This window comes from Gouania willdenowi, chromosome 18 (genome assembly GCF_900634775.1).
Source record: "Gouania willdenowi chromosome 18, fGouWil2.1, whole genome shotgun sequence".
Lineage (NCBI taxonomy): Eukaryota > Metazoa > Chordata > Actinopteri > Blenniiformes > Gobiesocidae > Gouania > Gouania willdenowi.
The window spans coordinates 18,640,707-18,697,812 of NC_041061.1; the positions used below are offsets into that span (position 1 = coordinate 18,640,707).

The following is a 57,106-nucleotide window of genomic DNA, read 5'->3' on the forward strand; positions in this document are numbered from 1 at the left end:
AATTTATTCAGGGAGAGAGAAATTAACAGCTGTGCAGTGAAGTGTTCGGGGGGTTTTTCTGCCACGCTCGCGACAGATGATCATGGCCGACAGACTGGCATGAGTCACGTGCGCAGTAGTTGGCACGTAACCAAAACACGTGACACCATGGAGACGCTTTGAGAAACGTCTGATCAGTTGTCCATCACATACATAAATGAATAAAAGCATTTTTCTTTCCCCGTCTTTGAGGTTTAACACCCTGAGGTGTGTATTAAAGATAACTTTTGTGGCAGAGATTGAATAACAGCTTCCCTTCCACATCCTGCTCAGTGTGCACGTGAGACAAAAGCCTCTCCACATTCTTGTGTTTTGCTCCGTTCAAAAAAAAGACGACAAAATCCACTTTCAATAGACCATCATCACACAGGAACATTGTTGGAAGATTAAAGAATATGGTAGGAAACTAAATTCAACCATTTACGCTGACCCAGCGGAATGTTTGCGTCAAACATCCCAGAAAAAAATGATGTGGTGACATAATCCCACAAATTTGCATCTGGAAGAACATTTTTACAACTATCGAATATAAAGTAACTTTGTTCATCAAAAGTTTGTGTTTTATGCGGTACATTAATAATAATTTGACATAATTTAGTCTTGTATTACAACCTGAATAGGGTGGTTCACGAAATACATTTTCACCAAATTTTACCAGGTCAGTTTTTGCCTTGTTCACATTAAAAATGGAGTCAATCGTTGCACACTTTTTCGCAATGTTGAAGTTTTTTCTCTTTTCAGGAAAAAAAATTGCACAAGTGTTCTTATGTTCTAACTCGTTTAGTATAAATACAGGGAGAAACTATATTAATGACCATACTTACCTTCATACCGCTAAAGTTTCTGATATCTGTGAAAGTTACGCATTCTTTGGTTGAGTAATAAAAACTGTGAAAAAGTGTGCCACCCTTTCACGGATGTTACAGTGCTGTATATTAGCTCAGATTTTGTTACAGAGGTTCAAAATATCAATAGGAAAAAGACAAAATGCGATTTGGCAAAAATAATCCTAAAGTACAAAATAAAGTCTTTCAGTTTAGAAACAATCCCGTTTTCATGGTCATGTGACCGTCGAGACAAAAGTAACAATTGTTTCTTCTCAGCGATGGCAGCATTTTCCATGAATTAAATGTTGAATGTTATTTTTTTCATTGAAAGTGTGACATTGTTTTTGGGAGGGTTGTGTGTGCCTTTGTGTTTTTAAAAACTAAAAAAACAAGTACATTTTAAAAACTACAGTGTGTTTCATGGTGTTACTTTACTATTTGTCCCACCTGTGTGTTATTTTCATCCCGACTACGAGGCAATAACGCGCAACGTCTGTCAACGTCAAATTACACCGTGGTCATCACATTTAATCGCACCTGGTATTTACAGAGCACACACGTCTCAATAAAAATAGTGTGTGTGTGTGATGTCCATACCTGTCAAGTGTCCCGTTTTGGCCGGGAAACTCCCGTATTTTACCCCTCTTTCCCGCCATCTTCTTGTAAAAAGATGTTAAAAGATGCCACTAGCCTCGCGAGAACTGCCTCCTGAAATGGCCTGAGTGACAGTTCTCGCGAGATTAGCGCTGACAGCGGCAACAAACCCGGAAACAACTCAGAAGAGAGAAGAGCGAAAAAAACAAAGAACTGGTGTAAATACGTTGTAAAATGAGACACAGAGTTTATCTTCCTAAAGAGCAGCAGGATGTGACACAGTTACACGTTCTGTTAGATTAATAACTGATTTTAACGTCTACCGCAGTGGAGGGAACAAGTAAGTCACCATGAAAAATCAGCCAATCACAAGCTCCACAAATATACACTGTTTTAAAAAGTGTCAAAAAATGTAAAGTCTGTAACAAATGTGTCTAATAAGTCATTAGTGAATACCAGAGAACCACATGAGTGAGCATGAGAAATTATAATAAAATATATAATGAAATAAAATGTTAATGTCTAACTTAAAGACAAGCAATGTGAAATTCACAGTAAATATGCAACGTGTTGACTTGTATATAAACTGTAAGTATATTAAATAAACACATGTGCTTCATATATACATTTATGTTTTTATTTAGGCTGTTTTATAATTTAGGAATTAGAGCTGGGTGATATATCGAGATTCAAGATTTATCGAGTTATTTTGGCGATACAGAAAACTATAATCTTTCATATATATACACATATATATATATATATATGCAGCTGTTTGTTAATAAATGTTCCTGTGTAGCATTTTGCATCAGCAAATTTAACCCAGAAAGACATCTTTCTGGTCAGACTTCATTTGATAAAATTATCTACATTTATATCATATATCATCATTTTGAGAAAATATATTGAGATATTAGTTTTGGTCCATATTGCCCAGCCCTAGTAGGAATGTTCACAGGATTTCAATGTTAATAAAGGTAGTTCTACCAGATTCTAATCACATAATTGTATTTAGTAAGTGGTTGATAAGTGGGTATTTTAGATTTCTTGTACACTTGTCTTAAAATATAAGAGCTTGGTTGGGCGGGTGGGACGGCTCGTAGCGGGCGCCAGAAAATTTCCCTTATTTTCAAATCCAAAACTTGACAGATATGGTGATGTCAGCTTTCAAAACAATGTTACTTTTGTAGTGGCTCTCCCCTATTAGGGCCATGTTAAAACTATAAAAAAGAAAAAAATATGGGCACTACGAGATTAAAGTCGGAATATTTCAAGAATAAAGTTGTTATTTTATGAGAATAAAGTCATAATTTTTCAAGATTAAACTACAGTTGGTGGTCACTCGTGCTTTATGGAGAATGTGTAGCATTTAGTGAGATTCTATTTCTCTTAAGATTCCACACATGGTGAGATACGGAGCCTTTTGGCCCATCATCACCACACTGTTATCAGTTTAAATACTGTAAAGCCACTTTGCAGATGTTTGCGTTTGTTCGGACAAAAAAGCCAGACCGATTTGGAGCAAATAGTCTCTTTTGTGGAAGAGGAAACGGCTCGAACTGGTCGACTTCAGGGCTACAGTTTTTTTAGGATACGGCTTTTTTCTGAAAAAAATACGACTATACTCAAAATATTACGACTTTAAAGCATAACTAAACCCCTGCTTTTTCCTTACCTGCCACTAGGAGGGAAATTTATAAAATGCCTTGATTATGGGCGGGGCTTCTGGAGTGGTTAAGACACGCCCAGTCTAAACCAGAGCCGTATAGAGAGAGTTGCGACAACGCAAGTCCAAAATGCTTCACCGTCTCGTGATTCATGTAAGACTGAATTTTGTCCCGGAAGTTTGTGGCAGGCCATTCAAATCCATTGATTCCCAGTGACATAACTGGGATTTTTGGTAATTTGTCATCAATAACTGCATTGATTTACAATATTTATACAGTACACCATCATATGTATGTGTATATACAATATATGTTTATGTAGTTCCATAAATATATATTTTTCCCTAACATAAACAGCTAGCTTACCTGCTTTTTTGATGTAGTTAAGGCCAACATTAACAGTTAATTAAAAAAATGTGTTAATATGTATTATATACAGTATGTATTGCTTTGAATTTTATTTTAATTGTGAGTCATTTTGTCTGTTTATGTGGTATTTCCTTATTTTCATGTGTTTTCTGAGTTATTTTCAGTGTATTTGTTGTTATTTTTGTGAATTTCTTTGACTCAAGTTTATCTGTGTATTTAAGGAAGCTTAGTAATTGATGTCATCATTTAGATTCTTCCATATTTTGACACTGAACTGAAATGCTTTTGTAACTGTTCTCAATTTTGTGTTTTCATAATATCTGTATGCTATGTTAACTAGCACTACTTCATACCCAAATACATTTGTATTCAGCAGGAAAAAAAATGGTTTTTGGTTTTAGTTCCTCTTTAATCTCAAAATATTATGACTTTAATCTAATAAAATGACTACTTTAATCTTGTAGTGCTCAGATTTCTTTTTATTTTCATGTGGTCCGAGTACTCCCCTATCCCACTTCTAACTGATGTATTTTTATTAGCACCCTACATCCTCTCTGCTATTGGTCCCTTCACATGCCAGCATGCTTCACTTAAAGTTCCCACGCCATCCCAGCATGCAACCTGTTTATCCAGTCACTCATCCAGACGGTCAGTCAGTCAATTAGGTGGAGCAGTCCATCGAGCGGTTGGCGTGGGTGGAAATAGAATAGGCGAGCTGACAGGTCGGATATCCCGGGAGTTTTGGTGGGCAGCTGAACACGACATGACCCGAGCCGCCTCATTAGCAGGTTAACCGGCACGCGTGGGTGACCAATGACTGTTTTAATACGTGTGGGAGGGACGAGTTGGGCGGGCGGGGTTTAAGAATGATCGACAGTGGCGTGGGCAGGGAGTAACCTTGGAGAGAAGGTGACAACGCCACTTTAAACGCGTGTGCGATGGAGGGCGCCTGCTTGATCGAGGTTTTGCACGAGTCGACGGGCGTCTTGATGAAAAGCACCCGTGGGCGGACAGGCTGTTTGTCAAACACTCTGCTCCCATTTAGGCCACAATGGGCTCAAAATGACCGTTCCACAGCGGTAACAGCTCAGACAGGCTGAAGCCTGAGGCCATTCCAGGCTCAACCTATCGATCTGATTAAAATTCTGCAAAAGACCAAATCAAAATTCAGGAAAGGTGTTTTTCACTTCCGAAATATATATATATATGCAAGTTGGACAACTTCTCATTTTTTAAATTCAATAAACATCCAAGAGTGCTGTAAAGTTTTTAAATGAGTTCCTGTGTCGACAACCCCATGCTGTCAGCAAAATTACAAAACGGGCTGAGTTTTTATTCAGGCAGTGCGGAGCTCAACATGAAAAATGTGATTGATGAATCAACAATGATCCTTTTAACTATTAACATTCTCAATTAGGACGTTGATGGTTTGAATACCTTTTTTAAGATTTTTTTTTTTTTTTTTTAAGCAATGTCTTATTGATACTGGCTCTACATATCAACTATAAACAATTTATCTGCTTTTCACATGAACCCTACTTCAAAACTAGTAACTGATTTACATTTACATCCATTCTGTGTACATTTTTGTTTTCCAAGTTTAAGTCACACTACCTTTGCACTGAATGCAAGTCTAGTTTTTGACAGAGAAATCTATTTATTTGAAGGGGTATACACAAGGCTTATATTACGCTGTCATTACTATGACATGACACCTGTCAGTAGCATGAATAAGGTGTTATGAAGGCAGTCATTAAGAGTTGTTCGTGACCCAAACCCTTCGTTACCCTACCCATCCCCAACCCAAAAATGCCAACATAGCTCCAAAAGTGTCATATTTTAGCAAACGACAAAGTCAGGTGTCATGTCATAATAATGACAATGTAATGTCAGCTTTATGTATTTGTTCTTGAACAGTAATTTAAAAACTGCTGAAAACTAATGTATGAAGTCGCGTTGTTGAATGATTATTGTGTAACTCTTATATTTTAGTCAAAACATTTCAATTTGCCATATTTTGCTGTGAAAGTATAACAGTGACTGCCCTCTATGGGTTGAAACCCATCTATTACAATAACATTTTGCTATTGGCTTAGAATTGAGGTTTGGTGGTTTCTTATGTCATGAGCCACCACTGTTGGCCCCGCCCCTCCTATAAAAACTAGCACCTGTGGACTCTGCAATTGTGAAGAGAGAGCTATAGTGAGTCATGAGTTACTAGTTAGCATAGCATAGCATAGCATAGCATAGCATAGCATAGCATAGATTGTTCTTTGGAGATTTTAAAGTATAAACTGGGCATGTTTTAACTACTCCAGGAGCCCCGCCCATAATCAAAGCATTTTTTAACTTCCAGCCAAAACCTCAGGGTTTAGAGCTGGGACGAAAGTAACTTGCTACATGTAAATTCACTGGAGTGGTAAAACCTTTTTAATTAAAAAATTGTGTTTACTGTTTTATGTGTTATATTAATGATAATGATTCACATCCTTAGATTTGAAATGGCAGTCTTTCAGTTTGGAAACAATATTGATTATCAATGTTATGAGTGCCTGTCGGAAACAAAAGTAACAATTGTTACCTTGTCCCCCTCTGCTAATGTGGTTGAATTGTTCATGAAATGTTTAAATGTTGAAAATAATTTTCTGTTGAGAAGCATGTTAAAATTATAAATTGTTATAATAATTAAAAAATACAATCCAAGTTAATACTTTGTTACTTTTTAAAAGCTTGAAACAATAAATAATTCATATTTTTAATTTGAAAGACATATATATATATATATATATATATACATACACATATATATATATATACATACACATATATACATACACATACACACATACACATATACATATATACATACACATATACATATATTCAATTCAACTTTATTTTGTATAGCGCAAATTACAACAAAGTCATCTCAATGTCATCGCAAAATATGTACTGTATATACTGCATGTTTTTATTTATTTTTTACAGTGTTTACAGTGTATTTCATGGTGTTATCCCGATTATAAATGACTAAAGTATATTTTTAAAAGCTATTGTTTTTCATAGTGTTATTTTAATCCAAGCTATTGTAGACAAAAGTAAAAAATGTGCCACGTCTGGTCACGTCACATTATAACGCGGTTATCATTCTCAATATATTCAATCAATGGTATTGACAGACCACACATGCAAGTCATTTATCAGATGAAAAATAGCGTTCGTGTATGATAGCTTTAAAATGTTATACTTGTTTAAAAACTTTCATTTTCGTACCAACTCCCTACTCTTAAACAAAAATATGATTACAGAAAGTTTTCCTAAAACTACCAAGTTCAAGGCATTCCAAACTTTGAAGGAGATCTTATTTTGTGCTTCTTGGTTAACGTAACAGATGCTTTGGTCTGACACCAGTAACACAAACCCTTGCGATCAGGCGCAACACTTTGTTCCAGTATCTACAGTATCATGTCACTTGCACAACACTTGAGTTTTCATAATAAATATTAATAGGACAGCGAGGATTTGACATTCCTATGTGTGAATGACCTACCACTTAGCATTTCATTCAGCTACCGTCGACACTTGGTGTCAAAACACGGCATCGCTTTTCATTCGCCTCAAAATCACTTGACCTCGACTTTGTTCCAAGAAGCAGAAGGAAGTATAAAAAGTGCTAACTGTAGATAATAAACAGATATTCCTACATATTAGGTCACAAGCAGTTGAAACAGTGGCAGTAAACACATTGTATGAGTTTTATCAACCTTGACCCGTCACAGGAACAAAACTATCCCTCTGTGCTGTCAAACCACTTGATATACCACATGCGAGTCAGGTTAAACACAGTCCTTCATTTATGCGTAAAATGTTTATTACGCTGATTTTTGTGTTAAAACTTTTCTTCACCTTATAAAGCAGCAGGTGTTCTTCTAATGGTTCTTTTTATTCCAGACGTTTCAATTACTGGAGCACATGGGAATATTTGGATGATAAAATGCACCAACTTCTCTCTGCAATAATGTCAAAGTGCCCTTCAACTCAACAGTTAACCTAATAGGAAGCTGCAGGAGTCTGCGGTTAAAGCAAGCAGTGACATCACCCAGCTCATTACTATTACTACAGTCCTTCCAGAGAATGACCTATGAGTCAAGTTAGCATGTTCGAGAAGTTTCCGCAGGTTTAAAGGGTGAGGTAAAGTCAGACGGCAGGATTATTGATGTCGACTCCACGACATGACTGTATTGGCATGTTGCTATTGCCAGGGATGATAACAAGGAACATGAGCTAATTGGCTTTAGCACACATGCACAAAACAGATGGCGTGGGCAGACACACATGCGATTTCTCCTTCGTGTTAAGCGCGCACATGAATATAAGCACCCCGCAGCGTCGCACACAGGCCAGGGCACTGTGGAAGGGTCTACATTTAGATGATTGACAGTGTGGCCTAAACAAACTGCAGACGAGCTGTACGTGTGTGCGTGCTGAAGTGCACAGTAAGCAGAGGGAGAGGTTGGTGGGGGGTGGCTAACACAGTCTGATATTGATCCTCTGGGCCCCTTAAGGCTACGAGTCAAATGAGCTGGATGCTGCGTGGAATGTGAGAAACTCTCTGGAGTTTCTCAAGTTTCATACACTCGCACTAACATGAAGTGCAGCGGGAGTCTGTCAATCTGTTCATTTTTGGCCCAGTGTGCACGTGTACGTATGCTTGTAACCCATAACCTTGCCGTCTGGGTCATGGGTCAGTAACTGATGGGTTAAACAGGAGCAGGTCCAGATTTACAGATGGACTTTCCCCTCAGGGAGAGGACTTACATCGACCAGGCTTTTCATCATCGGCGGAGTTTGAGATTCTTGCCCGGAGGTGGTGGGGGGGGGGGCAAAAAAATAGAATTAAATATATAGACCGTCTCGAGTTTTGTGCCAAACACAATGTGTGTAACATATACAACAAGAAGACAGTCATCAGCATCCCCCACCAAATTGGTTGTCATAACTCACAACGTTTTCCTAAATGTCCTAAATCTAGGAACTTAGACGTATACATAAAAAAACATCACATCAGAATATTAAATTACTACGTATCTCAAATGGTTTCTAAGAAAAGCTTTTCCCTTTGAAGATACCTCAGAGTAAAAAAAAAAAAATGACAAGGGCAATAACTCCAGAAAAAATATTTGCGCACTTCTAATTTTCGAATTCCATCAAGGTATTGATACCCTAAAGGCACATCCCAAATTTGGTTATCCTTTCTTAAACGTTTTCTCAGAAAAGCTGTCCCCTTTGAAGATGCCTGAAACAGAGTCCAAAAAATGTAACAAGGGCAATAACTCTGGAAAAAAATAATTGCGTGCTTCTCATTTTCAAACTCCATCAAGGTATTGATATTCTGAAGTCACACACCAAATTTGGTTATTCTATCTTAAACGGTCTCTGAGAAAAGCTGTCCTCTCTAACTCAGAAGGATGGACGCATGGAGCGCAAACCTGTATCCCCCTTCCACACTTTGTGGCAAGGGATAATAATGCAAAAATTATTAGTAACATAACTGATATTGTTGACTACAAAAATGTACGTTGCGTCGTAACAACCACTGCCCCGAATTATGGTCAAAGTCCATGTTCTCACTTAATCACGCTCTTAAGGGATTAAATGCTTCTCAAATAAAGCAGTATATCACAAGTATCAGATACCATTTGAAAGCTTAGAATCTCACATTTTTAACTATAGAAACCATTCTATGACAACGATAACAGCAAACGGTCAATTATTTTGTCAAAGTCGGGAAAAATGGCAAAGTAAACAAGTCAGCACTCCTCACCTTTAAAGCGATGCCATGTCTTACTGAATCCTAATATTCCATCAAACATGGTCTCAAAATTCGCCTAAGACATCCCAGAATTTAGTCAAAAACAGTAAAACAGCTGTAAAAAAACAAAAAAAAAAAAACGTAACATCCAGGGGTTTTTTTTAATCTCTGTGAGGCTGACCATGTCATTAAAAATCCATTTTTTTATATTAATGTTGTAAATGCATGATAAAATCAGGCTTTTTTGCTGCAGTACCATACATGAACTGCTGGAGGCAGTGTCGCTTCACCATTGACATAGTGAAGAAGAACCGCATCAGGAAAAGAACCAAGTCACTGTTTTATGGCACTTGTTGGGAAGACTGGGGGGAACTAATGTTTGTTCCGTGTTTCTACACGTGCCTCTTTCAGTGTTGCACATTGTTCCATGTCATGTTCTGACAGAGCTACCATGTGTGTGTCATCTGTTCTAAAGTAAGTTAATTTACTGTTTAAATGTTTTTAATTTACCTTTGAATATATATTGCTGATGTTTATGTGTATTTTGCTGACACTGACTGCTGTTTGGTCAGGTACTTCTGTCAGGTACTTCTACTAGCTGCAGACAAACCTATCATGCGCTTCTTGTGGAGAAACATGCAGCGAGAGGAAGAACCCATCATCTACGAGTGGCAAGTCCTTCCCTTTGGGACCACATGCAGTCCATGCTGTGCAACTTATGCACTGCAACACCATGTCCAAGGGTCCCAAGTCAACCATCCCGGTATCGCCAAAGTTGTGACCCAGGCCTTCTATGTTGACAACTGCCTTTACAGCACACCAGATCCAGCCCACGCTAAGACTGTCATAGATGGACTGAGGCAACTTCTGGCAGAAGGCAGTTTTGAGATCAGGCAATGGGCAAGTAATCTGCCATCAGTTATTGAACACCTACCCACTGAAGCTAGATCTGTCAGCAGCGAACAGTGGCTGTCCCGAGATAGTGCTGACCTGGACGAGCCTACATTAGGGCTGCAGTGGAATTGCCTTGATGACACCATGGGTTATCATCAACGCTGTTCAGAGCCTCTTCAACCTACACTGAGGAACATTTACAAGACAATCGCAAGCCAGTATGACCCATTAGGGTTTATCATACCGTTTACAACCCGAGCCAAAGTTCTCATCCAGGACATTTGGAAGCAAGACCTAAGCTGGGACGATCCTATTGAGCATCAACAGATTAAAGAGCAGTGGCTTGCCTGGGTTAAAGAGCTTTCCAACCTCCTTCATGTGCAGTTTCCCAGAGCCTATGCACCTCCAAATGCGGATACTTTGACAGCAACCAGACAGCTCCATGTGTTCTGTGATGCCTCTGAAAGAGCCTATGGCTCAGTCGCCTACCTGCGTACGACTGACGAGCAAGATAAAATCCACATCGCATTCCTCCTAGCCCGTTCAAGAGTGAGTCCCAAGAAATGCCTCTCTATGCCTCGGCTCGAGCTCAGTGCAGCACTAACTGGTGCACAACTCGTAAAACTGATAGAGTCGGAACTCACCATCCCAATCCATCAAGTCATATGTTGGTCAGATTCCACCACTGTCCTTCATTGGCTGCAATCTGAGTCATGCCGGTACAAGGTTTTTGTTGGTACGCGGGTAGCAGAAATTCAGACCAACTCCACAAGCTGGAGGTACGTTGATTCACCTCGCAACCCTGCAGACCATATTACCAGGGGCCTGACCCTTAAGGAGCTGCAGAGTCACCGACAGTGGAGATCTGGTCCTTCTTTCCTATCTGAAACTTCAGACCGGTGGCCGACTATGCCCAGCGCTGCTGCAGAACCTGATAAAAGTGAGCTCAAAAAGAGTGCCTTCATAGGAGTTGTTCAATCACCATCTGCCTCCCAACTACCTGAAGCCAGTCAGTTCCATACATGGACAGAACTTGTTCGAGCCACTATGCAGTCCCATAACGGGGCGGCTACCCCTGATGCTTCAGACTTCATCGCTGCTGAAAGAGCTGTGCTAGTCCAAGCCCTGGCTGAATCTTTTCCAGCAGAAGTTAAAGCATTAAAGACACTCAGTTCTGTACCTTCTGGCAGCAGGCTCGGTTCCCTCGCTCCAGAGTATGAGACAGCAACTGGCCTCATCCGTGTAGGCGGCAGGCTTCGGCGAGCAGTTGATCTGGAAGCTGAAACCATTCACCCAATCGTTCTTGATTCGAGACATCCTACCACTAAACTGCTTATTAGGGAATGTGACTAAAGGCTCCATCATCCAGGCACAGAGCGTATCCTTGCAGAATTACGACGTCAGTATTGGATCCTGAGGGGGCGTGAGGCGATTCGCAAACACCAGTACAGCTGCCGTGAGTGCCAGTTTTGGCGTGCTAAGCCTCAAAATCCAAGAATGGCAGACCTCCCACCTGCTTGACTGCGGCTTTACAAACCTCCATTTTACTCTGCTGGAGTGGACTGTTTCGGCCCATTCCTGGTGAAGATAGGTCGTCGCCAAGAGAAGAGGTGGGGTGTTCTATTCAAATGCATGACGACAAGATGCTTGCACATCGACCTCCTTGAAAGCCTGGATTCCGACGCCTTCCTGCTCGGTCTTCGCCGCTTTATAGCACGTCGAGGCAAACCATTCGAGATACTTTGTGACAATGGTACAAACTTCACTGGTGGTTGTCGTGAGTTACAAGAAGCCTTTCAAGCTATTAGTCCACAGCTCCAAGAACAGCTTGCAGAGCAGAAGATCCGGTTCCTGGTTAATCCTCCAGCTGCTCCCCACTTCGGAGGGATGTGGGAGAGGGAGATCAGATCAGTGAAGGCTTCTTTAAGAGTCATCTTGAAAGAGCAAGTTGTCCCGGAGCCAGTCCTACGCACCCTGCTCACCGAAGTAGAAGGCATCCTGAATGCCAAGCCACTTGGGTACGTCTCGGCAGACACAGCAGATCCTGATCCCGTGACACCAAGCATGCTACTCATGGGTCGCAGAGATTCTTCTCTTCCACAAGCCCTCTACGACAACGGAGACCTGTTGGGGAGGCGCCGATGGAGACACAGTCAGGTGCTTGCCGATAACTTCTGGTCTTCCTTCACTCGCCAATACCTTCCGGGCCTACAAGATCGTCAGAAGTGGACGACTGAGGCGAAGGGGCTCTGTGTTGGACAGGTGGTCCTCATCGTTGACCCACGGTTCCCAAGAGCATCCTGGCCAGTAGGTATTGTGACTGAGACTTTTCCTGCTCCAGATGGTCGGGTACGTACAGCTTCTGTTAAGGTGAAATCGAAGATTTACACCCATCCGGTCGTTCGGTTGATCCCTCTTCCTCAGTTGTCTGAGAAAGAAGATAGTACTCCAGGCAGTCTTCCCGGGGATGGACAATTATCCTGACTGACAATTGGGGGCGGCTGTGTTGGGAAGACAGGGGGGAACTAATGCTTGTTCCGTGTTTCTACACGTGCCTCTTTCAGTGTTGCACATTGTTCCATGTCCTGTTCTGACAGAGCTACCATGTGTGCGTCATCTGTTCTAAAGTAAGTTAATTTACTGTTTAAATGTTCTTAATTTACCTTTGAATATATATTGCTGATGTTTATGTGTATTTTGCTGACACTGACTGCTGTTTGGATAGACATTTAAGGCTTTAATTAGTGGTTTATTCAGGCCTGTCTGCTGTCATCTGAGCTAATGCTAACTTAGCATAGGATTGCTGCAGTGCTTGTGCAGGCTGTTGATATAGCTTAATTTCTGCTGGATATATGTGCATGTGCAGGCTGCTAATATAGCTCGGTTTCTGCTGGGTAAATGTTGTGTTCTTATGTTTATTTTTGTTATTATCTTGCTAATTCATTCTCACATTCTTATTGTATTTCCAGACCACACATACACAAATACATATGAACCTACATGAAAGTATATGCTGTCATTCTGGAACAATCAGCTGTAATCATTAAAGGAGCATTCTTAAATCATCCAGTCCTCCTGATTCTCTGACCGGAATCTCCAGTCCATCCTGGCCGCTCCAACCAGTGTTATTCAATTAATTATTGTGGGAAATACTACAGCACTTGAAATATTTATACATAATGTACATTATATTAACAATTGTATTTTTTCAAATGAATTTAGGAAAACTGTAATGAAACCTTTTGACCACTAGGTTGAAATGCTCACCCTGCCCCCCTAAACTCCACGTTTGCTTTTCATAAAGACTGATTCTGGGCGGAGGGACAGAACTTTGCACCTCTGTTACAAAACCTCTGATTTGATACGATATGACTGTGGTTCTGCTAAAACTATTCAAAGAGAAATGACAAATAATGATCGCAAATATGAGACAAGACACTATAAAAGGAATAAATCCATGAGTCGCTGACTTACTTGCAGCTATTGAATCACTTCTATTTCAAACAACTTTGCTTCGGCTGAATAGAAAAATGATTTACAACATTCAACAAGGAGGAAGGAAAATTGTGTCAATTTCGGAAAGACTTCCCCGCGTGTTGCAGTTTGCCAGAGCGGAGAGCGACAATCCGGCCCAATCACTGTTCCCTAATCCATTAGCTGGGTTAATCAATGGCTATACACCAATGCCAATAGGCCTCCCATTCCATATGCCTTCCAAAGAATAGACAATCATTGACTAATCAGATCTTGATAGAAGCCTCTGCGTGTGGAGGAGCAGCTGCTTTGCCCAGTGAGCTCAACTGTAATCACTTTATATACATTGATCTGCTAAACTGAGGATTAGAGCTTCTCAGGATGAAGACGGACACAGTTTTCAAAGTCGTCAGTAAAAGACTACTGCCTTAAGACTCTGACGGTAAGCAGTCAGATCACAGATATTCAGTTTTTGCATAATATTCAAACACATCTGCGTCCAATAATGTGCAGAACAGAAATGAAGGCCTTTTGTAGGAACTGCAAAAGTTCTTCTCTACAATGCAGAGACTTCGACAACTTAATAAAATAAATTAAAAAAAAACGGAATAAATATTAGAACTGCAAACTTTCTACTTGGCAATGCAGAGACATCGACAACTCAATAAAATTTTAAAAAACTGAATAAATATTACTATCCTGACTGTTATAATTACCTCCAGCCCAGAGGCCCAAACTGAATTATTTATAGGATGCTTAATTAAATGGTTGCGTTTGTGTGTTGATGTTTCTGATGTCTCGTTGTCTGCTGAACGCTAACAATAAATGAGAAAATATCAATCGTAGGATAGAAGAAGAGGAATATGGTGCGTCTTTGTGGATCCTTACAAAGGAAGGAAGGATCGGCAGCTGTTTAAAAAAAAAAAAAAAAAAACGTTTACTACAGCTGGCAAAATAAACAGCCAGTCACTGAACAAAACACATGCATGATGAGAGCGAATGAAAAGTCAAGCAAACTCAAGGCTGAGTGAAAATATTGTTCTTTATCAATGCGATTGAAAAGATAGATTTTAAGGTTAATGCTGAAAATTGAAGATGAGTTTATTTTACTACACACAACCTACTGGAATTCTTTCAACAAACCAAATTTGTGTCCTAACCTGAGTTGAACATTTTCACACCGACTACAAGTATTAACCATGACTACAAGCTCTAGAAACATAATGCAACATTTTGTTATTGTGAGGCATTATTCAACTTGTTTGGCACAATTTGAAAGAATACAACAACTTTAACATGTTGTCAACCTAAAGTATGTCAAGGTGTAGATATTTTATGCTTAAAAAAATGTATTTTCTGGGGTATAGGTCTAATTATTTTATTTAAAACTGGGTAATCAACTTACTGTATATGGCAAATCAACCTATATGTAGATTTTTTTTCAGCCAGTCTACCATCTACCAGTAGAAGACAGTTTATATTAGATTTCTGAAAATATGGTCAATAGTAAAAATCCAAACCACCACATTAAGTCTTTGCCTGGTTTCTACCTGGCAAAGTAGAGCTGATGCACAGTTAGCGTAGCAAGTTAGCATCAGCACAATTACAGTTTTAAATAAAATACCACAACAAAAGCTTTAAACTCGACTACTACATTGAGCAATAAGGACAAGAATGATTGGCATCTTCTTCGACCAATAGAGGCACGGTATTGACAAAAAAAAAAAAAAAAAAGTGCCAATAGGTATTACTTATTGCCTGGAACAATTTATCTGTACATTTCTTAGATAGCAATCAGTGCAGCTTCTAGTCCGGAAACTAAAGTACATTTCATTGAAATACTACACATGTTACAACTGCTGGAAAATCAAAATCCCAATAACAACAAAAGAAAAAGAAAAAAACAGCTGTAGAAGTGTCTCGTTTCATGTATAACCTAGTCAATGTGGAGCGAGACGCCAAGATTTAGACTAGCTTCTACAAGAATTTTATCAAGTTTTCTCATTAAACACAAGCTCAGGGATTGAGTCAACTCTTCCTGTGCAGTAAAATCTAATCATGTTCCCTGTGGTTTAAATGCTCCAGAGCGCCACATCCAAAGAAATATCTTAAGATGAGCAGTAGACAACATCATTAAATCAAGATGATTCAACACCTTACCTGAAAAAGGACGCGTGTTCAAGATGTGTATTCAGCCAACTTGCAGCCATGTTTACCAACTGTCAGCCTAAAATCAAGACAGAAAAACTCTTAATTTAGTGCATTTCAAAGACTAAACTTCATCAGTTGCCCAAGACTGAATGACATGACACACCTGACTGCAATTTCTGTCATAGTGTTGGAGGCTTCCTCTAATTGGCTAATTACAGCCAATCAAAATAAAGAGGTTTTTGAGAAGCCATAGGACAAATGGCTTTTTTTTTCTTGTTAACTCTCAGACAGGAACTGTAAACCTTACACTGGACCAACATCTGCAGTCCACACTGATTGATTGATTCCTTTAACTTCACACTGTTTGAAAGGTGTGGCAAAGGGGCAGAGCCTATAAATCCAAAGACCAGCTCATTAGGCTGTACCATCTGCAGCCATGTCAGAGGGGTATTTGGGGTTTAGTTGGTTTTCCTTTGTATCAGTATTAATACATGTTCATTTTGGTTCCCTATTGTGTGTTAGTTGGTTTGGCCAAACCTGTATGCAGGCTCAAGTTCATTTTGTCTTCTTTGAAATATATATTAAAGGTATAGAGGAGGATTTTCCCAAAGTTTAGAAAAGAAACGCCCTCTCCACTTTTTGAAAAAATGCACATGCTCAACACTTTACCTGCTCCCATGAGGGAACGCCAATTAAACGAGTGCAAGAGAGCGTGCACAAGCCCAGTTTTTCTCGTGCACAGCTCTGTTTACAAGTTAGTGCTGGCATCGCTCATACAAGCTTACTTACGTGGTGAGAACGGCAAGCTTCAATAAATGGCCAAAACCGTACTTCACCAGACACATAAACACTAGGAAAGGTGCGTTCACACCGAACGCGACTGTAGCGACTTCAATCGCCCGTGATGAGTCGCTTGAACATTTTTGGTCACTTTAACACTTCTTCGCTCCAGTGACGTGATGACCAGGGAACAGTGTGTGTGTGTATCTGCTGCTGACGGGTGAATGAGAGGGTTGATCACCTCTTCTCCGGCCGTATCATAGACAGCGTCGCTTTTACGATTTAAATGATCAACTTACGGATTTACTAAAGGATGAGTTCACTCAGAAGCTTGTGGGCTTATTCAAGAAGTTAACTGCTTTAATTTTGTCGTCGTAAATTCAAAAGGTCCTGGCTGCAGACCTCCGCTGCAGCCGTCTCACTGTAGTGGGTGGGAGCGGCTGCTGCCTCGGCTCTAAAGACAGTTCAAATTTTTCAACTTTGAGCGACAAGGTCGGTTGACTAGTCGCTCAAATCACGCAAGTCACATTGCTTGAGGGGAGAGAACTTGAGATCACGTCATTTATATTGATTTGAACGTAATCTAGTCGCTTCAGTCACTCTAGTCGCGTTTGGTGTGAACGCACCTTTCGTGCGCATGCGAAGCAAGCAAAAACTGGCTGGGGACGAGCACGTACGATGGCCTTACATCAGAATGATTGACACTTAGGAGGACCAACAGTCTAGAGCAGTGATTCTCAACTGGTGGGTCGGGACCCAAAAGTGGGTCACAGACCTGTACTGGGTGGGTCGCGGACAGCTGGTCAAACATAAACAGATACTTAAGGTCTCTCATGCTGGACTTGTCTTTTAAATAAACTTTTATTCTGTGGATTGCATGTTGCATAAGCAAATATATAGATATATGTTTAAAAAAAGATTATGTATGTGTGTTTTCAACAGCTATTTTGGAAAAACCAACATTAGTTGGTAGAATGCTAAAAGAAAAAAAAAAGCGGGTTGTGCTGTAATGACCGTGGCAAAATGTGGGTTCCAGTGTGAGACCAGTTGAGAACCCCTGGTCTAGAGGATCTTCCACAATACCTTTAGGATTTCATTTATCCAGACAATCACCTCTGAGGAAGACTGGCAGTTGACAGTCAAAACATGTCAGGAGATAAAATTTCCTGAAAAACCGTGTTTAAATAAATGAATCCCTAACATATAGGCTTCATTTATAGGTATAGATCATAGACGGAGTTTTTAGGGGGACAGGGGGGCACAACAGTTTTTCCAATTTTTAATATAACTTACACAATATGCAAATGTTTTAAGTGCCAGAGAAACACAGTGACGAGGAAATAATACAAAACTGCGACATAAAATTCAAAGGCTCACAAAATAAAACCAAGTAAAAAAGTTTTAAAGGACCAGCAGCCGATGACATTTGACCCTCCTGCTTCCCGTAGCAGCTGAGTGCTTTGTTTACAACATGGAGGACATCGCGGGTGATCTGTAGACCACTGAGAAAACAAGCCGGCTGGAACAGGGAACGAGCAAATCCTGCGTTCAGTGTCTAGATATAAAGCGGTGGACTGAGTGGTGTTGTGATAATCTACTCCGCGACAAAATCTGCATCCACCGACCACAGCACATAGACAATCAGCAAATGCGGACTGCAGAGTCACATTGTTAGAGACTTTAAATGCCATAATTTACGATGTTGGACTTTTAAATGCTTTTAATCTGGATGGATCCTTTTATTCTATCCTACCTGTTGTTGAACTTACTGACAGCAAGTCTCTCCCTCCACGTTAAAGTGTATCTGCCATATTATTTATTTTATTTTTTGCTGCTCCACCTCCCCGGCAAGAATCTCAAACTCCGACAATGGTATACATATTGAGTGTTGAAATTTAAAAGTTAACTTTAAAGAAATGTTGTTGTTCACCGCAATGTTTTTTTTCTGTAGCCAATAAATGAGTGCTTTCTGAGTAAATATCAGTAAAACAAGCTTCACACCATTATCTTTAGACGGGCTCCGAAAACTTAAAGAAAACGCGTCATTCAAGGGTTTTGGGTGTTTTGGTATTAGAACTGAACTTTTCTTCTGTTCTTACACCTGTGTTATCAAATATTTGCGCCATTGTGCAAAGCCGTGTTAGCAGTTCATAATATACTACGCTTTATATCTTTAGTCTTATAAGCTTACATTGTTTTAAACATTAACTCCACTGCTAATTGCCTATCCTTTGCTTCTGTTTGTGTAAATAAGAGAGATTAACATTGTTTACCTTAGACTTAATGCCCAGATTTTAGATACAAGTTGCATTTTTCTTCATTTCCTAAAAAGGAGAAAGACTTTGGTCCTAATTGCATGCACAGTGAATAATGGTCTAGAGCCACTTGTTCCATAAAACACCTTCATGCTCATCCATCTTCTGTTATCCTAAACAGGGTGACGGGTCACTAAGGCCTATCCCAGCCTAATTAGACAGGGTTTTTCCCAAACACTGTCTGCTGTTTATGATAATAAAAGCTTTCTCAACATTTTGGCTCCAACAATCAGAGGCACGCCTATCTTGACTTTAATGAACAGCCAGTTTAAAGCACACCAATGAGATTTTGTAATCTATTAAACTTAAATATTTAGACAAACTAAAGCTTTTAATTGGGAAACTTGAGTTAAGTTTCTTTATCAGATACTAATGCATCGTCTGTGTGTGTTTTTTTTTTTTTTTTTTTTAACTCATTCTGACTGGGAGCAGCACACAGGGAACACTTTAGGGGACATATGTTAAAGTGTACGTAGTATTATCACTTTTAAACATAAAACAGTCAAGTTCATAATCAGGTGAAATCAGTGTTTAACAGTGTACCACCTCCACACGATGCTAATTTGCACATGTGCAGAAGTTAAATAGAACAAATGTTCACAATAGCTCATTCCGAGTGTTACTATTATGACTCATGGTGACAGATAAAACAGCAGGATGTATGCAAGTATTAAACTTTAACACAAGATTAATGTGATTTGTTACACATTAACCCTTTAAGGATTAACATAAACTGAAAGCAATTATATCCCTTTGGTTATTAAGGCATTTGAAAACAGCATTAAAACATTCTGGGAATACTGCACACAATCTTTTGAAATAAAACAATTAGTGTAGTAATCAAGACCACACTGGTCACGGGTAGATGTTTTTTTAATTCTGAATTAGTTATTTAAAGTGTTAAATGAAAGTGTTCTGCTTCGTGTTTACATGGAAATACTAATTCCGAATTGAGGTTTACATGGAAAACCAGTTTATTCGGCTTTATTCAATTCCGCTTTAGGTCTGGGGGTTGGGAAGGCTCGGATTGGATGGCTACGGTGGCTGGGAAGTGTCAGGTGAATGCATTTACAGAAACAAACACGAATGCAAACCGGCCACAACGGAAGTGTTTCCGACGGACCGGTATTACAGTCGGACAGGTATTTTGATATGATAGCCTGATATGAAAAATATAAGAGTATCCTAATCAACTTTCACTTACTTTCATACGCGTTTTGATGTCTTCTTCTTGTTCTTCTCTGGTCTGGTGGGTTAAAAACATCCGCCAGAAACGTGTCCGTCTGTAATACCGGTCCGTCGGAAACACTTCCGTTGCGGAAACCCGGTGGCCGGGAAGTGTCAGGTGAATGCATTTAAAGAAATGAACACAAATGCAAAAAGGTCACAACACGAATGCAAAATGGCCACAACGGAAGTGTTTCCGACGGACCGGTATTACAGACGGACACGTTTCTGGCGGATGTGTTTGTTTTTGTTGTGACCTGTTTGCATTCGTGTTGTGACCTGTTTGCATTTGTGTTCGTTTCTGTAAATGCATTCACCTGACACTTCCCAGCCACCGTAGATGGGGGTGAATGTGACGTATCACGTCTATCGGGAAAAAACACACAGGAAACCTTTTATTGTCGGCTATAACACAGAAAACCATACATGTGAACTGTTTTAACTTTCTTTTATTGTAGTTTTGAAGCAGCAGCTGGACGATAACACACGGTTTCAGTTTGGTCCATGGAGCAGAAGGGAGATAGTAACTTATCACCAGTAAAACTTCGGAAAACAGTCACCAGGTCAGTCTCCGGGTCTTCGTATCAGCCGTCCGGTGAAGCCGGTTCTGTTTACCGAGGTCCGTGTGTGATTGTAATAAGTCCGTAAATCTGTGTGAGAGTCCGCATGTTTGTGCTTCCGTCCAGCCACTCTTCTCATTATATCCAAATCTTCTAAGGCTCTTATTGAATAACTAATCTTGGCTCTAGTCCGGGCGGCCATCCTGGACTGTCGTCACTATCATCAGCGTTGTCATCGCAGCAAGTCACGCATGCGCAGAAGGATCGGAATTAACTTAAAGTGGAATTAAGCGTTTACAAGATAGAGGAATTTTTTATTTAGAAATAAAAGTGTTTACAAGGTCAGTTTAAAGCGGATTTAACTTGTGTTCTGCTTTCAAGAGGAATTAAAGCTCCCATGTAACGTGACCATTATCCAAGATCAAGATGTGTTAAAAAAAGAATACACCAAGACTTTTGGAATTCAAGGCCAAGTCATGACCCAGACCAAGACAAGATCAAGAACTTTTGAAAACCATGACGATGTTGAACAGTTAGAGCATTCTCCATTTAATATCAGTTTCCTTTAAATACATTTGACGAATAAAAACGAGGTGTCTGCAACACTTTCAAAGCAACATGCAAAAGTTTCAAATCTGGATACATTTGTTAAACTTATTGCGAAAAATAAATCCTTGCATGTATTTCAAACCCACTGATAAGTCCAGAATGTTTATTTGTCAGGTGAATGAGATCTATAGTTAGTGTTCAGAGGAACTTCTGACGAGAAATAGTCAGAAGGAGGCAAAACAATCAGTGAGCGAATACTAAATGTTTAAAGTCAAATTACAACATTAGGTAATCAGGAACAGTTCAATGTGCTCATCCTTATCATCACATGAATGAAACTTAAAGAATAGCAGATCAGTGCTGGTGTTGATTCATCTTGACGGAAAATCCCAAGTCCGGCCAGTCTGAGACCAAGACAACATCAAGTCAAAATTCCACCAAGTCCGAAACGAGACCAAGTTCTTCAAAATGTCAAGACCGGTCTTGGTAATTGTAACTGTTATCACTATAATTTGAATTTGAACCTGAGACCCTTCAATCGCAAGCTTGCTTCCTTAACCTTTACCCACCTCCGCCTACCACGATAATACAATTTATTTTATTATTAGGAAAAAAGATATCTTGTTGCACGATACATTGTCCCACCTTCAGTCATTTTACACCACTACTAAGACTATTTGAGTAAATTATAACAAAATAGGAATTATTACTAAGCTACTTTCTTACATTGTGATTCTCTGTTTTCATCTGAGAGTATGTTAAACTCTATCATGAACAACTAATGGTGCATGAAGTAGCTAAGCTAAAAGCTAAGCTTCATTGGTCTCTTAACAGCTGTTGTTTATTCCAACCTTTGCCCCCACTCTATTGTGATTGGTTTTAATTCCATGTCTGTTTATTTTATTGGGTTTTTGTTTCTTCAAAGGAAAGAATCCACTGTGTGTGGAAGGGAAGGGCGGAGGTGGAAAACAGATGTGTGTGTGTGTGTGTGTGTGTGTGTGTGTGTGTGTGTGTGTGTGTGTGTGTGTGGGCTCAAAGTGGATAAGACAATGGTGTTAGCTGCTGGCGAGCACCTCAGCTGACACACACACTCACAATACACACAAATGAAACAACACACTTCAGCTGGGATGGTACCCAGTGACGACAAGAGACTGGGAGTCACTGATGCCCAGGTGGTGGAAGGGAAAAACCCTGGAGCTACGCCCAGATTGGTGTTAAAAAGTCAGCCTCCACACTTAAAAGAAACAATCACACACACACACACACACTCGCACACACGTACAGTCGAAGAAGCTGCACAGCTACAAAGCTTGTGTTCCTGCAATTGACACACACACATATACACAAAAACTCACATGCTCACCCACTCCCCACCTTCTTGCAATTAACACTGCTCCTATAGCTGGAGGCAGAGAGGAAATGAGGTTTTGTGTGTGCGCGCGTGTGCGTGTTTGTGTGTGAGACAGTGAAAGAGTTGTAGAAGGATTAAGGAGTAGGTGGGTGGAGGGTTATGGTTGGCAGAGGAAATATAATGCGTGGCATGGAACTATGTACTCAGGGCACGGTAATAACTGTGCACGATGAGGCCCTGCGTGACTGCGTGCATGCGTGTGTACGCGCATGCCAGCGTCAAAGACTTACCCACCCCTTCCCTCTCCAAGTACCCTGTTCAGAGGCTGCAGTTCATTCCTGTCTGTCTGATTGTGTTGTTGTGCAGTCATGGCTAATTACCTTGATAGTCTGTTGACAGCGCGGAGACAATTAAACAGCCAAATGGAAAACAGGAGGAGGAACATGTCTGAAATGTCCTCTTCGAGAAGGGAACTCTAAAGTAATACATCTCCAACATGTGTTTATAATAGGAAATCGTTTACAGACGAATGGGACGGCGTTTGTCTCGTAAATTGTGGACTGCCTCCTCTGGTGTTGGAATCAGAATTCAATCAATTACACTTTCGGTTTTTCTCGCTGTTAAGACATTTCCACATATCTGAAGCGGTTAAATGAGAGGTATTCTCAACAACAAAGAACTATTGATCTGCAGCCATCTAACACACTAGGATCTGTACAGATAGAGACAAATAAAAGCGCGGCGAGTCGGCCATTAGCGTCAGTCAGGCATTTGAGAATATTACGGAAAAAACATAGTAATGAAGCCATTTATCACGGATGAAATCTGAACCAAAGAGAGAAACAGGCCCAGGTGGCAATTTTAAGGAGATTGTAGATGCTGAAATGTTTGAAGCATCTTACGAGAGTGTTGATGGTTAGAAACTCCAAACTGAAGAGGGAGAAACGGTTAATGTGGGACCTTAAGTAAAGCCTTTGACGTTTCATTCCTCCCATTAGAGCTGTACAGTGGCTGCTCTTCATAGATGGGTTGAAAGCAAAAACAAAACTTCAATACTACATGATGATAGTAAATCACAATAATTATTCAACAGTGACTTCCAAATGACGTGGCCAATTGGAGGGGCGGGGAATGTACTGAGTAATGGAGTTTTTGTGATGTCAAAATGGTGGGAAGCAACATTTGAACAAAGTCGTCCGATGAACATCTTCGAAACACATTACTGAGTTGAATACCTGAAGTTTCAATGAGAGTATGATTAACTTGTAGTAACTTTGCTTTTGACGGTAAATGTCGGTGCTGTTTAGTTCAACCAAAACTTTTTAATTATTGCTGACAAGCAAAGGTTCTCGTTTAAAGGCCGTGTTCTTTTCCCTACGCAACGCACAGGTTCTGTGTTCTCTGAACTGAACAGCAACAATTTGACTTCACACCAACTTTTTGTCTCAAAGTGGTTTATTGAAATTCCCTTTAAATCTGAGTGTTTTCTTACAAAAAAATTCTGATTAATTTTTTAAGTTTTAGTTTAGATATGAATGAGTTTTCTTAATGGGTTTGTCTTACTTGCATGATTCTTTAAGCTGCAAATTTCCTTTTCCAGGAAATCTACAATTGTAAAATGTATTATTTACCTTAAAGATTTACAGACACCGAAGTGTTTCTATATTTAAAAAAAACTTAAAATCGATGAATTGACAATGAAGTAACAATGAAGTAACAATCTGGAGTTGTTTTTTCTGTTCGTTGTTGATGCATCCTGTTAGATTTTTCAATTGAGCTTTTATTTCTTTATTATTTTCATGTGCCTCATTTTATTTATTTGGTCAGGTGGTTTGTGTCCAATTAATCTCCATTTCTGTCTGTCGGCCAACGAATTAAGTCCGTTTCAACAAACCACGTCTTATCAGTATATACTGTCAGGGCGCGTAAAAAACACTGCCTCCCCCCTGTCGCCACTCAGGTGTTCCTCATTCCCCGATTACCTTTCCTACTCTACTTAAAGAGATACACAACCCATCAAATGCTAAATAATAAAACCGATACTAATTCCTGTTGGACAGTTATTCTCAACTGATGGGTCGGGATGCAAAAGTGGGTCGCGGACCTGTACTTTGTCTTATTTTGAAAGAAACTTTTCTTTTGACAGGCATCCTGGGAAATGCATGTTGTACAGGAAAATATATAAATTTATGTCTTTAAAAAGATTCTATACGTGTGATTTCAACAGCTATTTTTGAAAAACTAAATTTGGTTGGATGTGTTCTAAAAAAAAAATGGGTTACGATTTAATGACTGTGGCAAAATGTGGGTACCAGGGTGAGACCAGTTGAGAACCCCTGCTGTGGGAAGCGCATTTGGACTAATTTATGTAAACTTTTAGCCTCAAATATACCTATTATGGGCATCACCATTTGAGATTTTAATGTGATATTTTAATGCTTGGTTACTCCTCATCTCGTTCCTTGACTAATCCTTAGGTCCCAGTTTGTCAAACATGTCGAACTTCACACGCTTGCATTTAAAGTGCTTTTTATTGCATACGTAGCTTCTAAATTGCCTCTCATCTCGACTCGTAAAGGTCAACTATAATAGTCTTTCAGTTGAACCGTCTTAATAATTTGGGTGGAGTTTACCTTTAAACATGATGTGCAGTGACCTATGAACCACCTGGGATGGCACAAGATGTGCCCAAACAAGGTTCTAGAATTAGCCATAGCACCTCCTCTGAGCCCTTGAAAAAACTTTGAATGAAATTTAAATAAGGTTGAATCTTAGTCAGACAGACAAAGCTCTAATCTTCTGATTTCTCCCCCCTCTCCCCATTGTTGAACTGAATATTTAAATGCAAATCTACAGTGTATCTCGGGTTACAGTGCACGCTTTACATAATCAGATTTGGAGGCCTTGTCTGATACACATAGCGAAAAAAAAAAAAAAAAAAGAATTACATTTGTCCCATCAGCAAACTCCATCTTTAATCTTCCTCCTGCTCTCTGTGTTAAAGAAATGCTCGCCTATAAAGGCTGTTCTGTCCCATTAGTGATAGCAGCATCAATTTAGTACATGCGCCGCATACAAATAAAATTAGCATAAAAATGATGTTGAAATTCAGAGGGTTAGGGGTTACTGTCACTGAGACAAAAGACGAGCTAAGAAGTAGTTTACAGTTGCATTACGGGATTTTATCCAATTTTCAAAGCATGTTAGCAAAGACATGATGTGTGTGATGCCAACTGGGACCAATCAACGACATGACAAGAGGCAAAGGTTGTGAGCAGATTTTTAATCCACATTGTCAGCAGTAATTATTACATGCATCTGTGAAACTGCTTCGCCATTGGGAGAAAACAATAGCAGGTGTGTACACAACGGGTCTCAAAGCTAATGCTTGCAGGTAAGCCATCACATTAATGCTCCTGTAGCATCATCCAAGATCTAGTCTCCACTTGTGTTTAAGTAGAATGTGTGTATTATTAACAAAGGGCTGGGCTCTAAACTAGCTGAAGTAAACCAGAGTGGGGCCAGCAACAGGGCAAGCTTGGCATCAAAACTGAGCAATCACTGTAGTCTGACTCCAAATCGGGTCTTGAGGGGATGTGGATGGATGTGTGGTGGTGTTGGGGGCGGAGACTGCTGGGGGTACAGTTGGCAGTATTTCTCACACACTTTGGGCCAAGCTTGGGGGTTGGTGTGGGTGTGTGTAAATGTGTGTGTCTGGCTCTTGATATATTGCTGGCAGCACCTCCGTCTGACACCACTACAGCGGCTTCCCTCTGGATAGCCATCCCACCCCTGCTCTACACTCCCACTCTCACCCAGTACCATGCTCCATGTGCCTAGCTCCCAATGCCCTGGTCCCTTCTATCGTCTCTCCTGATGTTGTTCATCGTCAATGTTTATACAACCATCAATATATCATATGAAATGTCAAACAACTTTAACCTGAAGCAGGGCCCGCACACACACACAAAGATAATCAGGCTGTTTTTCACATTCCTGATGAATAACAGTAAATGCCAGATTACTTTATGTCTTATGAGATTATCCTATAAAATTATCCTGAGGCGTGACTTTGTCTCCAATAATTGGCTCCGAAACAGGTCGGGGCAGACAATCGTAAATATTAAACTTGTACGATATTTACAACCAAAAATACTCGTGTGTGTGTGTGTGTGTGTGTGTGTGTAGAAAGCCAACAACTCCAGAGTCAAGACTTTGTGAATTGTGATGTGGAACGGAATACAAGCGATCAAGAAGAGAGCTGACTGACGAACAAGGCTCCTTAAAGCTGATACCGGAGTTTCTGAGAAATGCAAAAAAACACCCAAGTCGTCTTTTACTATGGTTTACAGCTGATGGACATTCGTATACATTACTGTCTATAAGTGCCACCTTCGTCCTATAGACCCCTATACAAATGGAAACGATCGCCAAGTGCGCCCAGCCAATAGCCTTCAACTTCCTGTTTTTGAGACTGTCAATCAAAGTGAATGCGGAACTGTGCACGGAAACAAGGCCGCGCGTCACAACAACAAACAGGTACATAAATAGAATTTTGGCTCTTACCTGACCCATAGACCTATATCAATGTGACCTTGTTACGTTCTGCGATGCGCATGCAGAAAAGTAGAGGCGTGGATTCTGGTAGAATGGCAGAGGCAGTGGGAAGAAGTGAAGCTGTTTAGGGCGGGACATTGAGACGTTTCTCAGAAACTCCGGATATCAGCTTGAAGATCCAGTAATCTGCTATTTTTCACCCATCTCCATTTGTTCCAAGAACCCCAACAACATAGTATTTGAGGTTTATTTTCCCAAACTGGCCTATTTTCCAGAGTTTTAGCCTCTTTTCGGATCAGTTCTAAAAACGAGCTTTTTTGGGGCCTGCTTATGCATATTCATGAGTAGGCCTGTCTGTAGACGCAAACTTCATGCCTCGCTCTTGCGAGGGAGGTCAGTGATCACCAAAGCAATTTTCTTTTTTTCTTTCCACTCACTGTTATTGTTTTCAGCCGAAAAACTGCACATTACTGTAAAACACATGGCTATTTAAGTGGCTCACCAGAGTGTTAAGCTGCTTAGTCCCTTTCTTCTCCTCCTCATCTCTATTAAATACAGGAATAGTGTATTTAGGTGATAATCATTTGTTTTGTCCAAACGCTGCGTCGCATTGTGTCACAAACACGTCAGATCAAGTCAAAGGTGATATAACGGATACTAACAAATGGAACTGCTCCCTAGGTTCGACACCATTGCTGCCCACTGCTCCTCAGAGAGGGGTTAAATACAGAGAACACATTTTGTGTGTAGTTTGCATGCCTTTAGCTCCGAGAGAGTGGGCGTGTGTGTTCACTGTGGAGGCGCAGCACCGGCAGCAGGCACTTCCTGGAGGGGGCGGTTCAGACTTTAGTGACATCACTAAAGTCTGAACAGGAGGGACCGCTCGTTTTTCAGAAGAGGGCAGAGCAGCAGCTCAGAGAGCAGGATGAGTAAGGATTACTTAGAGATGCAGGAAGGAAGCCCAATATAACTTTGGGTGTTTTTGATAAGGAATTAACATTGTAACAAGATTAAAAGCTCAAAAAAGTTGATTTAACATGATATAGGACCTTTAAAGTTGCAGTATGTAATTTTTTTGGCATCATTTGTTCAAAAATCCATAATGACTTTTGAGCATATTTTAATTCAAAGTGTTCTGAGTGGACAGTGAACATCTTCTGAGTTTGATCTGAGTTTTAAAAATTAAAAAAATATTCTAGCTAATCAGAGATCTTTCTACAAACGGAGTGCTCCTTGAGCAATTTTGGGCATTACCATCGGCTGCCCAACTGAAGTCAATGCATGTTCAAGTACCATCGATAGTAAAAGTGTAATTGCAGACATTCCAGCAGAAGTCTCCATCTTAGGCACAACGGTTACATGGCAAAACAAGAGGAAGAAGGAAGACTGACGTGACCCAAACATGTTTGGGTGGAACGGACTCCGTGGGGGTGCCTTGGTATGTGGGGTGGACTGCACGCAATTGTGAAAAAGTCGCTAAGAGCTTCACAATTGTAAGGGACGATAGGTTTTGAAACAGGTAGGGGAGGGGGGAGAGTGGCGGTTTCGATACGTCTCACAATTACATACTGCAGCTTTAAGTTTGGCATTTTACCGCCATCATTCCCTCCTCCGGTAAGTACATTTTTTGCGTTGCTTGTGTTTTCCAGATAGTTTTTGATCAATCTAGATTTGTTTGATCATGTGAGATTCCTGGCTTTGTGGAGGATGGTAGTGGGACAGAATCGTTATGCGTGTCGTGTTGAGTATCGTGATGAATTAATAGCGCGTGCACTAATCAATTGCTAAAGGGAATCATGCTTTATTCATCTTTGAGTGCAAGGTAGGGTAGATCTTCTATTGCAGGGCTAACACAAAAGCTACAGAAGGGCTGTTTCTCATCTTTTTCAGAAACTGTTACTTTTAAAAACAAACCAACTCCTCCCCACTCTCACCAAAACAACAAATCTAGACAAATGATCAATGTTGTATATGAGCATCAGAAAAAGACTTACAGCATTACATAACCTTCAGCACCAGGCTGATCCCACCACGGTGCTGCACAGAACGCCACAGGAAATCATCCCTGCCTGTGACAATCAAATTTTACAATTCAACACTGTAACCTGACAGCTTTGATTGTGGTATATATCTGCATTATATTTGTACATTTGTATTATTTATCTTGTTTTTATTTTTTGTACTGTAATGTGTGCACTTGTATTTATTCCTTACTTAATTATGTACTCATATCTTTCTCTTTCTTTCTTTCTTCAGTGCTTACTCTGTTTATTGTAATGTTTCTTGAGGCTCTGTAACAAAAGTAATTTCCCCCTGGGATAAATAAAGTACTTCTGATTCAAACATTATCGGTGCACTAATCCTCCATTAAGATCTACGTTTTTTTAATGGTTTGCTGAGTCTTGACACACAGAGGCATAGCCTTAGAATCAATAAGTTAACCTCTTCATTATGAAGCATCATCTTGAGGATCTGATGACCTTCATACAACCAACTAAGAATCCTGAGAAAAAGGGAAAAAGCACAGAACCAAACCAGACAATGGTATTCTGTTGAGTTTTTTTTTTTTTTTTTGTTCAAAAGAAACTCTTCAACAAAAGCTGAACCCAAAATGGCATGATACTTATAATTGACATTTTCTTCATTTTTCTTTTTCCAATACAGTTTTTCACTTGCCAACAATTGATTGCAGCGCCAATCTTGTGACTGAATAGTTGTTTTGTTATGACTTCCCACCAAACCAAAAGTGATTGGTAAATGCCACAATGAAAGGGTGCAATCAGTTTGTAGCAGATTATAAAGGACTATAACCATTCTTTTCTTTAATCGTCGTTTTCTCACAGAACAGCCGTGAATGGGGTTCATTTTTAAGTAAAAAATTAAAAACACAACAATCGTGCTGATATTCTTCCTGTTTGTCTGATCTTTGCACATCAAGGCTGTTGTCTCCACATGAAACAATCTACAAAAGCCATCCTGCAGCATACAGATGAGTTTAAGATGTGCTTTTAAAAGTTCACAACTAACGTTGAAAGCCTGAGATCTGTGTTCCAGAGTTTGGGGGTGTAAACGGCAAGAGCTCTTTGACTTTTAGTAACTATGTGAGAGCTTGGAACAATGAAGAAGACCTTTACTTTGGATCTCAGCCTGTAGTCAGGCCCACACAAAGACATTGCTTTACTTTATGTAGAGGCCTTGCCATTTGATGCACTGAAATTGTGCATAATAAAGCTTTAAAATATACAGTTAGCTAGTGTTGAATGGTGGTCCCCACACCTGGGATTATTAAGAAACTTGGAATCTTCATCCTCAAGATTATACGGTCTGTGATAGTTATATATCATTATTTGTTTATTTTTTTTGTTTGTTAGAATTACTTCAAAAGTAATTCTCCGATTTTGACAAATTTTGAACCAAAGATGGTCTTACGCCCTGTAAAATTCCATTAACTTTTGGAGAGGTTCCGGATTAATATACTGATTCTGGATCAGTTTCAAAAAGTGAAAAAATGCCTATCAGCAAGATTTAGAAAAAAAAAAAAAAAAAAAAAATCACAGTTTGTAATTTTGATTAAATTAAATTTAACATTATTTATATAACATAAATTACAGTAATAGTCATTTTTCCCAGTCACTTTCTTCGGGATGGGAATTTAATCACAATACCTTTAAAAATTAGCTTGGCCAAGCAATACGAGTGTTTTTAACTTTTAAAGCAAGTTCCTCCAGCTGCCATCAGCCAACCAGTTCCCCCTTCTGTTCGTCATCTGTTCTACGACCAAGACAGTAGTCGCTTTCTTTATTTACTATACAAAGCCGTCAAAAGTATTGAGAGGAAGAGGACAGAAGGGTTCTGGGTAAATCAGCACAACCTAACAATGCTTTTACTATGTAAAGCGTTCATATGAGACACTGTGTGGGTCTGTTTAGATGTGTGTGTTGTAATGGTAAGGCATCCACACAAAGAATGAATGGGAAAGAAAAGACTTGTCCAAAGTCACTAAAACAACTTGGGGTATCAAGAGGCACATCTGTGCAAAAGTGGCTTGAAAATGTACCGTGAAGACATGTTCTTTCTTTCCTTTTGCTCTGGCCCAAGTTTCTCTGGTGCACACACGTTCCTCCTCTGCCCCTCCCCACTTCACCCAAGCATCCCCACCCTCTGTGCCTCTCTGTGGCAGATGGGCTCTGTGTGTGACAGCAGGGTCATTGGGTCACATCCACATGGGGTAGGGGTCTCTTTTGTATGTGTGTGTGCATGTGTGGAAGGTGACCTTTAGGATGCATTGCATGTATGCGAGTGCTCCCTTCATGCTTGGGTCCGGACAGATTTTAGCACTATTTTCAAAGGTTTATGCTTTTCGTCGCTGCTCTCATCGGTATATATCGTGTGCGTGTACTCCATATAAGAGGGAATTGGAGAAATGAAATTGCAAATCCTTCCAAATGATTTGCAACCTTAATTGGGCCCTTTCAGCCTTACCGCTCACACCAACACACACTTCCCCATCGAGCCTCTAGTCTCAGACATGATATGCGTGACTGTCTGCGCAGCACAGTCACGCATGTAATCCGTCTGAGCATGTGTGTGTGTGCAGTTAAGTGCCTGGACTGCCTGGTATGGGTATTTCTATGTGTGACAGAGTGTGCATATGTATGTTGGTGTCTCTCACTGAGACAGAAGCCTGAGGGCATGTTTATCAGCAGAGAGACAAAGATTTGCATAATGAAATTTCCTCAATCACATTGCTGGGCTGCAGAGGAAAAAATATAAAACAGGACCTTTAATAAACTATTTTAACTCTTAGTGAATGCGTCAACAACACACACGCTTTAGCTTTTTTGGAGAGTTTCTCACCAAAAGATACAAAAGCTCCCATTGTGTGTCAGAATATCTCATTCCTGTACGTGTGAAGCTTCTGTAATGCTGTACAAAAACGCAATTCAATCTTTTGAGAGGGATTCGGTCATGACTTGGCAAAACATGAGAAATCCTGAACTCATCCAGATTGTTCTTGTAAAGAATGGAAAAACTCTCCTGGCTTTTCGGTGGTGTGTAATTGACCATGAACCAGCCGTGTCTGCCTGTCTCTGCGCGTGAGAACGAGTAAAGGGGAAAAAGGATCTTATTTGCCAGATGAAAAGATAACCTAAGACCTGGCAGAGAGAAAACCTCATCACCACTGTTCAAAAGAGAGAAGGTGGGCGAGAGTGTGTGTGATGGAAAGCAGGTTTTACTATAAAGACAGCGTAAGTGTGAAGGTGATGGAAAAGAGGAAAGCAAAGTGTCAGCTAAGGGGTAAAGATCACTTGTTTTGGACATGCATCATTTTTCCTACAGACCATACTGACAGATGTTGCGTGTAATTGGTTGGGGGGTGTAAGTTTTAAGGGATGTGCTTGAGAGAAGTAGACAAGGATGCCATTAATACGCTGAAAAGAAAAAGCACCTTCAAGCTATGATGGAGAAACCCTAAAAGTTAAGCCAACAATTTCCAAAATGATGGAAAACAATTATCTAAAGTGAGATACATACATATCAGATCTAAATCTGAAGAGATTTTTTTATCCATCACATACCCCACACATGAAGATAAAAATCAGGCAATGAACAGTTTTGATAATGGGATAATCTCACGACAGAACCATTCTGTGCCAACAACGATCTTCTTCCAAGCCAGAAGTCACAAGTAATAAACCAGATCTAACAACATGATCTAATGCTGCGTTACAAGCAACTCAGAACTCAGGATTATCCGACCTCCTACTTGAAAGTTACTTGAAACGGAGTCGGAAAAATAAAATCTAATATAGTGGTCAGCCATTTTGATATATTATTTTGACGTGCTGCCGCTGAACTCGGTTGAAATTCAAAATGGGAATTGACGACTTTCAAGTTGCCTTGAACGTGTTTCTTAGTCAACTTGGTTCTTGATTGGCTACATTCCGTTCCACGTCTCAAATCACGGTGTCATGAGTTGTTGGCTTTCCCCGCATGAGATGTTTTGGTTGTAAATATTGAACAAGTTCAATATTTACAACTGTCTGCATCGACCAGTCATAGAGCCAATTATCCGGACAAATTCCATCTCAACACATAAAGAACAATCTTATAGGATAATTTTGTAGTTCTTGGTTGAGAAGAAGGAAATTAGGACAAAAACAGCCTGATCATTTTTATGTGTACCCAGAGAAACAGGGGTACGTGGAAAAACTAGACTGTTCCGTTCAAAGATAATGGTGCAGCAAGTCTTTTTCTAAAATTAAGGGTACACCTACAATGGCGATTTAAGCCAATCCAAGGCAGGTTTACCACCTAAAATCTGCTTTATATGCAGTTAGTGTGGATGCAACTGAACCAGGCATGAGCACAGGTTGAAAGAGGTCTGCCAGAGCACAGCCCAGTTAGCGGTTTTGGTTGCGCACGCATGGTAGAGTTCTCAATGTACTAAATGTGGCAAGTCCTCGTTTGCGACGGTGAGTGCACCATCAAACTGTACAATGTCTCAATTGGTTCAACCGGGTTGAAAAAGAAACTTTGGGTCTACACGGCCAAAACTTCTTGAAAACAAGATTTGCCATCAATGTTGCTCTTTGTTTTGGTGATTCACAAAGTAAAAAAAGAAGGTTTGGAGCCACTGATCGGCAGAATGCCGTTCCCTTCGGCTCGACGATAAGACCACCATTAGCCACTCCAGCCTATCGCGCACACTCCTTTGGCCTTTTTAGAACCAAAATACATTGCCAATAAACACTTCACAGTTGATGCATCTAGTTTGGGGGAAGAGAAAGTAGTACTTACACATTACAGATGGGATTGGATATTTCCAGCACTGCAGGCCTGATTGCTGAGTGTAGAGGCGATCATAAGGTTTTCATGAAGACACATTATAAAACCTCCAATCCAATGTTCACACTGGTATTGGTTCAGCATGAAAACATGCTGGCCTTAGATTAATTAAAAAAAACATGACGAGAAAAATTGAAAACAAGAAGCTGAAAACATGCAGCCATTAAAAAGTATAGAAGGCAGATTACACAGTATCTGAGTGAAAATTGTCAAAAACAGGCATCACCACCATCGAAGATGCATACACAACTTGAAAATTGAAACCCCTCATATGGAACCATAGATGTGATAGTATGAGGTAAATGTCCTGGTCCTTGTATTGTGGCCCATGATTATAGAGTTCTACTAATCCTATATCATTACTGACTACAGGTACTATTATAGGTTAGCTGGAGATCTCCAGGCCGAGTCAGCCCTTCACCCTGGTTTTAATTAGCCAGCAAACAGTCTACACGTTTCCAGTATAGAAAACGTAGCATAAGCAACAGGCTAGCAATACAAAAGTATCAGTCTCACCGCCAACTATGCTATTGACATCACGTCATTAAAAGACTGGACACAAGTTGTGGTCTATTGTAAACATGCCACCTGTATGATGAGATTGGCTATGCCAGGTGCCACCTTGGATGTCAATCCATTTTAAATGGAAGAGATGCAAGAGTGCATAAGATGCATTAAAAGTTTGAGGGTTAGAAAACTATCTTGGACATTAAAGGCAGCATTGTGTCAGTAATAATCCTAAAAATACACACAATACCCTCTTTGCCAGATGCTGGCAGTTATCTGGGTCACTGATTCTGGTACCTTGATGATGTACATGTTAAAGGCTTGTAAGACATTTCAATCTCCATTATTAATGATACAGTAGGTCCAAATGTATGGGCACCCCATTAAAAAAATTTAAAAAAAAAAGAAGATGAAAATCGGATTCAAATGAAACTTGGAGTAACTGAGGAACCAACCCAACATAACTGAGTCAATTTTTATAAACATCAGTCAATTAAGAACAGAGATATTACTTTTTTGAAATTGATGAGAAATAGGGATTTTATCAAAACTAATAGCAGAGACTTTATTTAAAAAACCAACATAGTCATCTTTGCATGTGTATTCCAATTGTTTTAAGCGACCTGTATTTTCTGAATATCAAACACTCCTTGGCATTTCTCATGGTGTGATCATTGTTTCAGCCCACTCTTCTGCAATGAAAAGGCCACCAGCTTGGCACATGAGGTGCAGAATCTGTTCAAACTCCTTATTGTTTTAACACAAATGAGAAGCTGTGATAACACCAGTGTGCATAAAAACCTCTCATTGGCATTTGTAGACATTTCAGTCCTTTTATTCTCTGGGAAAGAATGCTCTCCTTGCTTTATGGAGCACTTTGTGGGGAAAATAAAAGGTCTGACTTTGAGTTTAAAATGAAAATTAACAATTAAATTGTCAGACATGGGTTTAATTGCATGTACTGTACGTCTCATCTTTGCACTGTTTATGTACAAATCTATATGTACATTGGCCTAGGGCACTCATCTGAGTGCATTGCACTTAAGTGTGTAATGTGTTCATGCATATGCAAAATTCATTTGATCAACATAATAGCCAATCACCCTTACGGGCATGCATGCAACCGCATTTGTATATGTTTGCCATCATTGAAGTGCATTTGCATCCATGTTTCTTTGAGTATGCATAAGTAGGCAACGCTGAAGGAAAGTGCATGTCTATCAGAGTGCTTGAGTTGTGTGTAGTTGTGCAAGACTTAAAGATGAATGTGTCTATCTGCATCGGCTCTTCTTGTATTTGCATGTCAAAAGGGATTGAGGGTATTTTACTCCTTCAGGTGATTTTATCCTTACAAATGGCTTGGTGCTTTTAAAGAATCAAGTTTACCATTGCAGAATCACAGACGGCACGAAAAGCAAATGACATATCCCCAGGAGTGAAGAGAAAAGATCTGACTGAATCAGGCTGGAAACAGCAATCCAATGCTTTTTTACACCTTGTTCACTGAATTTTGTTAGTCTGTTTTGAAACAAAATTAAAAGAAAACCAGCGTAATAGAAAACTCATCAGTGCTAGTTGCTTTTTAGTCTAGACCAGTGGTTCTCAAACGACTACAAAATTTTGTTCAGAATACTATGAAAAAACAACTATAGAGCACAATGATGGAATGAATGGGTGATTATACAGATGTTAAAGCATCTAATTTTGGAAACAAGTGGAATCAAACAGTATTTTGTACCTTCTGAATAGATTTATTTCTATAGTTTATTATTTCCTGTCATCTACTGCCTGGTGTGGGACAAAGACTGAGCCTTGTATTTTCAGTTCATCTTCTAATCAAGATAATTTCTATAATCATTATTATGATCATTTTTAACCAAATTAATCATAAAACCCATATTTTTATAGCTATGTCTTCATTTTTCACTCTCCCTCTCTCGTACCCCCTGTAGTGCCATCTCGTACCCCTAGTGGTACACGTACCCCCATTTGAGAATCCCTGGTCTAGAATATACATCTTTGGACTCAAAAATGAAAATGGCATTCAAAAGAGCCAGCAAACACTTATGTAACAATAACTTCGATGCGTATTCCCATATTGTCGTTCAGTTTACGCCAAGGAGGTACCGGTAATATTTTCACCAGTGTTATGTTCTTACTTTTGAAAACGGTTTTCGGAAGTACTGTATGTTGGTTTGTCTGTTTGTTTAGACCAGGGGTCTGCGATCTTTACTCTTAAAAGAGCCATTTTGCCCAATCTCGACTGGATTAAAGTCCTTCCGGAGCCGAAAAAAAACTGAATGTTAGCCACAGGTGGAAGGAAAGGTAATGGTCTGTAGATGTTACAGGAGCTGAAGGAGAACGGTGGAAGAGTTATTCATTTTTAGGTTAACCAATTGTTTTATCATCATTTTCTTTTAAGTTAATGTCATTAATCACCAGTACCCTCTGTAGGAAATAATTCATTTTCTTATTTTTTTAAATGGTCAGAGAGCCATTGCAAAAGAGTCAAAGAGCCACATGAGGCTCCAGAGCCGCAGGTTGCAGACCCCTGGCTTAGACAATAACTTGAAAGGTTATGAACAGATTTTGTCGAAATTTTCAGGAAATGTTGATAATGGGTCAAGGAACAGCTGGTTAAGTTGATGATGTTCTGGCGACCAAAAAATATATATATATCCCATTAATTTTCCCATCCACACAGTGGAACTCCTGTTAAACATCGTTTTAGAACACTTATGATGTCATCAACGGATCTAATCGGCCATTTTTCCAAAGTTTGCGCTAAACGAGCGTGGGTTAATTCTTATGTGTTCGTCAGTGTAACAGGATGACTTCAAAAGTACATGATGTATTTTGACAAAATTTTAACCGAACATGGACTTCACGCCATGGAAGAGTCCATTAAATTTTGGAAAGGATCTGGATCAATATACTGATTCTTGATTCGTTTAAAAAATCCTATCTCGTCATTGGCGGAACCTCAAAATTCTTATCTCAGTTTCATCCGAATTTGATCCAGATTGCGTATTATAGTAACTTTTCGGGAAAAAAATGGGGGTGCCCATACATTTGGACTTACTGTATCGTTATTAATGGGGGTAAACATTTCTTCCAAGCCTTTAAAGTGTGAATGGTCATGGTACTGATCCAGATAACTGCCAATATCTGGCTAGGAGGAGATTTGGTGCAATCGAGGCATTAAAACTGAATAAGAATATTGTATTTAAATTAGAGATATCCCAATGACTTTTGCTAACCATGCCTATGTCATTTTTGTATACTACAATATTTCTTATATGTTAAGGTTTCTGTTTATTTAAAGCAATCACCTCTGAGGAAAACTGGTACTTGACAGTCGAAACATGTCAGGAGATAAAAAATGTCCTGAAAAAACCATAGCATTGATTTAAAAAAAGACAACATTAACTTGCCGGAATTATTACAATATTTCTTGTGCGAGAACTTTACAGATATAGGAAACATTTCCATCTACTTTGTGGCGAGTGGAAGAACCCTCCGTCTTATGGCTTTTTTTTTTTTTTTTTTTTTTACATGGATTGTGATCATTTCTAAACCTCTTTTTATGCTTTTAGGATCACAGGAGTGTCTGACCCCTCACCCTCATCCCATCATCAGTGCCCCCATTCTGAAGATTAAAAGTTCAACCAGCAGCCAGAATTCTTCACCTGTGCTACTTCACAACACTCTTCTCCTACTATTACAGACCACTTACTGTGCCTTACAGACCAGCTGGAGAATCAATACTGCACTACTATCTGTTGTGAATGTGTGTGTGTGTGTGTGTGTGTCTCTCTCTCTCAACGTGCGTGTCAGCATTAATGGCGGGGGCTCGTTCTCACCCCCTCTTGGTTTGCTTTCAAAGCAAAACACAGCATCACCCTCCCGTAACGCACACACTACCACCAACAACCCCCCCCCCCCCCCCCCCCCCCCGCACAACTGTTCAAACACGCTCGTGCACACTCATGTGTGCCGGCATGGTTGAAACAAAGCGTGATGAACACCTTTGTCTGCAGCCAGCTGCGCAGTGTGCAATCTAAAAACGTGGAGTATGGTTTGAATGCGAGGCACGCACACGCAGTGACACACTCGCACAGATAAACCTAATGAAGCCGCTGTGAATGGAAAGCGCTAACTATACTGATGTCATTGGTACAGTGAGGATGGGGCCCTCCTTTGGTATGCTGGCCACACACACACACACACACACACTCAAACTCAAACATGTCCCAGTATTGGGGCTTGTGTTCTGTTTCCTTTGGCAACGGAAGTTCAGTATTTAAAAGTCTGGCGAGACAAAACAAATAACCCCACTCCTCTTCTCCATCACTCCTTCTCAGCATCACAGTTATGTCATCTCATTTCAATCTCTATTGTGTGTTATTTTACAAAATAAATAAATAATATTTCATTCTCTGAACTAGTTTCCACAACATCACGACCCAGCGCCTCTCTGGACACACACACCATTCTCCATGTTCATTGTTTCCCCCTGACAGCTTTTGTAGTGCAGAGAAAAAGCAACTTTTAGCCCCCCTCCCCATTTCCATCCACCTCCCAAATTCACCTATTCCTGCCATCCACCCTCACACACACACACACACACACACATTCCACAACGACAAAGGTCAAAGGGTGCAGCTGCCTCAATAAAAAAGATGGGGGCGGGGAGAAGAAAAAAAAGGGGGGAGCTCATTCACAGTCTTCTTTCTGCAGCGGACAGACAGTTTGTGCATTTAGGTCGGGGGTCGTCTGGGTTTTATTTGGAGTTTGAGGACGAGGGGTGGACGGGCTTGTTTTGCAGCGCGTGTAATGGCTGTACCTCTTTCTCACAGTGTGTTTACTACTTGGCTGGTTGGTTACAGATATTTGGTGGAAAAGAATCCTTGGCTGCATCTTTTTTATATTCATGACCCCGCACCCCCCCCCAAACATGCAAGTGGCCTTTTGCGAATGGACAAAGCCATCCACTGCTAGCTGCATATTAAACCAATGTGTGGGTTTACACTTGACTGTGTCATGTTTCATACGTGGGAACACATGCTAGCAAATAGAACATCATTTTTCCAGGCCAATTGTTGTAGCTAAATACTAAATCTTAGAGTTTACACACTTTAGCAAAACATACTATGCTACAATTGGTATTGATGACTTAGTGCAAGGGTGTCAAACTAATTTTAGTTTAGGGCCCAAATACAGACAAGTTTTACCTTAAGTGGGCCACACATTCTATGCCCTAGGTTTGCATTGATACAGTATGTGAGTATATCAGTCCCTGCAGGATCTTCACTTAAATTTCCCTGATTTTGACTAATTTTGTGGAATAATTTGAGGAAAATTTAAAAGTCCTTTCAACAATTTGAGATTAGAAATGACTGCTGTCATGTGATAAGAACTGGAAAACTGAGCTCTGCAAATATTGTGGATTTTAATTGAATTTTTGTATTTGGAGAAGCTGAAATATCTACAACTGAAATAGTTGGTAAGATACACAATGTTTCATGTTTATTCTTTCATTTTTACTTTCTCGAGTGGGCCGAAGTGGATGGTCTAAAGGGGCGGATTTGGCCCCCGGGCCTTGAGTTTGACACATGTGACTTAGTGTAACCGATTAATCAATTTAGCAATGTTGAGCAGTTTTTATGAGAGCCTTAATCCAATGCCAAGATGGCAAACCACTACATTCACATTCCATCTTGCCAAAGTTGATATTTGCTGCTTCAGGTTTTTAGCTGGAGTGAATGCTTAGCTGTACCACAAAAACGTTTCATTAAACCATCATAGCTATTCAAAACCAGATGGGCTACACAATGGTGGTTAGATTTTATTAGCATGTGTATGGCCAACAATGTTGTCTTAAGAAAATTTGCTGTTTTTAAAAGATACTTTTGGGTATAAGGTAGATTCCTTACTGCACGTGTCAAACTCAAGGCCCAGGGGCCAAATCCACCCCTTTAGACCATCCAATTCAGCCCACAGGCGAAAGTTAAAAAGAGAGAAAAAACTAATTATTGTCAAAATTACTAAATAGGATCAGTTGTAGATCTCAGCTCAGATATCTAAATACACAAATTCAATGAAACTCCACAATACTTGAAGGATCACAATTTTCCCACGCTTTTATTACATGACTGCACTCATTTTAAATCTGAAATTGTTTAAAAAAAACTCAATTTTCCTGAAATTATTTCACATAATTTCCCAAAATTAAATATTGGTCCCAAAAATCAATAAAATTTAAAGGAGAACATCTTGCAGGGACAGTTATCTGTCACTTGCCTGGATATTGTTAGCGTCTTATATACTTTATGTATGATTTATACGTCAAGTAAAGTACAAACTTGTCGACATTCATTTGGATATTGCACATTTTCCCACCTAAAATGTGTGGCCCTATTAAGATCAAACTAATTCGTATTTGGCCCCTGAACTAAAATGAGTTTGAGACCCCTCGCATACTGCATCAAGAGTAAAAATGAGCAGTTTTGTACATCTTGTTTATACAAGGGTTTACCAACAATTTTCTACATCATATGTTTGGTTTATTAATGATATTTTTTAATGACCTTTACATGTGTGTGAGCAAAAAGATAAGGCATAAGCTGCAGCACCAACCCAGTAAATAAATACATAAATTTGTTGAGATCTAATATTTGTGAAATGCACCTTCAAAACCCATTTACCTCAATCAATGTTTGTTGCGTTGCATTGCATGGTTGGTTAACCTTGCTAAGTTGTGCATAAATCTACTAGGAATGCTCAATTGAGAAAATGTTAACCATTGCCAAATCAGGATAATAGGATATCATGAGTAGTTTCTAAGAGGTTATCACACCAACTAGCTTAGATCGAGATATTTAAACATATTTAAGCCCTTTTTCCAAGTGAGATTCTCATCCTTAACTTTGAACACAGCGTCTTAAACCCTCAACAGCAGTGAGCGTGTGCACTGGGTTTAAAGTAAATGTTCCCATGGAGTGAATCTAAGATCTAAAATGTGATGAAAGACATTGATGTGGAACAAGCAAATATGAACATCAATCCATTAGTGGCACATGTGAATGAACAGGCACATAACAAGTGAGGTGAGCACAATAGCGTTACTAAAAACCATCTTTAGACTTTATCGTCTATGCAAACCTAGGCTAAAAGACCAAAAGGATTTTTGTAAGATGAATCTATAAACGTTACAATATAAGCGGCAGCAATACAAATAGGATTAAAGCTTGCATATTTAGGTACGTGAATAGACGAACGCTTGGTGGAAACAAAAAGGGTGAGGCTTTCTCAAGAGTGTTAAAAACAAGAGGGCAAACCAAGAATAGACATCCACACTCTTCTCACGTTAATCTCACTTGAAGCCTAAATTGAGGAGATGCAAAGTACTATAGCTCTCTTGTGCATTTAAAACAATACTAAGACAAGACACCTTGACCCTATAAAAGACTTCTTTAAAGGGTTTCGTGTGGAATTGTTCGTAAAATGTCTTTAACTGGCAGATGTGGGTAAAAGGGCAACAATGCAGGTGTGAAGAATTTTTTTTTTTTTAGCATGTTACAGCTAGCACCTAATGTCAGCTGGGATATAGGCGACTTCAACTTTGTGCACAATAACCAGGTACAGGAGAAGACACAAAGCAGGAAAAATAGGAATCATGTTCCGAGGCGTAGGTGGGACATGTTTGGGAGTGTTATTGAAAACTTGAGTGCATTATCCAAAAGTAGATTAGGAACAGATGTACATAACCACAGAGCAATGCATCACTGGTAACAGCAGAACGTTTGAGATTAAGAAATTACTTCAGTAGGAAGTGATCATCACCCATTTATGTCCGTTTATGAAAAGAAATATAATGGCGCGTTTCCACTGGGAAAAAGTACCTCCTCCGTGGTACCTGGTGCTGCTTTTTTTTTGTGTCTCCTTAGATGAGGTTCCAAAAAAAAACAGCCCTGGTCTGAAAATGTTACGTAGGCACAAAGCAGAGAGGAAGCATTTGGCCACCATTGATTTTTGTTGGTGATCTGGTGAAGATGGCAGCAAAAGAGTGCAATCCATGGAGTCCGACAGTTTCACATGTCAGGTTGGTACTCAGTGGAAACGCTCTGGAAAAACAGTATCGGGTCCGTAAAATGAGGATTGCGGAGCCGTGTAAAGCTAATGTAATGTGCTCTTGGGTAAAAGGGGGAGACTACATGGCCAATTAGGATAAACTATATTAATTTAGGTTGGGTGTGTAACTTTCTCAACAAGAAAAAAAAAAAGGAATATTTCACATCACATTTTCCATGCACAGGTTTTTGACTGACGATCTAGAATTTGACGCGTGAAAAAGTTATTGTCTTCTGGTTTTTGTTAGCTTTGCAACTCTTTGTTTACTTTTTGTGCTATTGTTCTTTTGGTTCATAATTGGAGAGCTGACAGGAAAACTTTGCCATGTCAAAATGTTTGAGTTCCTGTGCTGACTGAATCAAATTAAGGACACCGTTATGTGGCGTATGCATGAGGTATTCCTACCGCAGCGTCTGCTGTTGTGTCATTTGACGATATTAGACAAAATTTGTTTGTGTACAAAATAAAATGTAAAAATAACATCGAAAAAAAAAAAAAAAAAGACGAGATGTGAACTTCACCCGTGACAAGTTTTGAATCATTAGAAAGACGAGGAGTGTATTCACACATGTCAGGGGTTGTCTGACTGAATCAAGCCCGAGAGTGAAAGCGCCGTCAATGCAGTCCATATTTAGACGTGTGAATTCTGCTGTCAAATGCTCAGAGTGAGTGTACATAGGACACACTGACTACCAGTCAAATGAGTTGCAGAACTCTCGTAGTTTGAACCATGAAGATGTGACTTTGACACATTCTATGTTTAGATGTCCTCAATCAATGATGCGCTAATACTTTAAATCACACCAGAGACTTTACTGGTGTTGGATAACTTTCAATGTCCGCGGTTAGCTTGCTTGTTGTTGACTAGGGTTCAAATAGCCACAATCTAGAAATGATTGACACCAACAGAGGGAATGTCTATACTTTAGTCAAAAGAGATAACTTGAACCCCAAACAGTGTGTACAACAGTGTTTAAAGGTCCCATGTCATGCTAATTTTCACTCATCTCCATTTGTTCTAAGAACCCCAAAAATATAATATTTGAAGTTTATTTTCCCTGTTTTCCAGAGTTTTAGCCTCTGAAAAGTCACTTTCTGAGCAACTCTACACAGGCTGATTTGTGGCCTACTTATGCATATTCATGAGTTGGCGTGTCTATAGACGGGACACTGACTTCCTCCTCCCTCCTCCCCGCACAATGACGTAGGGCCAGAGGATGGCCCGCCCTCCTCCCACCCACTCCGTAGCCGAGCTCATGCTGCTTTATAAACACGAGACAGTGCGTGGGGGCGGGGCTTTCGCCGGTACATACATAGACTGTAGAAATGACATACATAGCACTGCGCGAAGGACGCTGACATGGTCACCTTCGTGGGCGTGTCGGTTTACATGTCAATCACGGCAGAGAGCTTCCTGGAGGCGCAGCTTCTCCAGCTCAGTGCCGCGTCAAATTCGTCATCGAAGTGGGAACGTGTCATTAAATTGGGCTCGCCCTGCAGTAAGAAAGGAGCAAATCACCCTCTAACGATTGAGGGAATCAATGAAAAAACACTTTGGGCATGTGTATGAAGCCCATATAGCACTTTGAGGATGTTTAAAGCACAGAAAAGTTGATTTAGCGCATGGGCCCTTTAAGAACGATCAATATAAATCATAACGTATCATGGCGTTACACAATTTGTACAACTTTCGAGCCAAACTCTGAGTTTTAAACAACCACTTTTGAACTGTATTTAATTCAGAAAAATTTACTTTAACTTGGTTATTTAAAATCTTATTCCAACAACCGGTCTCAACACATTGATTGGGAATTTTTTTATAATGGACACAGACCTCAAGACAGTCAGTAAACTCACAATTGGCCATGGAATAGATGGTATTGCAAGTTGTCTCTGTCAACAGTTTGAATAAACACGGCAATTAAAACCATTGTGATTGTCAACATGATTGCAATAATGTACAAGTTAGACTAGAGTGCAACACCATCCAGCTTAACATTCTAATTCTAATAATCGGTGACACTGCCTCCATGCAGACTGGTGGTACTGGTTTGTTTGATAAGCATCTTCAAGCTTTCTGAATGCTCTCAGGAATGTGGACAGAATCAATTGAGAGGACGGCTAGAAGGCTCAGTCCACATCCGGATCAACGTTAAACAAATCCAGTACTCGGACTACAAACGAGGAACAGCGCTTTGGTTTTCTGATTTGTAGTTGGTCAAATGACCCTTCAAACACCATAAAAATGATGTAATCAGTCAGATAACAGGCAGATTATATGCAGTCTGACAAGAAAAACATGAGATTCAGTTTCATCGCCCAACAAGCGCTACTAGTATTACAACACAACATGCCCCTTAGTGCTGGTAGCTTTGTAGTTTGCGGCCTTTGTCTCTAATGGAGATGTTTTAGATGTTTCCATTTGCACCTACAGCAATAGGCTGGTCTTTATCGAGCCTCTGCAGAAAGAAAAGGCAACCTTTTCATTTTATGAAGCAAGACATTGAGAAAACACGCGGGACAGTATGTCCCAAAAACCTGCCCTGAGGGAAACTGCTGTAAGCAGGTCAGCATCTCTGAAGAGTCGCTGCATAGTTCCACATTTCAGGACAACAAATCAAACCAAGCCTTCCTTTGGGGGTCCTTTTGATGTGGCTCAAACCAACATCCTGACTGATGCTGGTGTGGTTTCTCCCAGGCGAGTCACATCAGTGGCTGGTTATAAATCAGCCCTGACCCTGTGTGTATCATCACTTTACACCCTCTGATCTCTTTGTACACATGCCTTTTGCGACTCTTGTTGGAATACGAAAATAAAACTAAAAAGGCAAAGACCGTGATCCACCTTCTGCCATGGTCTTGATCATCCATTTAAAAAAAAGGTTAATTTAATTTCCTGCAAAACATTTGTCCACTATATGGATGTTTTATCCCTGCAGGGGGTATAAAGCTTCTGCGGTCATCTAAATTCAGGGCATTAACCTCTTTAAAGTTGCCAACGTGTCAGAAAAATGATGGATATCTTCAATATCAAACACACAGTGGGATGTTATTGAAGGTAAAATACATATGATTTAATATCTTTTCAAAACAGCTGCATCTCCGACATCCACCAACGGGGAGAATATAACTTGGACAGAGTGCAGGAGAGAGGGAAAAAAAAAAAGAAAAGTACGACAAAACAATATTTAAAAAGAGATTTAACCTCTATTCTGGAGGTGAAGTGTTCCTCCTTGATGAATTGAAACGCATCTTTAGGGATCCAAACACTTGCCTTCTTGAGCATCTTTAAAGGTGTGGCGCTAACCGGTACATGTTGGCATGATTCCATTTAGACTTGACAGAGAAAATGAAATCCGCTATCCTTTGAACAGGGCTTGCTTTGAACTCTGCCTGTGCGTCGTTTAGAGAAAGGTCTCATGATACAGTTTGATGGTGGAAATGCGCGCAGGTTAAAATCCGCCTCCCTGTGGTTCGTCCCCAAACTTTGAACTTGACATGAATAAACTTCCCAGCTTTTAACAAAACCTCTCATTGCGGTACGTGCAGGGTTGCTGGCTATGACTATAATGATGCATTAAAGACTAAAAAGAGATGTGAAAAGTATAGAAACACAAAAGATAAATGATAAGTAGTAACAGATGCTGGAAATGCCCCCTTTGCTGCAAGTTTGCCCACTCCTTACGCTGAAAACTATATGGATAAATTCTCATCTGCACTATTAAAACTCAGGAAGATGATAATTTCAGTAAAACAAAGATCATTTGCTCGAAAAACAATGTAATGGGTTATATTAGCACTCCAAAGTTTGTTTTGATGTAAACAGTCTTAATGACATTGAAGAGTTTCGTGCATTGCAAAATAGACCAGCGTTTCTCAAATGTTCGGTATGTGTTCCACTAGTGGTATGTGATGGCACTGCAGGGGGTACTTGAGAGAGAGTGGAAAATTAACAAATGAAAGCAGTAAAAACATGGGGTTTTATAATGTGTATTTTTTGTTAAAAATGATAATCGTAATACTGACGATGGAAGGGTCAGTCTTCGTCTGACACTTGACGAGAGATGACCAGAAATAACACAAAATTTATTCAGGAGACACTAAATACTGTTTCATTCTACTTATTTAGAAAATGAGATTCATCCCATCATCATGCTCTATAGTTGTTTTTTCACAGTATTCTGAGCAAAATGTTGTAGTCGGACAAATTGGGTACTTTGGTTTAGAAATAAGAGAAAGGTTTGAGGACTACTGCCGTAAACGGGTGCATAGAAGTGTTTTTCTGACATGGTTTCATGCGTTTGCCTCCAAAACTCTAACAAAGTGACTTCCCAACAAATGTCTGGTGTTTTCACAAACTTAAAATTGTGGCAAAACAGTGGCAGATTTTTATTTTGGAGCTCGGATGAAAACATCCAAACCTGGCCGACATCAAATGTTTCGCAAGGTCAGGGAACATCACAGGGAACTAGAACGTAAATGGTGACACGTGAATTACTTTTGAGAGATCACTTAAAATGCAGTAAAATCAACTTGTAGGTGGCAGTTTACAGAACTCCAGATCCCACAATGCAATGTGCAAAACTTTTCCAACAATATCAATTAAAGTGTTTACAGATAAAACAAACTATTGAGCAGCAATTTGAAACTTTTAAATATTTTCTTGCCAATGATTTTTGATTTAATAATCAATGAGGCCTACACTATGAAGTTATCAAATAAAAAAAAATAAAAAAAAATTGTGCATCACAGTCAAGTTTGGCCCACAGCAGTCACTGTCACTAGCTGCGTTTACATTACTCTTAGAGATGCGCAAAATGTAAATCGCGCAATAAAAACTGGTAATGGAAACACTCAAATATTGCTAAAAGGTTTTTAATTTTTCTTGAGGTATGTCAGACGTTTCACTATTGAAATGCATCGCAAAAGTGCAATGGAAACACTTTTTCCTCAATTAAAAGTCACAGGAGGTTATAAGGCGCTTTGGAGCATCCACCATCCTGCAGTGAAGTCTCATGGGATGAGATTTCACAGTTATGAGGCCCAAAACAGCCTTCAATGGAAACACGTTCAAAGAGCATTTATACTTTGTCAAAAACACAGTGAGTGTGGAGAATGCCCTAAATTGGGGTGAGAAAATGTAGTTGTTCCTGCACATTCCACGACAGGTGAATGGTAAAATATCTGTCTTGTAAATTAAGGCAAATCAAGTTGTGGTACATAAACAAGATTTAGAAGAGGAGCAGCAGTCATCCAAAAAGCCCCAGTCATCACCCATCGCAGGAGCAAATCGCAATGGGGTCTTGCGTGCTTCAGCTGTTAAGACTAATCCAGCAAGTCTGGCACCAGTACACCCTAAGCCCCAACGTTCCCTTAGATCTGATTTAAGATTGTAAAACAGAAAACCTTTCCCATTGCCTCTTTTGCTGTCACTGATTTAGATTTAATAATATTCAACAGAACAGTTGTTTGGGAAAAGTACCGTAAGTTGGAGGATGATGCTGCCTTGCCTTCTTTGGATTTCTATCTGATGAGAATTTACCTTTAATCCAATTAACTACACGCCTCAGTTAACATAGTTTATTAGAGGTATGGAGCTTTTATTGAACTCTACTAGAAACAGTGTCAACACTAAGGGACGACTACAATACATTAAATCTTAAGGTACACTCAACACACAGTGTTTGTTTCATCACTTTTGACTGGCATCGCCTTGGGCTTTGCGTCCTTTCATATAAAAACTTCCTCCGTTTAAAGAGTACAACAGAAGCTGAGTGTGAAGCTGTGAGACCGGCTAGAAAGTGGAACACTTCTTACAGGTTTGTGCAATACTCGTGTAACACCGTGAAAGAAACAAGCCTCCACAATTTATACAAAATGCTTACGTACTTTCGGATTTGGAAGCTGGTGCGTTTCCTGAACTGCAACTCTTTCCAGGCCGAAGCAGCGCTATGCTCAAGGACACTCTGGCAGTGTGAACCCACACACTTCATCAGCTGCTATACACTCTGTAAACACAAGTACAACATGATGCAAAGACAGACAGAAAAACAAGAGCAGTTCTTTAGTTGCATTCTTTAGTTGCATTGTCAAACAAGTTGTGCTGCTTCATATTTTAAAGAATGAGGTTGCTGCTGAACTTTCTGATTAAACAATAGAAGAGTTTCGGAGAAATAAACATGGCACACCCATGAGTGAAGTTTGTTTTTCTGGGAGAAGCAGGAATTTTTGGGAGAATGAGGTTTGTGTAACATCTACAAGGGTTTGTTTATCTGCACACAGTGTCTGTGCTCTAGTGTGGGGTGAATTTATTTGCAGTGTCTTGTTTTGCAAGAATAGTGTACTGTGCTATGTGCGAGTGTATATTGTTGTAAAAGAGAAAAAAATGATTTCAACACCAATCCATGGCATTTTCCCATCTTTCCTGAATATCTAAATTGTTGATTATATTAAAGTTACGCAATCAGATTGATTTCAACGTTTCAAACTGGCAAAGTAGATGATTGCAACCAGGGTTGGGGTCAATTACATTTGCAATTAAATTACTATTACAGTGACCAGCATTTTTAATTACAATAATTTTTTTTTCCCCACAGAAAGTCAAAAACCTTCTAAATTCCTTAAGTTCGATTAATCACAATTACTGAGCCTGAAATAAATAACATAATAAAAGTTAACCTTCCTTTTGTGTTACAGTAGCTTTCTGTTAGCATCTTTTATGATAACGGGTCCTAAATCAGCTGTAAAATACACTAAAAACAAATATCTAATTTATTTCCTAATATTTTTGGTGTGGGCGTCTGAGCTTTTTTGTGTCCGTACACCCCTCGATTTAAATTTTTTTAAAAGCTAGAAAAACTTGAAATGGAACGTAAATGTTAACTACATATGGGTAGAACTGTACATAGAACTGTAACCGTTTTGCATTAAATTATAATTGACAATTTTTATTAGAATTTTCATGTCAATTACAATCACAAAGTCAATTATCTAAACACAATTACAATTTAATTGCGATTACGACAGCAACAGATTTTTTTAAATGTACAATTATGCCATAATTGTAAGGAATTTTCAATTACACAATTACAATCATAATTGACCCCAACCCTGATTGCAACATTTTTTTTGTAATTTCAAAAAACTCAGTTTCTTAAGATTTTTGCACTTAAAGTACGTCAGTTTAACAGCACAAAAAAAACAAAACATTTTGCAGCAAGTTATCTTTTTAGCCTGCAGGCAACGAGGCAGTAACATCCTGAGAATAGGTTGCAAGGAAAACAACCAGAAGACAGGTAGGTGAGAGCAAACGTAATCAAACGCACTCAATACAAGAGGAACGCTTTACACCACAAACACATGCAAAGGTTAAGAACAATATACCACAGGAAAGCCCAATTTCCATAACTGTGCTACCACTAAAAGCTGGAAACGATAGTAGATCAACAATGTTCTTCTACTTTGGACCACAGAAAATGACCGTAAAATCTAAAATTACATTCCCGGCCAGATTTACGAGTGTTTAGTTTGGTTCAAGTACAGCTGTCACAGTGAGTCTCCTTTACAGCAGTGCTGTGGGATCACTGGTGGGTATTAGGGGCCTTGCTCAATGCGGAGCATTTTTTTTTTTTTTTTTTTCCTGCTCTGACCTGTAGCCTCACAATATAGTATAACAGAAATGAATGTGTTCTATGGCCTTGGATAAATCACAGACAAAATGTGAGCTATTGTGGAGCAAGTATTCTACTTAAGTTAGGTTTTACCACTGCGTTGTTTATTTCATTCAAGTCCACCATCTGTTCAACCCAAGAAAAACTCTGATCTGATCAAGCAACTACACTAAGGTGCGTTTACTTAAAACCTAGAAACAGGATATTTCATTATGAACGTAAGACAGTTTAAAGCTGCTGGTGAGCTATACTAAAGTTTTCTCTATAATACTGCTAAGGATATAGTGAATTTACTCACAAAAGGTTGAAACTGTCATTAGCAAGTTTGTTTATGAGCAACGGGTTTGTTGTCAAATGATCAAGAGCCTCAAACTTTGGGAAAGTATTGCATTGTGGGATTTGGAGTCCCGTAGAAGAACGCAAAGACTGCACTGAAGCGGCAAAGTTCTTCTATGAAGTGCTTTTATTTGCATCGTACGTGCATTTCTTGTGTTTACTTTCTAGGCAAGGAAGATAGTGATACGCTAGACGTCATTTTTGTTCCGATTTATCACAATGTGACATTTCTGATTCCTGCTGTGTTCAAATCTCAAGATCAACATTCAATATTTTTCATTGATGAAAACTTTGGGATGAAAAACGTGTACATTTTAAGCTACAAATAGGTACTTAGTTGACTGTTTGTCAGATAAATGGGGTTAAGCCTGCATGTTTGGCTAGTTTTGATTCTTTGACTAGTTTATGCCCTTCACACTTTCTAAATTCATCTTAAAAGATTCATATCAAAAGCTTTTGATGTACACATGACCAATATTGTGCCGATAATATGTCTAGGTCAATATTAGCATGATAATGTTCTAGTTTTCATCCACGATGTGACCTAAACGTAGTTTGGAGGAATAGTCTTGCGTATCTCAGTATCGGCTGATATCGGAAATTAGTGTTTGGAAGTACACTTCCCTTAACAAATGACCTTTCCCAAAGGGACTTTAGCACAGACTTTGGAATTACCGTCCAGGGTGTAGCCCTCGCTAGGGTCCGTTGAGAGTTGGAGATAGTCTCTAGCAAAAGATCAGTAAACGTCAGCAGAGAAGGAAAGGCCATTTTGATGAAGCATGGGGAGAACACGCAAACCCCACATAGACAGAACCAATACTGGTACAAACTCTAGATTTTCATCTCGGGCCAAAAATATTTAGGCCATCAAATCATTTTTGGAGTCGGGTCCAGCTGAGAGTGTTTAACAAGCCTGCCATGCCTACTTACTGGATGTATTGATTGGACAATTGCTTTTCATGCAAATGAGTTCACCAGAATGCCAAGATGTCATACTGTTACAAAAAAGAACATTCTTTCTTGTCCTAATCTTTAAAACTATGTGCAAAGAGGAGCTGAATAAGTTCCATTAGCCAGGGAATGACAGTGATGAGCCTGCAGCTGGGGTTCAAAATGAGAAGCCATCTTTTAAAATTCAACACAATTTAGTCTTTTTTTTTCCTGTGGGCCGGGATGTGTATGTGCATAATAATGTGGGTGTGCGGTGGAGGGTGGGGGAGTAGAGTGACATCAGGGGAGCCGTTCGCGTGACAAGATGAGGCACTGCGAAAGAATGCTGCGACAACAAGGGCCGCAACGGCTCCAGCCACTCAAGAATTTTAACAAGTTAATCATGTGAAATTAACACCGTTGTAACCTGCAGCCAAACACATTGTCTACGACTCCTACTTCCTCCCCGACTGTGCAGCCAAGCTATCCCGTAGCCCCCTTTTCAGTTGCCGCCGGCTCTGCATTTGCAGTCCACAGCTGCACTTGTCATCAGGCCTGTTATTAACTGCAGCGTTTTTCTCACTCTGAGATGGAGGGAACGGGTACAGAAAGTGAAAAATCCAGAGGAGGTGAGGTAAAAGCGAGGGTCAGGTGGTGAAAGAAGGTGGAGAGCTGAGGAGGGGGGGGAATGTCAGCGCACCCAGCTGCCTGTATCACTGATGTAAAATGACAGCCCGACTCCCCCGTCTGCTGATGTTTAATTACTCTCAGCCAGAGCTATCATAGAGAAAAGGCCTTTCCTTCTAATCAAACCGCTTGACCTTCTAGCCCTTCATCTCTCCTCCGATCATGATGTGACATTTCAGGTCTGTCAGGTGCGTGCGACCCCTCCCACTCCGCCGTGGCTTCCCTGCTCTGGGTGATCACTGCATTAATCACAGCCAACACTAATCACAGCTATTTCCACCTCATTCTCTATGCAGATTCCTGGGTACTTCTCTCTTATCCTTGACCTTAGCCCATTCCCAGTGGCGTCTCTCGCTCGAGGATTGTTTCGTTAGCAAGTCAAGTGCTCCAATCTCTGGGTTTTAAATTGCACATCAACAGCGACGCTTTTCAAAATCTTTATTTGGAGCATAATTTATTTATTGATAAATAGATAAATTTCCTTTCCGTGTGATATAGTCAATGTCCAAAGGTCTCGATTGCTGCCAGAAAATGTAAACTAATGCTAATATTGTTGAAAGAACATGTCCATATCCTAAATCTCTCCTGTGTAGACTGTTCTAGTCTGATGTTTCAAAAAACTTGTTAAGTTCTCGCACAGCTAGGAATAACTTTTTTTGTCATGAAGACATGATTTGGTTTTAATTTGAGACTGGCATGAATTGTCAGTCTCTGTTTTTGTGTTCTATTTGTACTTTTAAAAGGAAGAAATTGTTTAATTTATTTAACTATTAAGTTGAAAAGTTGATACCCAGTGCAATATAAGCACCGTGCATTTTAAAAAAAAATTTCCCTTTTCAAAATTATTATTGATATCATTACTTGGAGTCCAGTATTGTATCATTTCATGAAGTTTGTATATTGTTCCACCCCCAGCAGCTAAATCACTGCGTGAAATCATGAGTAACTAGAATATTTGCATTTCCTGAAGAAAATGCAAGTGGGGATGCAGGTGCTGGCCCGCGTCATTGAACACTGCATTAGCATCAACTAGCATTAACATTAACCAGCATTAACATTAACATTAGCTAGCCTTAGCATTAAATTAGCATTCGCATAAACATTAGCCTAGCATTAATATTTGCTAGCATTAACCTAACTTTAACCTAACAAGAAAATGCAAGTGGGTATGCAGGTGCTGGCCCGCATCGTTGAACACTGCATTAAAATTAACCTAGCATTAGCATTAATCTAACAATAACTAGCATTAACATCAAACTAGCATTGGCATTTTCTAGCATTAGCCTTTCATTAACATGAACCAAACAAGAAATTGCAAGTGAGGATGCAGGTGCTGGCCCACATCATTGAACGCCGCATTAGCATTACCCGAGCATTAGCAAAGTATTAACATTATCCTAGCCATACCTGTCCAGTTTTGGATTTGAAAATAAGGGAAATTTTCTGGCGCCCACAACGAGTCGTCCCACCCGCCCAACCAAGCTCCAGTATCTCTTATATTTTAAGACAAGTGTACAAGAAATCTAAAATACCCACTTGTCAACCACTTACTAAATACAATTATGTGATCAGAATCTGGTAGGTCGACCTTTATTAACATTAAAATGCTGTGAACATTCCTACTGGGGCTGGGCAATATGGACCAAAACTTATATCTCGATATTTTTTCTCAAAATGGTGATATGATATAAATTTAGATCATTTTATCAAATGAAGTCTGACCAGAGAGACAATTCTGGGCTAAATTGGCAAGAAAATGCCACACAGGGACATTTATTAACAAACAGATGCACAATATGTGCACTCAGAAATTAATTTAACTGAGCTTTACACGTTGTTCTGAGAAGTAAAAGCAGCGACTCCTAAAACTAGTATTTTGATACATAAGCTATTATATCTATATATTGATACATGAAATATTATAGCTTTCTATATCGCCAAAATAGAAAACTCGATATATCACCCAGACCTAATTCCTAAATTATAAAACAGCCTAAATAAATACATAAATGGGTTTATGAAGCTCATGTGTTTATTTAATATACTTACAGTTCATATACAAGTCAACAATCAATCAATATTTACTGTTAATTTCACGTTGCTTGTCTTTAAATTAGAGATTAACATTTTATTTCACATTTACTTTTCATTTCTCATGATCACTCATGTGGTTCTCTGGTTTTCACTAATGACTTATTAAACACATTTATTACAGACTTTACATTCTTTAACACTTTTTAAAGCAGTGTATATTTGTGGCGCTTGTGATTGGCTGATTTTTCATGGTGACTTACTCGTTCCTTCTGCTGTGGTAGACGTTAAAATTTCAGTTATTAATCTAACAGAATGTGTAACTGTGTCTCATCCTGCTGCTCTTTAGGAAGATAAACTCTGTCTCATTTTACAACGTATTTACACCAGTTCTTAGTTTTTTTTGCTAAAACGTCTTCATTCATCATCTCTCTTCTGAGTTGTTTCCGAGTTTGTTGCCGCTGTCAGCACTAATTGTGCGAGAGCTGCCACCAAGCCAGGCCATTTCAGGTGGTAGTTAAAATACGGGAGTTTCCCGGCCAAAACGGGATACTTGACAGGTATGATCCTAGCATTAACATTAACCCAGCATTAGCATTAACCTAGCATTAAAATTGGCATTGGCTAGCCTTCGTATTGACTAGCATTAGCATAAACTAACATTAGCTGAGCATTAATATTTGCTAGCATTACCTTAATATTAACCTAACAAGAAAATGCAGGTGAGGATGCATGTGCTGGCCCGTGTCATTGAACACAGCATTAGCATTACCCGAGCATTATCAAAGTATTAACATTATCCAAGCATTAACAATAACTAGATTTACATTAACCCAGCATTAGCATTAAAAATAGCATTAGCTAGCCTTTGTATTAACTAGCATTAGCATAAACGAACATTGCCCTCGCATTAATAACTGCTAGCATTACCTTCACATTAACCTAATAAGAAAATGCAAGTGAGGATGAATGTGCTGGCCCGCGTCATTGAACACTGCATTAGCATTAACTTTAACATTAGTTAGCCTTAACATTAACTCGCATCAACCTCGCATTAAATTTGCATTAACTAACACTTGCTAGCGTTAACATTAGCCTAGCAATAACATTATTTGCCTAGCCTTCGCCATAAGATAGCTGAATATTTTAAAAGTTGAATGGTTGGAATCCGTTGCAACCGCTGAAGTTCAAAGATGAAGCCGTTAAATCTTAAAACGCTGAAATTCTTAATCGAAATAAATGTGGGCATTTTATAACAAAAAAAAAAAAAAAAAAGTTTACACATTTTTTTTTTTTAGTTAAAAAAAGAAAAAAAATCAAAAGTAAAAACAGCCCTGTGCTGAATTTGACACGTTTTGTTATTTTATTATTGTCAAAATCGGTCACACACTGAAGGAGTTGAACCGCACTAATGATGCTGAGAGTAAAAAGAACATTAAGATTGAGTTGAACGCGTCTCTCGCTCCAGGATTGTTTCCTTAGCAAGTCAAGTGCTCCAATCTCTGGGTTTGAAGTTGCACATCGGCAGCGACGCTTTTCAAAATCTAATTTGGAGGATAATCTTTCTATTGATGTCACTTAAAAAAATATTTTTCTTTTCCTCCTTTTCCATCTGCGATAAAGCCTCGCTGAGTGTGCGTTTCGGTGTGTGCGACGCGACGAGATGTTCCCTCCCTCTGCTGGGCTGACGACGAGTCGTTGGTCTCACTTGGCGACACACAGAGAGAGAGAGAGAGCGTCGGAGTGTGCGCACACTCATCGTTATGCACCACTGTAACTTTCAGTGCCTATCTGCATCTGTCTGTGGGAGCTCATGTGGCACACACACACACACAGCTATCATCCTCCGTGGCATTAATATTCATCTGTGTGTGCATTGAGCAGAACAGATTAGTGGGGGGAAATGATGAGCATGTAATGATAAGGGGACCGCAGCAGTCCTGATCGTCTAAACAAGTCTCCTTTAAACCCGAATGGAAAGGAAGCACGCAAACTCATTAAGGCTTAACAGCCATTAGATTAGCATTAGTTCCTCTTTAAAAGGGAATAATGCTGCTGGTTTGTAGCTAGCCATTCAAAGAACATCACCACCACTGGGATAGTATTAGAATCAGCCGTCTGTTGGCTTCTTCTGTCTTTTACAAAATGTGTCGAATTCTACAAGCTAATTGGTTGCTTGTGGAAAAACCAGGCGTGATACAAGATTTCAGGCAAGTTTAGAATTTTGGATGAAACGATATATCGTGCGACAAGATATGATAGTAAAGTCACACGACATACAACTTGTTATGCAAAGTTCACGCACAGATCAGAATAAACTTGTTTTTGTAGAACGTCATGACGACATGATTTGGTTTTAATTTGAGACCGGCATGAATTGTCAGTCTCTGTTTTTGCGTTCTATTTGCAGAGTGGCACTTTAAAAAAGGAGCAAATGGTCCCATTTATTATTTATTTTTCTTCCCATTGAGTTGAAAAGTTCATAACCAGAGTAAGTATGTAAGTAAGAGTAAAAGTCAAATAGATATCGTGGTGCATTTTTAAAGTATCTCACATCATTATCATATGTGATCTAGTGAAATGTGTACATTGTTCCACCCCTCGTGTCTACCTCACAGGGTGAAGTAATGATGCTAAGTAGGGATGTGAATCTTTGGGTGTCTCACGATTTGATGCATAGTGTGTTCAGGCAAATTATGGCATCAAAACAACACAGTTTGTATAAGATTATTTTAAATGAACTGATTCCAATGATGTAATCACACAAAGACAAAAGGTAACATTTATTCACGCT

The 57,106-nt window shown here is 39.6% G+C and overlaps 1 long non-coding RNA gene across 1 annotated transcript; it reads left to right on the plus strand.

Moving 5' to 3' along the window:
- Nucleotides 1-5,152: 5,152 nt before the first annotated feature.
- LOC114480028 (uncharacterized) lies at nucleotides 5,153-21,952 on the plus strand. Its single transcript, XR_003676044.1, has 3 exons — nucleotides 5,153-5,262; nucleotides 7,448-7,449; nucleotides 21,941-21,952. It is a non-coding gene; the product is annotated as an uncharacterized LOC114480028 (long non-coding RNA).
- Nucleotides 21,953-57,106: the final 35,154 nt, after the last annotated feature.